Source organism: Apium graveolens, chromosome 6 (assembly GCF_009905375.1).
Source record: "Apium graveolens cultivar Ventura chromosome 6, ASM990537v1, whole genome shotgun sequence".
NCBI classification, from domain to species: Eukaryota; Viridiplantae; Streptophyta; class Magnoliopsida; order Apiales; family Apiaceae; genus Apium; species Apium graveolens.
The window spans coordinates 248,329,220-248,401,308 of NC_133652.1; the positions used below are offsets into that span (position 1 = coordinate 248,329,220).

Genomic DNA, 72,089 nt, shown 5'->3' on the forward strand with positions numbered 1-72,089 from the left:
CTCATATTCAAAAAACACAAATCTTAAGCACTTTTTCTCAGTTATAATGGCACCCAAGAGATCCAGGACGATTGATAGCAGCAGCACTGTTCCTACTGCTGATTCTTCGAGGGGTACTGCTGCGAGACCTCGTTTGTTTGATAGGGCTGCTGAGGAGGAGTATACTAGGCTTCTGGGTAAGCCGATTTTGAAGGAGAGGGGATTCTTACCATCGGGGAGGGATGGTGAGTTGTTGCCAATAACCGATTTTAACTTGGATTTGATTTGTGTTACTCTCTGTAGGCCGGACACGGTTTGGACGTTCAAGACTGGGACTAACGAGTATCGTCATTTTCTGGCAATTGCGATGAATAGGTATGCCCGTGCATGGAATGCCTTTATTTGTGCTAATATTCTGCCTACTTCACATGCACATGAGGTTACAGTTGAGCGAGCACAGTTGTTATGGGGTATTTTGAATGAGGAGTACTATGTGGACCTTGGTGAGTTCATCTACCAAGGAATTCTGAAGTTTTTGAGGGGAGCGAAGCACATGAACATCCCTTATACATCTACGGTTACAAAGCTTTGCCGAGTAGTGGGAGTTCAGTGGCCTTCTCACGAGCAGTTGTAGATGCCGGCCGCTCCTATTGATTCCGGGACTCTGAATGCGATGCAGGAGTGGACTGGTGGAGAGCCCGAGGAGCATGGGCTAGGTTATCGTCTTCCAGGAGGGCGTCCAGCAGCTGGTGCTACCATGGCGAGACCGGGGCATGATGAGGCAGGCTCTTCTAGAGCTCAGGAGGGTGCTGGGATGGCTGATGCCCAGTATAGGAGGCTGTCGAGGAGGATGGATGCCATGTATGAGATGTAAAGCAGGTTTGCTCAGGAGCTCACCCTTGCACTTGGGACTGCTTTTAGAGGCCTTGGAGCTGACATCCGATGGCCCATTTTTGGTGAGGACTCTGCGTATCCGCCTCCTGATACTCCACCCTCTGAGGGTGATGATGATTTCTCCGAGTAGGTATACCCTGTGTTCCTTTCTACTACCTTCACTGGGGACAGTGAAAATTTTAAGTTTGGGGTGGTAGTTAAGGAATATTTTGTGTGTGTGTCATATAGTTGCATATTCATGATAGTTTAGTTCATATAATTGCATATTTTTGTCATATAGTTTTTTTTGTTTTTTTATAGCTTTATTTATTATGTCGTTTAGCTCATGCATATACCATGATCTCTTTTGCGTTCCTTTACCAATTGATTTGTGATGTTGATGCGAGTGTAGTGATAACGTTAAAGTGATGTTGAGTCTTGTAGGTTGACGTGCATGCTAGAAACACTTGTAATTTCACTAAGTCTTAGAGAATGCTTAAGGATTAGATTGTTGTCATGGTTTGATGGTTTTCAAGGTTAATCTATTGATTATGCTTAGAATTTATAATAGGTTCTTAGTGATATAAGGCATGAAAAGAAAAATTGGAGTAAAAAAATTGGAATTCATTGCTAAGTGTGGCTAGGCGTCAAATGGCTGGTAGTCGGCTCGTATTTTTATGCGAGTAGTCTAGGGTTGAGCAAGATGGAGCGAAACGCACTTGCTCAGAAATTTAGAGAACAAAATAGAAAAAAAAGAAAAAAATAAAGAAAAAAATAAAGAGTTAATGCATAATTGATCATGAGTGGGCTCTTTGGTATTCGAGTTATTAAGTTCTTAGGGGATTTTATGCCTAGTGACCTAAGGCTTTTATAGTCTGGGATCCGCTAACCTAACATTCGCTAAATGGATGTCATTGCATAAGTCTTTTGTGGACCTCACTCATTGTACGGTCAAATAAGCATTATTGTTGTGTTAAATAATAAGCATGATTCCGTAATAAGCTCCAGTAATCTTGAAGTGTTATAAGTCATTTTGTGCCTAAAATTTATTCTTCGTATAATCATGTGATTGCCTTGAGAATAGTCGAGTTATGATAATTGATCTAGTTTCGAAGCATATCTGTTAAGCATTAGCACACACCACGTTTCTGGTTGTACGTTAGTTTGCATGATTTGATTGATCTTTATTCGCCTAATTGCATTTGTTGAGATATCGTAAGTTGGTTGGTTTGGTCGTAGTGAGGGGGATCGATGCATCTCATATAGATTGCATTTATGCATGTTTTTATTTTGTTTTTGAGTCTGTGACGCTTGAGGACAAGCATCGATTTAAGTTTGGGGGTGTGATAAGTGGCATTTTATACCACTTAGAACGTCCTATAATGGCTTCAATTGATGTCTTGAAATCAAGTATTTTGTTTATTTGATGCGTTTTTCTAGTATTTGTGCATTTCAGGGTATTACTTGCATTTATGGAGAGATTTCGTCAAGAATAAGCCTTAGTGTATGCTTGACATTGCAAGTGGGAAGTTAGGAGCAGAATGCAGCGAAAAACGGGAGCAAAAACAGAGTATTTTCCAGAAGGGGTCTGACCGCCCGCTCAGCTCTGCTGAGCGACCGCTCAGGAAACTGAGCGCCTGCTCAGGATTGCTGAGTGGCCGCTCAGGGACGTAAATTAAAATATTTATTTTTAGACTCCTAATTATGTTGAACTTCCAACTTATAAGATAGCTGGGTTTTGTGGGGCTTCTATATAAGTAGTTTTCAGAGACATTTCACGTGTGTTGAATCGTAGTATCAAGCGAGGAGCAAGGAGATAAGGAAGAAGACCGTTTTAGCACATCGCAACGAAGAGGAAGCATATCTTCTTGTGATTCTTTATTTCGTTGTAACAGTGGATGCTAGTTTTCTTTACTTTGAATCTATTTACTCTGTTGACGTACTCTGGTTTAATATAAGTAGTTTATTTAGTTATTCTCGTATGTTATTATCATGTTTTCATATGAATCCATGGTGACGATGAGTTCAATCATGGGTTAATCGTGATCATGGGGTCGTAACGGATTTACTATGGAATTCTTTAGTTAGTTGTTTAATATCTTAGTGTGTGATGATTGTATGATATCTAGTATTGGTTGTGCTTATTCGTCTTATGTGCGTCGCGAATATATAAGATAGGGTGTTAATCTCTTGTGAAGCGACGGTGGATCTTGATATTTAGAACTTGCCATGCTAGTATTGGTTCATGTATGTGTATGCATGATTAGTGGGTAACTCTAACCATTTTACTTGCCTTGTGTAATCATAAGGAATAACTTGTGCTTAAATCGTTATGTTGTCAAATTCTGTAGACATATAGGGTCTCAACATAATTGATGCCTATTCAACTTCTATCTTAATTGTGGATGTTTGGTAGAATGGTATTAGTACAATGAAAGTTGGCTTTTATCAATTTCGTGTTGTTTGATTAATGTCATCATTGTTACATGCTAAGGGTAATAATAATGACTATTGAAGGAAGTAGTAATGAAGTTGTGATCTCATGTGTGTTTAATATTGTTAATTCAAGTGTCAATTAAGTGTTTAATTCTCGTAGTTAATTCTAGTTAATAATTAGTTAATCAAATCTACGTGTTATTGTCTTGACATTGAGAAGTAATCTTACATTGGTGAGTGAGAGTTAATTGAACATAATTAGTTTGAGTCTCTGTGGGAACGAACTAGAAAGTATTCTATATTACTTGCGAACGCGTATACTTGCGTGTATTATTAGCGCGTGTTTTCCGCCCTAACACAATTGCACTTGTGTTATCACAGAAAATGGTAATTCTGTCCACTTGTAGATCATAGTCCAACAATTGGTTTTTCATCCACAAAATCTGTGCACAGCAACTACCAGTAGCAATATATTCAGCTTCAACTGTAGAAGTAGAAACTGAATTTTGTTTTTCCCTAAACCAGGACACAAGCTTGTTTCCTAGAAATTGACAAGTTCATGTTGTGCTTTTTCTGTCTATTCTACAACCTGCATTATTTGTATTTTAATAACCAGTTAGATCAAAATCAGAATCTCTAGTGTACCAAATGCCAAGTTTTGGTGTTTCCTTGAGATATCTGAAAATTCTCTTAATAGCTACTAAGTGATATTCTCTAAGATCAGCCTGAAATCTAGCACAAAGACAGGTAGCAAACATTATATCTAGCCTACTAGTTGTTAAGTATAGAAGTGAGCCAACCATGCCCCTATAGCTTGAAATATCCACAGACTTTTCAGTAGTGTTTAATTCAAGTTTAGTTGCAGTGGCCATGGGAGTTTTTGCAGCTGTGCAATCCATTAGATCAAACTTCTTTAAAAGATCATAAATATATTTAGTTTGACTAGTGAATATTTCATCACTAACTTGCTTAACTTGTAAACCAAGAAAGTAAGTTAGTTCTCCTATCATACTCATTTCATACTTACTTTGCATTAATTTGGCAAACTTTTTGCAAAGTTTTTCATCTGTAGAGCCAAATATAATATCATCTACATAAATTTGAACACGTATACTAAAGCCATTGACATTTCTTAAGAATAAAGTTTTATCAACAGTACCTCTTGTGAAGTGATTTTCCAAAAGAAACTTTGATAAAGTGTCATACCAGGCTCTAGGTGCTTGCTTCAATCCATAAAGTGCTTTTAAAAGATAGTAGACATATTCTGGAAAATTTGGATCTTCAAAACTAGGAGGTTGACTGACATAGACTTCCTCCTCCAAATCTCCATTCAGAAAGGCACTTTCGACATCTATTTGATAGACCTTGAAATTGGCATGAGCTGCATAGGCTAAGAAAATTCTGATGGCTTTAAGTCTTGCAACAGGAGCAAAAGTTTCATCAAAATCTATTCCTTCTTGTTGACAGTAGCCCTTAGCAACCAATCTAGCTTTGTTCCTGACCACTATGCCATTTTATCCATCTTGTTGTTTCTGAATACCCACTTGGTGTCAATTGGATTCTTTCCTTTAAGTTTGGGTACCAGCTTCCATACCTTATTCCTTTCAAATTGGTTTAGCTCCTCCTGCATAGCTAAAATCCAATCAGGATCCAACAAAGCTTCTTCTACCTTCTTTGGTTCTTCCTTAGAAAGGAAGCTGTTATATAGACATTCTTCTTTAGTTGTTTTCCTTGTTTGAGCTCTAGAAGATGCATCACCAATGATGAGCTCAAAAGGGTGATCTTTAGTCCATTTTCTTTGTTGAGGTAGATTAGCTCTAGATAAAGAGGCATCATTGTTGTCTTGATGTGTGACTGGGTTTTGATTATGAGAAACTCCCCCATAATTTGTGAATCTTTGATTTGAGAAAGGGGTACTTTCTGTAGGTGATCTATTCTGACTCTCAGCTTCTCTCACTGTTCTGACGGATGATGCACTTTGTATCTCAACGGATGAAGCTGATTGTCTCCCGACGGATAAGGCAGATTGTCTCCCGACGGATGAAGCATTTTGTAACTCGACAGATGTTGAATTATGTGCTTTATTAGTTGTAGATTTTTCTGCATTATCCTTAGCCAATGTCTCTTGATCACTTTCATCAACACTGTCATCACTAACCATCTCCACATTATCAAACTTGAGGCTTTCATGAAAATCTCCATCTTGTAGTCCTTCAATCTTTTTATCATCAAACACGACATGTACTGATTCCATAACAATGTTGGTTCTTAGATTGTAGACTCTATATGCTTTTCCCACAGCATATCCAACAAAAATTCCTTCATCTACTTTAACATCAAACTTTCCATGTTGATCAATTTGATTCCTTAAGATATAACATTTGCAGCCAAAGACATGAAGAAAATTTAGAGTTGGCTTCCTATTCTTGAATAATTTGTAGGATTTCATGCACTTTGCTTGATTAACCAAAGAGATATTCTGAGTGTAGCGGACAATATTCACGGATTCAGCCCAAAAATATGTTGGTAACTTTGATTCTTCAAGCATTGTCCTTGCAGCTTCAATAAGAGATGTGTTCTTCCTTTCCACTTCTCCATTTTGTTGTGGAGTTCTTGCTGCAGAAAACTCATGCATAATCCCATTCTCTTCATAAAATGATCTCATCACAGAATTCTTGAACTCAGTTCCATTATCACTCTTGATTCTTTTTACTTTAAAGTCAGGATGATTGTTGACTTGCCTTATGTGATTAATGATGATTTCACTAGCTTCATCTCTGGACTTTAGAAAATATGTCCAAGAGAACTTTGAGAAATCATCCACAATTACTAGGCAAAATCTTTTTCTTGAGATGGACAATATATTGACTAGTCCAAATAAATCCATATGCAACAGTTACAAAGGTTCTTCAATTGTTGAATCAAGCTTCCTTCTGAATGATGTTTTGATCTGCTTTCCTTTCTGGAAGGCATCACACAATCCATCTTTAGTAAACTCCACTTGAGGAATACCTCTAACCAGTTCTTTCTTGACAAGTTCATTCATGGTCTTGAAGTTTAGATGTGACAGCTTCTTGTGCCATTACCAACTTTCATCTTGACTTGCTTTACTGAGAAGACAAGTTACTGATTCTGCATTTGATGAGTTAAAATCAACTAAGTACATATTTTCTTTTCTCACTCCAGTGAGAACCACTTTGTTGCTCTTTTTATTTGTCACAACACAGGCTTCTGAATTGAAAGTAACTGAGTTGCCTTTATCACAAAGATGGCTGATACTCAACAAATTATGTTTGAGACCATCCACTAGGGCAGCCTCTTCAATGATGACATTATTTTTTGAAATCAAGCCATATCCCACAGTATAACCTTTGCTATCATCTCCAAAAGTAATATTTGGGCCAACTTTTTCCTTGAACTCAGTGAGCAGGGTAGAATCTCCAGTCATGTGCCTTGAGCAACCACTATCCAGATACCAAAGATTCTTTCTTTTTCCCTGCACACATCAAAATCAAATCAAGTTGATTTTGGTACCCAAGTTTCCTTGGGTCCTGCCTTGTTAGCTTTTTTCTTTGGTTTCTTAGGTTTGATCTCATTTGACTTGGGAATTTTTGATTCATCCGTAGTCATTTGAGTTGGACCTTTGAAACCAGTCATTAGAACAGAATTATCATGCACATTTTGATTAACAAGAAAATGCATGTTATTTGTAAACATGTTATTCCAGTAAGACATGCTAAGTGGCATTTGAGGCATATTAAATATAGCATAATAAGGATTAGGTGCAAATGGCATATTAGCAAATTGTGCATTCATATTCTGAGTAGACATAGAATTCATAGGCATGGTAGTCATGTTGGGAAAAGAAGAGGGTGTAGACATGTGAGTAGGCATAGCAAGTTTGTAATTAACAGACAAGTGATTAACACTACCACACTTAACACATATTTTTCTTGGTGCATATTTATCAGGTGTGTAGTTGTTATGTTTGTTAATTCCTACTTTCTCATTATTATTATTTTTCTTTTTAGTTTATGTTTTAACCTCAATCTTTTCTAATCTGTCATTCAATTGCTTGAGAGACAAATGACCAACATTTACTTTCTTTTCTTTTCTGGCCTGACTTGATTTTCCTGGAATAAAATTCTTAGAAACTGATCCATATTTATCATTCAACTTAGCCAGCTTAGTTTTGCTAAATGGTTTACTCACAGCCGACGAATGTGGCTCCTTGTCACTCGACGGATAATCCTTTTGATTATCCGACGGATGATTTTCATCATTCGTCGAGTCCACATCTGTAAATAATCCTTCAACCAAATTGGACTCAAGCTTCTCTTTACTCCTCTTCCAGGATGCATCACAAAAGGACTCAATACCTTGAACTTTAGTGATTTGAGCATGAACATCTCTAGATGATTTCCATGCCTTAATCACTTCTTGTTCTCGTTCAAGCTGCTTCTTTAAAATCTCTTCTTTCTTTAAGGACTCAGTTAATTCATCCTTAGCAATCTTACACTCAATTCTCAATTTCTCAAATTCAATAAGCTGAGACTCTAACACATTATTCCTCTCACTTAAAAATAAATTGTTTTCTTTAATTTTAGCATTTTCCTTAGTGAGGGACTTAAGTGTAACACGCAGGTGATATAATTTTGTGGACATGTCATTTATTGCATCATTACACTCAGCTTTAGATAAATGTGCTAGGTTAGTGTCGATTACCTGATTGCTTGAAGAACTTGTTTCTGTTTCATCAGATTTGGCCATTAGGGCTAGATTGACATAACTTGTTTCTTCATCTTCATCCAATCCATTTACAGCCCAATCATTATCCTGTGTGATGAAAGCCCTTTCCTTTTGTTTGAACAACTCAAAGTATTTATGTTTATAATCAACAGGCTCAAACTTCTTTTTGCTGGAATCAGACTTTCTACATTCACTGGCAAAATGACCCGCCAAGCCACATTTGAAACACTTGAATTTTGACTTATCAACCATGTTTATGTTTGGCTTAGCTGCTCCAAATTTTTTCTTGAATTTGAGCTTGGAAAATCTTCTGGATAAGAATGCTAGATGTTCATCAATATCATCTATGTCATCTTGGTTCAATTGATCTTCATTTTCAGCTACCAACCCTTTACCCTTGCTTTCACATACCATTGATGTAGACTCAACAGCTTCTACCTTCATCTCTTTCTCCTTCTCTAACTCAGCAACCAGTTCTATGGACCCTCATTTATTCCTTCCTTTCTCCCTCCTTTCATCTTACTCTATTTCAAGCTCAAGCTCATTGGTTTTCAGGATGCCATACAGTCTCTCCAAGGTGAACTCCTTGTAATCCTGTGAATTTCTCAATGAGACTGTCATTGGCTTCCACTCCTTTGGAAGAGATCTGAGGAACTTGAGATTAGAGTCTTTTGTTTGATAGACTCTTCCATACAACTTTAGAGCATTTAGTAGCTTTTGAAATCTACTAAATATATCAGTAAGAGACTCACCATCTTCACAGTGGAAATGCTCATATTGTTGAATCAGTAGATGCATCTTGTTCTCCCTAACTTGCTCAGTACCATCACAAATAATCTGAATTGTGTCCCAAACCATTTTGGCTATTTTACAGTTAATGATGTTATCAAACATATCACTATCAATTCCATTGAACAGTATATTCATGGCCTTCTTATCCTTACTGACTTGCTCAATATCAGGGTCTGTCCATTCATGCCTAGGTTTTGGAACAGATGGCTTATTGCCAGTTGCAGCTCTCATTGGTACATGATGACCTCTCTCTATGTAGTCCACATAAGCCTCATCTTGGGAAATAAGATGTAGGTGCATCTTCACCTTCCAATGGTGATAGTTGTCTTTGTCCAGAAATGGAATCTTTACTCCAACATCCTTTTTGTTCATCTTGTTGTTTGTTGTGATATTTATACTCTTTGTTCTTCAAGAGCTTGCTCTGATACCAATTGTTATTCCCTAACAATACAACAAGAATTACAGAAGGGGGTTGAATGTAATTCTGGCTACTTTTTCAAATTTAAAGAATGTTCTAACTTGATAAATATAACAATGTTTGATTAACAGTGGTGTGGAATAAAGAGAGATAGAAATCAAAGCACTAAGTAATAAAAGTACAAGCTTTTAAAACTTTCCGGTGAATTTGAAAGTATCCACCAGAGATATATATATATCTCAAATTGAGAACTCTGTGAAGTTTTGAATAGCTCACAGCTGCTTACAAGTTTGAACAACTAAAACTACAGAGAAATACTTACAGAATACAACTTGATATGTTTATCTGAAAATAAGCTTGCTTAGTTAATTGTTATACTTGCTACATTTGGTTTATATATCACCAAGTTTACATGACAGTAAGACAAGACAATAAAACAAAACATATCTAGTCTAACTCCATGTTGCTTCACTACTCTATTCCAACATCTTTAAATATCTTCACATTAGCGTGGAAATGGTAATGCTTCTTTGTTCTCAAATTCCTGCTTAACAGGCTGACACATTCCTTTTGCAAACACCCAACGCATGTGACTGTGTTGTCACTGTCAACAACTATTTGAATTTGATCAACCGTCGGGACTATGTTTGTCATCCGCCGGGAGCTATGTTGATCATCCGTCGGGAGTCTTGTAGATCATTCATCGGGAGTCTATCTGCCACTTGTCTCTATTTCACTTATACAGAATTACAAGACATCTCATATTTACAATTAGTCAACCTATTCTGCATATTAATCTAGTAGTCAACATGACTTAGAGAACCATACACAATCTACTTGACTAAAACATGTTGTTTGCAGAAATGTGCTACAAAACTTATTTGTTACATAAGATACTCACTCGATGGATGTTAATCTGTCATCTGTCGGGACTATAAAGTTCATTCGTCGGGGCTATATTAGATCATCCGTCGAGTGTTACAAAATTCACTAAGTTAAATCTTCTAAGGTGTTTTGTTTAACTTATCATCAAGTTCATAACATATTTCTAAAAGATATACAAAAAAAATCTAGAAAACGACCTGTGCTCGCACAATTTATTATGCTAGTTTTATTTAAAATAACAACAATAGGGATAAAAAAAGTACTCCCTCCGTCCTCCCAAATGTCCAAATGTTTACATTTGGGTTGGACACATGGTTTAAGAAAAATGATAAAGTAGTGATAGAAAGTTAAAAAACGAGTAAAGTAGTGAGACCGATTAATATTATAGGTATAAAGCGGGTATAGTGGAGAAAATTAATAAATATATTTATTTTTTATATTATAAAATTTTTACTATTTTTAATTTTTTTTTTAAATTTAAACAATGGGAAGAGATATCTAAAAAAAGTTTAAATAAATGGGAGGGTGAGGGAATACTAAATGTGATAAATAGTTTACACGACACCCTCTCACCATACCATACCTGTTTCCTCAAACTGCTTTTTGCTGGCAAAAATCAGAAGGGAGAAGGTACAGGGAGACAATTTTTCCTGTATAAATCTGCTACATCATCATTAATCCTCTCTCTCTCTATTACAACAACATGTACAACATACATTACATACATTATTTTAACACACAAGTACACTTGCAAGAACCAAATATATTAAACTAAAATAAAAGATCTCGAGATTCCCACCTCACTCCTATGAGCGAGATCTTCCCGGATCAGAAGGATTAAAGGCAAAGGCGGCGAGGTAATTAATACCACCCCCTCCCTTTTTCATATCTTTTCTTGCTACAGAAAAAATACACAGTTGTGTGTGTTTATTTTTCAAGATTTCTTAGCTGGAGTTTCTTTGGGTTGTTGAATATTTCATTCATTATCATCAATGTGAATCATTAATTCTTTACTTAAATTCAGCTCGTTTCTCGAGGTGGGGTTGTTAAATTTTGCTGGTGGGGTGGGAGAGAGATTTAAGAGCAGGCACAGATTTTTGATTATACTCTTGCTTGTTTCTTTGTGTGTTGGTGTGGAGTCAAGAGTATATGTTTCTTTGTTTTTGTGTTTCATAGTAGTGTATGTATTTCTGAGCGGGAGAGAGAGAGAGAGCATTTTGTCTTTATTTCTTCTTACTCTTACAAGTTACTTAAGTTGTGGGAAAAGGGTAGTTATTTGTTTTTGTTCTTAGGAAGAAAGAAGATATACAAGAACTATACAGAGGGGTTGCATTTTTTTGGCCAATATGAAGTTTATGAAGCTGGGTTCTAAACCTGATGCATTTTATGCTGAAGGCAACTCCAGGTATATATATTTCATTCTGTAATGTTTTTTATCCACTGTATATTCCTCTCTGCAGATCTTATGACTAGTGTTCAGTTTGACAGTTTGATAACTTTCTTTTTCCAAACTTGCTTATTTTCTGTCTGCATGTCAACTATTTCATCATTTTTGCTGCCCAGAAATCAGAATATGTGTTTGACCATGCAACCCTCTTTCAAGTTCTTGTTTTCCAGCAGATATCTTGTTGCAAGATGTTTACTTTGTTAACAATAGTTGTCTATGTCTATATATGTGGAGTGGACTAATCTGGTAAAAATCTTCCAGGTGTAGAGCCTGAAGTCTTGTATAATTTTGAAATTGATATTTCAATAGTAGTTGTGTATGTCTATGTTCATGTGTTTTTACTATATTTACTATCTATCCAGATTTCTTTACTATTGGGGTTGGTACTAGAAAGGCTGGGGTTTATACAAGAGTGGCTGGGAAATGAGACCACTCTAGCAGTGGTCCAGGTCTTGAGCTACCTTCAATTTGCTTGGATGGTGGTCCTCTCAACAATAATCTTTAAATGGGACTTTCTACCTTTAGATTCATCAATAGAAGCTTACCTGCCTAGAGAAACACTTTAGTTTAGAATTTAATTTTAACAATAGTAACTTTTTGGTGATGATCCTTTTGTCACTTGCATTATGGTCCTTGTAGAGTTATTAATTTTTACATAAAAGGGCTTTGGTTAGTTTCTTAGCTTTTAATACATTTAATGATACACCACCTTTTCTGGGTGATTTTATTTCCCACCTTGGCTGGAAAATTCATTTTCGTGGTCTGACCGATGTTTACCAGGAGCATTTGACGGATTAGTAATTCTCATTCGTGGATACGCTTTTTTAGACTTAATCTCGAATGAGGCCTTGTCCTAAAATTATATTGGATACCTACAGAGGTCCTCTACAATTAAATACTAGTATATGATTACTAGAAGTCCATGGGTTGGTAGGTTCAGTAGGATTTAAAATGGTTGCTGGTTCATTTTGATGAGAAACTCCAGATGGTAGCTCCCCCATCCCCGCCTTCTCCTCTATGTGCATGTGTGTGTTCAGATTGTCCCTTACTAATTGAGTCATGTGGAAAACAACTTTGCACATTCTAAGCTCAAGTACTAGTTAGCGAAAGTGTGTAAAGGTTTTAAGATCATTTTCATGATCAGCTCAGCATGACGTTTCAATAAATTTTTGAGAATGATTTACCCCATTAAACTGGTTATTTATAGATTTCTGAAACCATTTGCTAACATAGCACATCCAATAGTTTGTATAACTGGGAACTCCTGCAAAGCCCAAAACTTATGTTGGATTCAGTGTCTGTTAACAAGGCTAATGTGTTATCTGCTACCTAGTTTATCTACAATGGCTAAATATTATATTTATGTTCATTTTAAATAAAACATGTACTTTAAAATTTGTTTTTAAAATAAAATACGAGTGCAACTCCTTGGCTCTGAAAGATTGTATTTGTCTTTCCTTTTATTTTCCATATGTTTAATCGTGCAGGTATGTCTCCTCTGATTTGGCAACAGATGTTACAATCGTCGTTGGTGAAGTGAAGTTTTACTTGCACAAGGTAATATATGTAGTATGTAGCAATGTCATATAGAGTAAAATAGATGTGTTATACTCAAATCTGGATGTTCAGATGTCAATCAAGGTGGGTATTATGTAGGACCCCGCTGCTCTCTTGTTGGATAACAAGCTTGCATACTTCTAATTCATTATTTTTAGAATTTATAATATCAATTTCTTCCAGTAAATTATTATCTATCGTCCTATATTTGTATTTATCTATGTTCCGGTTGCCAAAATCTGTGAGTAGATCTTCTATTACATTTTCTGGTTGATACCCAGTAACCTACTAACCTTCTAGTTCATTTTTTGCTATGATAACTTTGAACCATGGTTACCTTTGACAGCTAAAACGTGCCATATAAAAGTTTTCTCTTTAACCTTGTATTGTACACATGTTGCTGCTTGGGATATTTTTTGAAGTCCATTTCTATATTAAATATTTGCCTATTCATTTTTAGATGTAATGCATTAATCATTTTTTTGCATTTTTCCCTTCAGTTTCCTCTCTTGTCAAAGAGCAATCAATTGCAGAAACTGGTATCTAATGCAAGTGAGGTGGATTCAAATGAAATTCAGTTACCTGATTTTCCTGGTGGTTCAAAAACCTTTGAGATTTGTGCCAAGTTTTGTTACGGGATGACAGTCATCCTCGCTCCGTACAATGTAGTTGCTGCCCGTTGTGGGGCTGAGTACCTGGAAATGACTGAAGACGTTGACAGGGGAAACCTTATTTCAAAAATTGAGATATTCCTAAATTCCAGTGTTTTCCGCAGCTGGAAAGATTCTATAATTGTTCTGCAAACCACTGCATCCCTTTTACCATGGTCTGAAGAACTGAAGGTGGTTGGGAGATGCGTGGACTCTATTGCATCTAAGACTTCTGTGGATCCATCAAGCATAAAATGGTCCTATACATATAACAGAAAATTAACCCTGTCTGATGAGATAATTGAAGACTCAATGAAAGTCAAGGATAGGTATGCATCCGTTCCAAAGGATTGGTGGATTGAAGATATATGTGAACTGGATATTAGTCTCTATAGGCGGGTTATGATTGCTGTCAAGTCAAAGGGAAGAATGGATGCTGATGTTATTGGAGAGGCCTTAAAGACATACGCAATTAGATGGTTGCCAGATTCAGTGGAGGCTTTGTTGTCTGACGTGCACCAAAAGAGGAACAAGTCTTTAGTAGAAACAATAATATGTTTATTGCCTTCAGACAAGGGTGTTGGTTGTTCCTGTAGTTTTCTGTTGAAATTATTGAAAGTTGCTATTCTGATTGGTGCAGAAGCTTCATCAAGGGAAGAGCTAATGGAGAGGATCGGCTTGAAGCTGGATGAGGCTACTGCTAGTGATCTTCTGATCTCGGCACAGTCCACATCCACACAAGATACTAAATATGATGTTGACCTAGTGCAGTGCCTTGTCCGTAGATTCATGATGCATGAGAATATTGGTCAAGACTCGAATATAGACGCAAAGAATGAGAAGAACGCAGATGATTTTGTGTTGGGGCATGGACCCTTACTTAATGTTGGCAAACTGATAGATAGGTATCTTGCTGAAATTGCCACTGATCCAAAGCTCACTCTTTCCTGTTTTTTGGACTTGTCACAGTCCATCCCTGAGGCAGCCAGACCAATTCATGATGGATTGTATTGGGCTATTGACATCTATCTGAAGGTACATTTTTGAGTTACAGATTATTATTCTTGACTGGTCATGAAAACTATTATGATATCCAAATTCCATGCAGTTCTTTAGTTCTGGCTAGTTACTGGTGCTAGAAATATTACCATGTTATCTGTTGCAATTATATACAAATCTAATACTAAAATTATTTTTAACTTTGGACCAAATTTAAGTATTGTTGAAAATTGAAATATATGTGACAACTTCTCTAGTATGTCAGGATTTTAGAAGAAAACTATTTGATCTATTCATGACTGACAATGTTGAATCTTCATAATGGAGATGGGTGAAATTGCTGACCCGCTGCCAACCCCCCCAAAAGCCCTATTAATATGGGAAATGACGGAGACGGGAATAATAACATTATCCACCTCAATATTTGTAGAAGTAATTAACGTGTATATTTTTATACTACTTTTAATGTGTTTTGAGTATTAAAAAGATGGTCTGGTTTATTTTATAAATTCTTATACTGTCAAGTGCTTGAAAAATGCTAAAAAGAAAGTTACGGAAGTGAAATGATTCAAATAGGACAAAAACAGGTGGTACTGAGGGCCTGTGGCATTTTAAAATTGTGGGGACATTTTTCCTAATGTTATCTTTATAAACTTCAAAGAATGTATCATCAAATGGTCTTGAAAAGAAAAGTGATTGGTTTTTTGAAATGATGATCAATGGTGTGTGATGTACTCAGGAGCACCCAATCTTGACAAAAGCTGAAAGGAAGAAATTATGCATTGCGATGAATGTCAAGAAATTGACTGCAAATGCATCCATGCATGCAGCACAGAATGAACGACTCCCGCTCCGTGTTGTGGTACAGGTCCTGTTTTTTGAGCAGGCTAGGACAGCTGCGATGGTCCAAAATACTAACAGTAGTGGCAGTCTGGAAGTGTCACGCTCCACAACCAACACTGATGAAGATTTAGAGAAATCTGAGCCACAGCCCATGACCCTACAGAAACAAATGAGTCAGCTGAGAACCACCAGCAAAGACTTTCAGAAAAATGGTAAGCTGATTAAAGAAGGTAGTAAACACAAGAGTGCGATACAGTTGCTTCCATCCCGGTCAAGGAGAATTTTTGATAAGTTGTGGGTTGTCGGTAAAGGGAATGGAATATGTGAGAGCAAGAACTCCGAGACATCTGGTAGTTCACACAGTCCGACATCGATGATCCACGGAGAGGTCAAGATATCCCCTTCAACAACTAGAGATAGAAGGCATTCAATATCCTAAGGTATAGAGTATTTAGAGGTTATATTTTGAAGTAATATAATATAAGAATGCTCAGACATTACATGCAAGTGTAAAAAGCCGTAGGATCTGATTCAAGAACCGTAGTAGACTCTGAGTAGGTTTATTAAACTTAAGTGTAGTGCCCATGATCAGTGTCATTGTTTTATTCAATCCTTGCTTTTAGATTACATACAATTCTGATTGATGTTTTGGTACCCGCTCTTTAATCTTCTTTTTCTTTTTTTGCTAAATGTAGAGAGTATCATGATCAGCAACCTAGCCAAATGTATCCTCAGTAAAAACACCCAACAAAGTGGATGCATTTGATAGTTGGTTTCTTTACTTTGAATCTTGTTAAAAGTGACCCCTAAATTTTAAAATATTTTAAAACTGATGATAAATACTTTTTAAAAATTTTACACTTGATCTTTACTACAGAGTTAACACTGGTTGTGGATTTTTCACACAAGTGAAAGGATCTGCAGGTTCTGTAGAAGAGAGGAGAGCGATAAAGAAGGAAGAAAGAAAGTAGAAATCTGTAAAACAAGAAGTCTTGAATAGCAAAATATCAAAGTAGAGATAACACAGAAATGAGGATGAAACGAAAGCATATCGAGATTACATAAAACAATTCAAGCAGAAAACTATTTCCTAGCACCGGTGCTTCCGGAAACACTAGTACTAGGAGGAGGCAGTAGTGTTCCTGGGATGAGTATCTTCCACAGAACCAACACCAGCAGCAACTTTAGCAACATCCCCAGCAGAGGCCTCAGGCTTCTTCTTAGTATACAAAGTTGCATAGCCAATAACACCAACTATAAGTAAACCACCAACAGCCATGGCATAAGGACTGTACGGCAAGTTACGACGCTGGTGAAGAACCCCACCAGGGTTCTGCCCTGGAGGCCTTTTAGAAGCCTCAACTCCGGCCTTTTTCATTTCTTCTGGACTCATCTTGTGTGTGTCTGCCATCTTTCTCCACTCTTCTCCCATTCCTTTTTGTGTGTGATTTGTTTCTTGCCCAAGTTTTTCTGTTCTTGTTTCTTGTAGCTCTCAAATTTCATTCATTTTTTTTAAGGATGTCAAGTGAAGTAAAATGTTGACACGTTTTGGAGGATTGAGTTGCTGCATTGTTTTTTCGACATCTGTTACTTGCGCCTGTTATTTTCATGCCACGCGTTCTTTTTATGTTCTCCTTTCCTTGGTACATCAATACTTCTTTCTAAACGTTTCTTTTTATAAATACTATACTTCATTTTGTTTGATTTTTTATGATTAAATTAACCCAATTTTAAAAGTAAATTAATTTTTATTATTTTAAAAAACTTAAAAATATATATTAAAATTAATTACATGTGCTTTCTAATTTTTATAATTTTATTATTACATACTATACAATTTTTTTATTTAAAATTGGGACAATTTGACTACGAAAAATCAAACTTGACAGGTAAAAACGGAGAGAGTAATTTTAATTTAACTTTATAGAAATTTTAAAAATCAAAATATTAGATTTTTTAGACATCACTCTAATTATTTAATAACATCCAAAACAAAATTTAAAATTTTAATTTGAAGTAATGTTAATGCACTTTAAAATGTGTCAAAAAAAAGGCGAACCACATATAAAAAAGTAAATTGCTATATTTGTTTAGTGGTTGGAAACTTTTATGAAATTTATAAAAGCTGATCGGTTTTTTTACTTGTCCTGAAACAATATATTTAAAATGTAAAACCTTCACTTTAAAATCACATAAACATTCGAACCTTTTCGCAGAAGAAATTAGTAAAACCAGCCTAAAATTTTTATGTGCGCTAGGAGATTTTAGAATACAGACAGTCAAAAAATTACAAATTGATTATAGCATATATTTCATTTTGTTCCTCTACAGCAAATAGAAATGTTTAATAAAGTTAAAATTTCCTGATTTTTAAATATAAAACATATACAGCTTTCAACCCCCAAACATGTCCAATCTTTTGGCGCTTGAACACCGAGTAAAACAAGTTATATCTAAACTCAAAAGAAGTACTTTCCCTTGTAGTAGTATCTTCTAAGTCCAACCAAGTTCAATCAGAAACACAAACTAAGTTCAAGCAGAAACCCAAAATTTATAGAAAGTATTACACAGCTCTGATTAATGTCGCCATTATTCAAAAGACAAAAACCCAAAACATTACTACTGGCATATTAACTCATGGATATATGACGGACCAGGATGAGGGCTATTTAAGAAAATTTTAACATTGGGCTATACAAACAGACGCATTCATATACTTAAAAGTACAATCCTCGGCCTGAAAATTCGTATTCACCGCAGAGTACAGTATGATGCTTCCCGCACAATAACTGCAAGATCCTGCAGAAGAAGATCCAGGCACAAATTATATGTCTATTGCAAAAGAACAGAACAAAATTTGCAGATGGTGAAGATTTATGATCTAAGTTGATGTTGGGGGAGTCCACTAAATATAACAAAATATTTACAAATGAGCACAAAGATGATAATCTAGGTTCAAATCCAGGTTATAATGACCATAACCAGTTATCTTTCCCCAGAGTTGAAAACATATGAAGTATTTGTGTAAGCAAACCATCAGCTATACTAAATTTATTTATATCTTTCCCATGAGTTGAAAAAATATGAAGTATTATGTGTAAACCATCAGCTATACAAAATTAATTTATCCATCTCAACAGTTCAGTCCTTTTCCACGATGCAGTTGCCACTCACTGACTAAGGTAAGATATGCATTTTACATCCAACATACCGCTGCAATTGCATCAGTTACCTGTCTCAGTGCCATATATTACAGATTTGTTAATTAGTAATATCACTGGTAGAAACCTATATCAGTATAGCCCCTAATAGCAAACAGTTTGATTCCTTCAATACCTTCTCAGCATCCAAATGGTCTGTACGCGTTTTGCTATCAGGGAGAACAAGACACAAGAATGTCCATCAGTTCTCCACAATTGTCAATAAATTAAAAGGTACGCAATCTTTATTGTTATAAGGTCCCGGATCCAACCAATGAGAATACTGTTGAACTAGCAACGCTGGAAAAATGTACACCCAAAAAGGGAAAAGAACTCTCGAAATAATTTTACTATTCAAATTAACTGTATATTATGAATAAATCAAATGTCATTCTGTTTGCCCTCAACAAATAGCTGAACACAAAGGCACACATAATTAACTAGAGCGCACATTTAAGCACAAAGGAGAGAAATACACTAATGTACAATTTTAAAAAATAATAATGAAATAATTATAAAGTATGTTCAATGAAATTTGATCCTCAGACATGTATCTTATAGGGCACGCTAGAATAGAAACTACATGTTTAAATATAAAATAATAAAAAATAACAGGGTATAACGCCTGGTTTTGTATTATGGCTGAACGCTGACACAACCATCAACTCCATGTAGGTACAAAAAACAAACAGGCAACAACCCGTCTTTTATCCGAGTCTCGGGTGGAATGACTGATTTAAATAGATATAGAGTTTAATAAAAATTCCTACATGGGATTTATTAAGCTGACAGTGACTAGTAGAGTAACCAGGAGATAGGGACAAGGGTGATGCCGTGACAGGTCTCTCTATCAAGGAAGTCTGACTTGATGTAATGTCAATGAAACATGCATCCCATACCCCACAATGGTTAGAGCTCTATTCAGTTTCCTGTAACTATAAGTATACAACACTATGCATCAAAATAAGAAAGAAATCCAATTATAGCATGTCGCGCTCAAACAACTATCTAACAAAAGAATAAGAGTTAAAAGGAAACAAGAATATCAAAAATTGGACATCAAGAAGCCTATCTTTTGAATACAGTAAATGAAAACTGTCAACACAGGCAATATATCCAGCAACAAATTTATTAGATGGAACACAAAAGGGAAAAAAGACAAGATGTACCAGACTACTTCTCTTCTGAATCCTGAGATTGCGGAGGTTGTAGAGGCCCCTTGAAACCGCCGTTATTCTCACCGAGGAGCTCACGAGCTGCTTTATTAAGAAATTCCTGAGCCGCAGTTTGAACCGACTTTCTCTCACCAGATGCACACTTTCTCTTTTTATTAAAATGTGTTTCCAAATACTTAAGTTTTGAACCCTCCCCTCTACTAATTTCCCTCATTCCTTGCCTCTGCTCTGAAATTAAATTAAAATATACAGTTCTCAAATTAAGTCAACAATAAAACTGAATAAAATTAAACACCCGCGGATTAGCTAAATACCTGGCGTAAGATCAGGCAAAGAATGTTCAATAAAGCGGGTTGCTGCCTGGGCATTTATGGTAGCAGAAGGTCGCAGTGGAGCTTCAAAAAATAAGAGAAATCACTTACGCAAAGTAAAACTATAATTTCCAGTTGTTCAAAACCTATGATAAATTAAAGCACCTTGTTGTAAGTTGAAGCATAAGAACTTTCTCAAGGCTTTTTAACTTAGTTTTACATGGAGAGAATGGTGATTTCTTAAACTTAATTTTGTGAGCTGGTAAAGGAAAACAATGGCATGTTCCTATATGGATAAAGTGTTCAAATATTGTTTTATTGTTTTGAAAGTAGTATCAGAATAGATGAAAATCCGCTAAGCCCATTTTAATTTCTAAGATTTCCTACATCCTGCTTAAAAATTACTACTTAAAATGAGGTCACATATACTCTAGTATTTCATTTTGACTTGAATAAAATGCCAACCATCTCCATTTATAAAACTGGCAACAAAGCATATACGGTATACCTTTACTCATATATATAAATCTCTCCAGCTTTTCTTGGTACAAGCTCAACCTCTCCTACATAAAAAATTGACAAAACAATCATGATTGACGCGTCAAATGTGAAAGCCCAATTTTTAACAAGATCAAAGAACAAAAATGGCCCCAAACACAATTGTGGATTTATCAATGAAATTAGAGTTGGCAAGAAAAAAATAACTATATTATGACATTTTTAACTAATTTAATCAACAAGGATATTATAAACCCGAAATCACAAGGCAACCATAAAATCTACTTATTTTCGACAAAACAACTTCCACAACAAGAACATCAAAGATTCATCAGCAATACATACTCACACAAAAATCAGACAAATACCCATGACTTAAACCCTGAAACAAAAAAGACCCAGATGATAAAAACCACATACCAGCTCAGTTTTAACAGGATGGTCATCTGGGTGCACACCTTTACACCTCAACTTCACTGAAAACGAATCAATTCACACATATCAAACAATATAAAAAAGACCCATGAAACTAAAATCAAGAAAAGAAACATACAAGCAAAGAGAACAGTGGTGGCTTTAGCAAGCAAGAGGAGAGATTGAGCACGTTCAAGAGGGTCTAATTGAGCAAGATAAGTGGGAGTGCACTGATCCAAGAACTCTGGGAACTGAGTTCTCACATCTTCGATGTTTTTTAGAGTTCTGTTTACTGCTTCCATTACTGATTCAGGCACTACTCCCTCCATGTTTTACAAATGGGTGTTCTTGAAGATGTATGTATTTATGGTTAATATATGGGTTTTTGTTGTCAAGCGCTCGTGTTTTGTCGCCGTCAGCTCAAAATTTGGGACTTTTTTGATTGTGAAAGCCGACGAGCAAGAGAAAATACTCACCGTTGCAAAAATGTAAATTTCCAATTTTTATCCTTTCGAAATATATGACCATTCGATTTTTATGATTATTTATTTATCACTACAGATTATTTTTTCAGTCGTAGGCTTATTATATTTAAAATTTATGTATTAGATATTATTGAAATATAAAAATATATCCAATTTTTGTTCAAATAGTGTGTGTTTTAAAGGACTAATTATCAAGCATATTTCAAACTCGAAATCTACAAAGTATGCGAAAAAACATTGCGGCCAAAAGATATATATGCGAGGTTCTCAAAGCATGTAAGATGTGTAAAGTTCTCAATATGTGCAAGATTTACAATATATATAAGGTTTGCAAAATCTAAAAATTTCACAATATTACAAAATTCATAAAGTCTACGGTTTACAAATATCAGAAGAAATTCAACATGACATGTTATTTTTAGTGTACGACATGACACGTTATGCAAGACAAAATCAACAATGCACAATAACTAACACGTACAATAAAATTGATACAAATATGTGATCCGAACATCATTACAAAACGCAACTGATATAAGTTTAACGACCCCAACCAAGATTCTTATTTATAGTTTTATCCCTTCGTATGGACCAGTCATGTGCGGCCTATAGATACTCCCAATCACTTAAATGAAATGGTTCACACTTCACATATTTATCACACTCTCGCTACATTGAATTTTCTGATAGATTTTGCTATATATTTTCTCTGCTTTCTCTTTTTATATAAATGAATACATATCTTATATTTTTATTATAATTCTTTCTTACCGGACGTTTATTTTCATGCCGGAGGTGCTTGCAGGGACATAACCCCTCATTGGCATTTTCGTTTGAGGGAGTCTGGAGGCGGCTCTGACAAAGTTTAGACGATACTTGCAAAGCTCAAAAAGCCCGAAAAGCCCAACAAGATGAACAAGGTTGACAAAATCAACAAGGTTGACAAAATCAACAAGGTTGTTAGTTATAGAGGCATGCATAATAATTTCTTGAACAAGCCTATCTAATTGTGTAGTCACTTAATTGTACGATCTTCATATCCAATTAAATCTCATTCGATAAATGGAAAATTGGAACAATTTCTATACTTTTCTAAAGTATAAATGTTTGGACTATTTCTGAAAGAAGATCTCTGATCATGCCTTGGGAATCAAGAAGGACATCAAATAAAAGATGTGCTAGAAGGAATCAAATTTTCACCAAGTATGTTGTGCAAAACATACTTTTACATAACAATACTAGGTCAATTTGACAATCTCAAGATCTATTTAGTTGACTTGTAATCTTATGTATTTTGTAATAATGTTCTTGAGTTTGTAAAACTGATAAGTAAACTAGACTTGAGTATTTTTCAGTAAACGACCAACAAGTTAGGAATAAATTTATGGAAGAAGATCAAGTTTGATCATGTCTCGAAATGATGATATACTACTTCGTGGAGAATATTGTGGATTGAAAAATGTTTTAAATCAAATGTCAAGAAGTCACATATCAAACAATGTTGATATGTCTATCGAGAAGTCAGAATAACTTGTAGAGAAGTCACTCTACTTGTAGAGATGTCATTATACTTGTAGAGAAGTCATTTTACTTGTAGAGATGTCATTCTACTTGTAGATAAGTCCAAGGCATGTAGAGATGTAGAGATATCGACAAGTCAAAACTGCATGTAAAGAAGTAGAGATGTTGACGAGTCAAAACTGCATGTAGAGAAGTTGAGATTTCGACAAGTCAAAACTGTATTTAGAGAAGTGGAGATGTTGACAAGCCAAATTGCATATAGAGAACTTGAGATATCGATAAGTCATTATGTTAGGAATATGTTGTAGGCTTGATGATAATTTAACAAAACACTCTAAGTAGATAAGATAAATGATTTTGTAACCATCAATTGATGGAGTAGCTTGTATTAAACAAGTTTGTAGCACAATTCTGTATGCAACAAGAAGCTTAGAAGCTTAGAAGTTGTAGTGAATTATGAGTCATGTTGACTACTAGAAAGATATACAAAATAGGTTGGCTAATTATAAATAGAAAATACCTTGTAATTTTGTATAAGTGAAAGAGTGTCAACTGCTAAGGAATTCATCATCAACGGATAAACTTAAAGCTTCAACGGATGACTCAAGACACTTTCAACGGATAATCCACTAGAGACTCAACGGATAACTGAAGTGAAGTATCAACGGATAACATATTCAAATGACAGTTGAAAGTGACTTGACAGTCACATGTGTTGATTGTATACAAAAAGAATGTGGCAACATGTTTGCAGGTTTTAGAGAACAAAGAAACGTAACTGAAGATATTCAAAGGTGTTGGATAGAGAAATGAAGTAACATGTGAATAAACCTAGATTCTTGTTTTTACTGTTTGTCTTATTCATATGTAACTTGGTAGTATATAAACCAAGCGTAGAAAGTGTTTATTAGTGATCGAACAAGTGAACAATAGGAGTTGAACAGAGAAATAGATAAAACTACATCTATTAGGAATTCTCTCTGTTCATCTTTGTAAAACACTTGTAAGCAACCGTATGTATTCTTGCATCACAGAGTTCTCGAATTCGTATATATCTCTGGTGAAAAGTTCAATCCACCAGAAAGTTTTTAAACTGTCTTGTTTAATTACTTTGTATTTGATTACTTGAAATCTTTTAATCCGCATTACTGCATATTAATTCACAACTATATATATATATATATTCAAAAGAGATTTTAAATTTTTAAAAGAAACCAGAATTCCATTCAACCCCCCTTCTATAATTTTGTTGTTAGATTGTTAGGGATTAACAATTGGTATTAGAGCAAGCTCTTGACACACTAAGTTAAAGATTAAAACAAACTAACAACATGAGTAGTAAGGATGTTGGAGTGAAGATCCCACTTTTGAATAAAGACAACTATTATCACTGGAAAGTGAAGATGCACCTGCATCTACTCTCTCAAGATGTAAGGTATGTTGACTACATAGAGAAATGACCTCATGTTCCTCGCAGAGATACAACAGATGTTGAAGGAGCTGTTGGAAATGAGCAAACAGTCCCAAAGCCAAAGTCAGAATGGACAGATGAAGACATTGAGCAAGTTCATAAAAATAAAAAGGCCATGAATATTCTATTCAATGATCTTGATGGAGATATGTTTGACAATGTTATCAACTGCAATACTGCCAAGAAAATTTGGGACCAAATCCAAATACTGTAATATCCGGGATATATCGTGTAACTATTTTTCTCAATAAATAAATATTTTGTATTTATTATATGAATTTTGGTGAATAATCTGTTAAGTGATATCTGTGTTTGGATGTTTAAATGTGATAAAATTTGAGTATTTTAATTTTTTACATGTCCAAAATAAAGTATAGATAATTTTGACATTTTCCTATTAATTTTATGCTGTTATATGATTTTATAAATAATTTATAAATTTGATAAATTATTTTTCCGAGTATTTATAAACTATTTTGTATAATCGGGAACCGTCTGAATTCAACCATTTTTGAATTTTTACAACCCGGAAGTCTCGGTAAAAATCCTTTTTAACCCAATTGGAATATTCCGAGCCTTTTCCATATTTTGACTTTTTCAATCCGGAGTACGATTTTACCTGTGTGGGTCCCGGCACAAAATTTCCGATACAACATTTGTTTCGGTAAATCGATAAAACCCATATTTTCGAGAAACGGGATATTTTGATTAAACTATTATATTATCTTCTCGTAATTCGTGTAACCAAAGCGCTGAGACCAAGTCTGCATTTACAAAAAGCCTGGTTTTGATAATTATCCCAAAACCGGTACCGAATTGTATAAGTTTTATTAATACTTAGCGATTAAGTATTTTATTTTTATATCCGATATGATCCAACGGGGTACCAATATTCCGTAAATATAAATAGCCCTCACCGTATTTTATTTTGTACAGATAATCATTTACAAACAGTAAAAATATATAATTTTCAAAGAAAAACCCTAAATTCATTGTGTTTTTAGAATCAAACTGCAATTTGAAGGTGTTATTGATATCAGATTTTGGAGTTCTAGTTCTCAAAATAAAGGTCTTGGAAAGTACTATTAGATTCTACCATCCATGCTACTCCATAATCAACCAGTATTTTCCTATAATTTTATTTAAATTTGAATAATTTTGGATTAAATTATAAATTTTTGATTTTGATGTTGTTTGTATAATTTGATGATTACATGTTGTAGATCATTTGATTCTGATTATTTTTGTATATAATATGTTGAATTTGGAGTTCAATAACATGTCCAAATCTGTGTTTGATTTTCGAATTACAAAATTAGGGTTTATAACTCGTATGAATGTTTTCAATTAAAAATTAGGGCATTTGATCTAGGGGTTATTAGGTTGATTGATTGATACAAACGTGTAGAGCTTGGAAAGAGGAATCGATTGGTAATGGTCTCATGAACAGACGATACCGGAGTTGGGCTGACCGGAGAAAAGAAGATCTCACCGGCCGACGAGATTTCTTTAAACATTTCCGGCCAACTCTGGGGTATTTGATTGATTGAGTTACATGGTTAGATTCTTGGTGTCCTATAGATGATATCTGGAGGTGGAGGTGGCGGTGGTGTGACTATACTTGGATCGTGTTCTCCGGCGAGACATGGCCGTTTTCCGGCGAGCCCTGTAATTTTTGCAGTTTAGTACATGTTCTTTTGAAAAAAGAAACAGTTTAGTCCCTGTACTTTGTAAAACTTGCAACAATAGGATTCATGTTTTAAAATTATTTAAAAATCATATTTTTTTATTTATTTTAATTTCAGAAATTCGTTTTTAATTATTAAAAAATCCAATAATCATTATTTTAATTCAAAAATAAATATGAATTATTTAGTTAATTAATTTTAGTTAATAATTAATTATTTAATTTCTCTATTAATTTAAATATTAATTGATTAATTGATTATTAATTAATTTTAATTGATAATTTAATTAGATTTAATTATTTCTTTTGATTTAAAAAATTTCAAAATATAGTTTCGAGCTTTAAAATATTATTTTAAATTGTTTTCAAGACTAGATAATTATTATAAAATGATTTTAAAGTCAGATTCGGGTATTCGAAACCTGTTAATTGCTTATAAATGATTCATCGACCCGTTTTAATTCCGAAAAATGTTAAAATCCATATAAAATACCTGGAAAATCATATTGTTATTCCCAGTGGACTAACAATGAGATTTACAGAAGGGGGGTTGAATGTAAATCTCAAAACTTTTTCAAGTTTTGAGCAGTTTCTAAGGCTAAGTGTTTGAGTGATCAAATGTGTGTGAATTGCTTGAAGCTGATGCAGACATATATATATTCAAACACAAATGTAATGAGCACAAAGAACTTAAAAACTTTTCTGGTGGATTTGTTGTTCCACCAGAGATGTGTTATTTCAGAAAATCTGTTATTCAAAGAATTAAATCACAGCTGCTTCCTAGTACAAACTAGATGATTTTCTCTTTTGATATTTCTAAACAGCTCAAGGAAAAATTCATGTCTAATTACTAGCTGCTACTTGGTTTATATATCACCAAGTTTACAAGTGAAGACAAACTGTAAAATATAATTGAAAAGATTCTTCACATGTTTCTTCTTCATTTCTCTATCCAATGCAATCTAGGATAATTTGTAAATCTTTGAATACTTCCTTGTTTGCATCAGAATGGAAATGCTGCATTTTCTTGATTCCTCCTAGAGGCTTCCACATTCCAGTGTGTCTCTGTCAACCCATGTGCCTCTGTTAGCTTGTGAATTGTCACTATCAACTGCTAATGAACTAAGCATCCGTTGAAGCTTTCATCCGTTGATGCCTTATCCGTTGAGGCTTTATCCGTTGAAGCTTTATCCGTTGATGCATTATCAGTTGAAGTCTTTATCCGTTGAAGCACTTATCCGTTGATGGATATTATCCGTTGAAGCATTAGAGACATCCGTTGAAGCTTTGTTTCTTATCCGTTGAAGGTCTTCAATATCCGTTGACACTTCTTCACTTATACAAAATTACAAGGCATGAAATATTTACACTTAGCCCTCCTATTTGTACATCCATTAGTAGTCAACATGACTGATCATTTCCTAACAACGTCTAATAATTACAGCTTGAAACCTGAGAGTGAAATGTGCTACAATACTAAACTTATTGCTAAGTAAAGCTACTCCTTCAACGGATAGCCAAGATGGTCTTATCCGTTGAGGCTACAAATACTAGATTTCTACTTAAGTGTTTTACTTAACTTATCATCAAACTAATACACATATTCCTAACAATCTCCCCCTATTTATGTCTACTAGAACTGTAGGCATAAATTTGGGTTTAGCTTGATGATAACAAAACACTTAACAAACAAATATATAAACTGTAATAAAGCAGAAATTCAAAAGTGCTACAAAAATGTATATGCTGAGATGGAATTGAAGAATTACATTGTTTCCAAGGGTGCTCCTTTAGCCTGAGCAAATTACTTTCTTTTCCTTTGATCCCTGGTTTTCTTTCCTAGCCTCCTGTCATTCTCCTCTATTTGAAGTTGAAGTTGTCTGTAGAATTCAGCTTCATCTTCTTCATTGATATCTAACTTAGATTGCATATCCTTGAGAGTTTCATTATTGGCAATCTTTAGCTGATCTTCAATTCTGAAAAATCTTCTGACTCCTTTGTTGTCTCTGAACTCCATCAACCAATGAGGTGATTTGTGAATTGTAATTCCTCTTTCTTGAATGAGTAAAGTTCTAGGCAAAGCATTGGGCTCCCTCCAAGTTTTCCTTATGTTGGCAATCTTGTTGAGAATCTCAGTCTTGGCAGTCCTGGTAAAGCCAGAATCCCTTTGTATGGCTGAGTAGACTCTAATCAAGGTAGAGTAGCCTTCATTCAGAATTTTGTGAAGAGGCCATGTTCATTCCCCAGCTTCTTTGTATTTGAACACTAGTCTTTCTGGTAGCTGTCTGTAGGCAGCTATTCCCCTTACTTCCTCCAGCTCATCCAGATAGAGTTCAATGTCTGAAAATTCTTTTATGTCACAGATGTGAACATAATCATCTTTAGAGGTTTGAGGTTTAGGTTTAGGCTTCTGTGTGAATTTGGTTGAGGCTTTAGAGGGTGTTGATTTGATTCTTCTTTTCTGCTTCTTTGATGGTGGAGAAGAGGTTAGGAAGGTGGGCAATTTGATGGTGTCCCAATCAATTGGTTCCTCCTTGGGAATGATTGTTTCACCACGAATGTTCATGAAGGGGTCAGGTACAATGGGTTCAGGAATAGAGGGTAGTGGTTTGGATATTGATTGGGTTTCTTCAGTCTTATCTACCTTCTTTCTCTTTACATTGACCTTTTTTCTTTTCCCTTTCTGCCATTCTTCCTTACTTCTTTCCTCCATCTCAGTACCAACCATGTCCCCCATAGCTTTATCTTCACCTTTGTCTTCAATTTCTTTCTGTTCTTCAGCCTGACTTGACTTTAGCTGTTTTTCAAGCTTTGCTTGTGCTCTTTTGTCAGCCTTTAGCTGTTTGGCTTCTTTCTTCAACCTTTTGGTTTCTTCCCTCTTGGCTATTGAGAATTTGGGATGTCCTTGCATCACACATATGCTCTTTCCCTCTCTGAAGATAATAGCCATGTTTCTCCTTACAGCCTCATCCATGGTCTCTTTGAGATATGCAATACTTCTACCTAAAAGCTTGTCCTCATCAGCTTTTGGAAGAGGAAAATCCACCTCTTTTAGAGGATTCTTTATAGAGTCCTTATTTGATCTGTTGTTGGGCTTGAGAACCATAGGTTGCAGACCTTTGGAAGAAGTTTCTCCATCCTTATGCCTCCCTACTGGCTTGAGTTTCATAATAATTGATTCCACTTTTGTGCTATGCTTCACAGATTGTGATTGAGAAGTTGTAGAACCAAATATTAGTTGCATCTTTTCATCAATCTTCTTCCTTTGCTCTTTGACTTGCAATTCAGCTGCTGCTATCTGGATTAGATCAATTCCATCTAGCTTTCCTTTGACTTGAATAGTTGGAGAAGTTGTGATGACAGGAACTAGCACTTGAGAAATCTGAACTGTTGTAGATGGCTCTCCTTCCCCTTCCCCTTTATTATCCCCCTTTTTGTTATCATCAAGGGTAGGGGTCAAGCCTTGTGCTTGTACCAGCTGCATGAGTAGATTTGTTTGAGTTTGTTGATTCTGAAGGATGGTGACCATAGAGTCTTCAATGATGTGAACCTTATCTTCCAATCTGGCCAGCCTCTTGTCAACATCAGATGCTTTCCTCAGTCTCCCCAACAAATCTTGCATAGTACCATAGGGTATAACTGAATCCAATTTCTCAGCATTGTAGGATTTCAGATCAGCAATGTCCTGCTTGAGCTCATCCACACTTAGATTTTGCTGGTAATGCTGCAACTGCAAGAGATGCAGAGATTCCAGATGAGCTTGAAGAATTGCCTTAGTACCAGCATCTTGAGTCTCCTGAAGGGCCTTCTGAATTGTCATGACTTGTCTGACCAAAGTGACACCAAACTCTCCTGGTGTTGATGGTTTTGCCCATGCCCATTCAGGAAGATCAGGAACAGAACTTGGGCCTGCTACTCCCCCTAAGTTCATGCTCTCATTCAAAGAATTAGAGTCATCATCATTAGAATTTACTCCAAATTCTTCAGATGGCTCACCAGCTTGAGAAGGCAGCCTGTTGACAGCAGCTTTGTCTCTGAGAAGAGATTCTGAAGTATGTACAATGTGTAGTGTATGTTCTGCCTCCACATTGCCCTGTGCAGCCAATAATTGATAGGCTGAAACAAGGTGAGTAAAAGTGTCAGCATCCAAGGAAATGTTATCAATGACAGCTTTGTAATGTTGCTGAAATTGTCTTCCCTTGTCTGCATCATCCACTTTCATTAACTCACTAGCAATGGCTGGATCCACCCTTATAGCTTCTGTACCTGCCTTTCTCTCAATTTCTCTCTGTTCTTGCATCAGGGGCTCCCCCTGGCTCACACACACCCTCACACCCTCACCCTCACCTTCTAAGGTGGCACTCCTCTCACTCACTTTTGCCATGCTGGAAGAAATAGCATGCATATGGTGACTCTCAACCTCTCCTTTTGCCTGGGAGCAACCCAGCCTCTCACTCAAAAGATCACTACCTTCCCTCAAACCTAAAAGTGATTTTACAGTTGCCATGTCCTCTACAGTTGGAATTGTTTCTGTTAAGTGTGTAGAGACCATCAACGGATAGGGAATATCCGTTGAAGTGGAAACTGATGGCATCAACGGATAACCGCTGTTAAGCTTATCCGTTGAAGAACAACCACTTGTCAACGGATGAGAGATATCCGTTGAAGAAGGAAAAGATGTAGATATAGAAAGTGACATAATTGTTGAATCTGTGTGGATTGATTTTAAGTGAGGTGACACAGATTCTTCAACTATATCTGAAAGAATTGGCTGATGATCCAACAAATCATCTAAAAGATGATGATCATCAGGTTTTGAGTGGGGCTCCTCCCTGAGTTTTAATGAGGGAGAATCAGGAATTGATGTGAATATCATATCCACATCCAGAGAGGGTGTTGGAGAGTTTGATGAATGGTGTGTTTCTATATTGAGAGAATGGGGCTGTGATTCCACATTTGCTGGAATCACATCAAGCTGAATTTGAGAAGGCACAGATACAGGTGGATGTATCTGTGCTGTGTGTGTCCCTTGTGTGGAAACTAGGGTCTTGGCCTTCTTTTTCCTTGAAAAGGCTTTAAATGGTGAATGTGTGGCTTCAGTGTCCCTCCCTCTTTTGTTCTGTGTCCCTGGTTGGGGACTATTTTCAATAGTTACAACCTTTTGGGAGGATGCAACTAGGGATGTGTTGGACTCCTTTTGAACCACCACAGTCTTTTGAGAGACTGTGGCTTGGCTGGTTTGGGTACCACTCACCTCTCCCACCTTATCCTGGGGGGCTTGTTGATGTTCACCCCTCCCCTCACCAGTCACACCCTGTTCACTCCCTTCAGGGTTTATGGTAGTTGTTACAACTGTTGTCTTTTGAGAAACAACAGAGGTCGGTTTCTTTGACTTGACTTTAGAAACTTTAGAATTGGTGGCTTTGGTAGGAGCCTGTTTGGACAGAGACACACGTTCCATAGCCACACTCGAAGGCAAAGAAACATTGGGGTTGGAAATAGTAGGAGTTATAGAAGTGTTTACCTCACTTACCTGTGGTGCATTCATGATTGGAAAGTATACCAATGGCACTTGGCTGTTGAGGTTCATTCTCAAAAGGTCTGCAAGGACCCTTTTCTCTTGTGCCCAGCATTTGAGTTTATTATTCTCATTGGATATAACCAAACCTTCAGCAACATGGTTAGCCAATAACATAAAGAATCTAGCATAGTAGATGTTATGTGGTCTATTAGCTTTGTTACCTAATCTGGAACCTAATTCTAGCATAACACAGTTGCTAAAATTAAAGTACCTATCAGAACTTAGCATATAGAGCATATTAACAAGAGATGAAGTGATAGCATCAAAATTGCTAATCTTCCCAGAGAAAACCTTAATAAAGGCATCTCCAAGAAAACTCCATTCTTTCCTAAGGCCTTTCCTTCTAATACTACCTAAACTAGCAGAATCAAAAGCATAGCCTATGGAATCTAGCATAGCAGAGACATCTTTATCAGTGTGTGGTGTCATGGCATTATTCTCAGGCAACTTAAAGCAAGATTGTATATCATCACAATTAATGCAATAGTCCTTACCTTTGAGAGAGAAGGCAATAGTCATATCTGTGGAGTTGAACTCTGCAGTTGTCTAAATCTCCTCAATCACCTCACAGTAGATGGTTGGGGCTTCCAGCATTGCATAGCTTAGTTTGCAGTTTTTGATGAAGTCCATCATCTTGTGATAATCAGAATGGGCTTCATTCTTTTCAACCAAGGCAATGAAATTGTTCTTTTCATAAACAAATCCTGTTTGAGACATAATTTTGACTACTGGTGCCATTGTTGTGAGTAGAGGTTGCAGAGAAAAACTTGAGAATTTAGAGAGAAAGAGAATAAGAATTGCAAGAAAGCGTAAAGTGAGAATAAGAGTTCAATTGGGCTTTTATACTTTCTTGAATTAAAACGTAAATACAATGATTAAATGATACTTTTAAGTAAGTTACAGTCGTTCAAGAATAAATAAAACTGTAGAAATTCTGAAAACTACCTTAAATACAAATATATACAATATTGTATATCTGTATCAACGGTTGAGTAAAAGAATCAACGGATGTGACTCACTTATAGTAACTGACGTGACACTTCAACGGATAAGGGAAATAGTTATCCGTTGATGAACAACACCATTTTATCCGTTGAAGGATAAAATTACCAGAAATGTATTTGTCTTTCAACGGATAATGAACATACGTTGATGGAACAATTTTGGCTTTCAACGGATAGAGAATATCCGTTGATAGGATAAGTCTTAATTAAAGCCAACTTTGTTCTTGCAGCAAATTCATTTCAGGCTCCAAGGCAGATTATATAGATGACATAAATTATGAATAATTAAGCATACCTAACTCACTTACTAATCTTGTGAATGTTGATTCATCAAGTGGCTTGGTAAATATATCTGCAATCTGCTTTTCACTTGGAACAAAATGAAGTTCCACTGTACCTTTCATCACATGTTCCCTAATGAAGTGGTACTTGATATCAATGAGTTTGGTTCTTGAGTGCTGCACTGGATTTTCAGTAATGGCAATGGCACTTGTGTTGTCACAGAATATTGGAATTTTGTCAACAGTCAGACCATAGTCAAATAGTTGATTCCTCATCCATAGTATATGTGCACAGCAACTACCAGCAGCAATGTACTCAGCTTCAGCTGTTGATGTGGAAACAGAATTCTGCTTCTTGCTGAACCATGATACAAGCTTATTCCCTAGAAATTGACAGGTGCCTGTTGTGCTTTTCCTGTCTATTTTGCAACCTGCATAATCTGCATCTGAGTAGCCAATTAGATCAAAACCAGACTCTCTAGGGTACCAGATTCCTAGATTTGGAGTCCCCTTGAGATATCTGAAAATTCTTTTAATAGCCACTAAGTGAGATTCTTTAGGGTCAGCTTGAAATCTAGCTCAGAGACATGTAGAAAACATTATATCAGGTCTACTAGCAGTTAAATATAAAAGTGAGCCAACCATGCCTCTATAACTTGTAATATCCACAGACTTTTCAGCCTTGTTTAATTCAAGCTTAGTGGCAGTGGCCATGGGAGTTTTTGCAGGTGAACAATCCATTAAGTCAAACTTCTTTAAAAGATCATAAATATATTTAGTTTGACTAATGAAAATTCCACCACTAACTTGTTTAACTTGTAAACCAAGAAAGTAAGTTAGCTCTCCCATCATGCTCATTTCATATTTACTTTACATTAATTTTGCAAACTTTTTACAAAGCTTATCATCTGTAGATCCAAATATAATATCATCTACATAAATTTGTACAAGTATCTTAGAGCCATTAACATTTCTAAAGAAGAGAGTTTTGTCAACAATACCTCTTGTGAAGTGATTATCTAGAAGGAACTTTGACAAAGTCTCATACCAGGCTCTAGGTGCTTGCTTTAGTCCATAGAGTGCTTTCAACAGATAATACACATAGTTTGGAAAATTTGGATCTTCAAAACCTGGAGGTTGGCTTACATAAACTTCTTCCTCCAATTCCCCATTTAAAAATGCACTCTTGACATCCATTTGATAGACTTTGAAATTGGCATTAGCTGCATAGGCTAGAAAGATTCTGATGGCTTCAAGTCTGGCAACTGGAGCAAATGTTTCATCAAAATCTATTCCCTCTTGTTGAGAATAGCCTTTAGCAACCAATCTGGCTTTATTCCTTATGACAATGCCATTTTCATCCATCTTGTTTCTGAATACCCATTTTGTGTCAATAGAACTCTTGTTCTTTGGCTTGGGTACCAACTTCCATACTTTGTTCCTCTCAAATTGGTTTAGCTCCTCTTGCATTGCTAAAATCCAATCTGGATCCAATAGAGCTTCTTCCACTCTCTTAGGTTCCTCCTGTGATAGAAAGCTACTATACAGACATTCATCTTGAGTAGCCCTTCTAGTTTGTACTTTTGATGTAGCATCACCAATGATCAGTTCAAAAGGGTAATTCTTGGTCCATTTCCTTTGAGGTGGTAGATTAGCCCTAGATGAGGTTGCCTCAGTATTGTCATGATGTGAGATAGAATGTTGATTTGTTGAAACTCCCCCTGAGTTGCTGATCCTTTGAAAGGAATTGGGAGCTCTATCAACTGATGAAGTGAATTGATTATCCGTTGACAGACTGTGATCAACGGATGCTTCATTATGAACTTCAACGGATGATGCACTTTGTCTTTCAACAGATGTTGCATCGCTTCTTTCAACGAAAGCTGAATTATTACTTTCAATGGATGCAACATTCTGTGCATTATCCAAAGGCAGATTCTGAATTCTTCTTGAGATGCCTTCTTCATCATTCTCATCTTCACTATCATCACAGTATATCTCAATGTTGTCAAATTTGAGTCCTTCATGATGTCCCTCATCTGTTAGTCCATCAATCTTTTTATCATCAAACACAACATGTACAGGTTCCATGACAATGTTGGTTCTTAGATTGTAGACCCTATATGATTTTCCAGCAGAATAACCAACAAATATTCCTTCATCAGCCTTTGCATCAAACTTCCCTTTGTGATCAGATTGATTCCTTAAGATGTAGCATTTGCAACCAAAGACATGTAGAAAGTTTAAAGTTGGTTTTCTTCTCTTGAATAATTGATAGGGAGTCATGCATTTTGCCTGATTGATTAGGGAAATATTCTGAGTGTAACATGCACAGTTAACAGCCTCAGCCCAAAAATAAGTTGGGAGTTTTGACTCTTCAAGCATTGTCCTTGCAGGTTCAATTAGTGATCTGTTCTTCCTTTCCACCACACCATTTTGTTGTGGAGTCCTTGGAGCTGAGAACTCATGCATGATCCCACTTTCTTCACAGAACAACTTCATGGTTGAATTCTTGAACTCAGTTCCATTGTCACTCCTAATATTCCTTACTTTGAAATCAGGATGATTGTTGACTTGCTTGATATGATTGATGATGATTTCACTAGCTTCATCCTTTGATCCAAGAAAATAAACCCATGAAAACTTTGAGAAATCATCTACAATCACTAGGCAGTATCTTTTCCTTGAAATTGACAATACATTGACTGGTCCAAAAAGATCCATGTGTAGAAGTTGTAGTGGTTCATCAATTGCAGATTCAAGCTTCTTACTGAATGATACTTTCTTTTGCTTTCCTTTCTGACAAGCATCACACAGTCCATCCCTTGTGAATTCCACTAGAGGCATTCCTCTAACTAAGTCCTTTTTGACTAGATCATTCATTGTCTTGAAATTCAAATGGGACAGCTTCTTGTGCCATAGCCAACTTTCAACTGGATTTGCTTTGCTGAGAAGACAAGTTATGGATTCTGCATCTGTAGAGTTGAAATCAGCTAAGTACACATTCCCTTTTCTAACTCCAGTTAGAACCACTTTATTGTCCTTTTTACTTGTGACAATACAGGCTTCAGAATTGAAGGAAACAGTATTCCCTCTGTCACATAGTTGACTGATGCTCAATAAATTGTGTTTGAGACCATCAACCAATGCAACTTCATCAATGATGACATTTTCTTTTGAAATCAAGCCATATCCCATAGTGAATCCTTTGCTGTCATCTCCAAAGGTTATGCTAGGGCCATCTCTCTCCTTAAACTCTGTGAGCAGGGTGAAATCTCCTGTTATGTGTCTTGAATAACCACTGTCCAAGTACCATAGATTCCTTCTTTGTCCCTGCACACAACAAAATCAATCAAGTTGATCTTGGTACCCAAGTTTCCTTGGGTCCAGCCTTGTTAGTCTTTTTCCTAGACTTCATTCCTCCTGCATCTTTTGACTTAAGTAACTTTGGATCAACCTTGGTCTCAGATGTGGTTGGTTGAAGTGTAGGGTTAGTCACAGAATCATTTAATACATTTGATTTAATCGTATAAGGCATAGGTTGTGCAAACATGTTATTCCACATAGGCATATTGTATGGCATTTGAGGCATACTAAATGCAGTAAGATAAGGATTGTTAATATATGGCATGTTTGAAAAATGTGCATGGGGATTCTGGTGAGACATAACAGGCATAGCATGCAGAGGTGACATAGACATGTTAGGCATGGAGGGATTTGAAGGCATGGGAGCATTTTTAACAGACTTGCAATTATCAGATAGGTGATTAACACTTTTACAATGCACACAGCTTTTTCTAGGAGCATACCTATCAGGTGTGTAATTGTTATGTTTATTAATCCCTACCTTCCCATTTCTTTTAGATTTTCTTTTAGTCTCCTTCTTATGCTCAACCAACTTAAGCCTATCTTTTAGGTGATCTAAAGTCATGTGTCCTATATTCATCTTACTGACATCTCTGGATGTGCTAGCTCCTTCTTTGACAAAGTTCTTGAGAGTTGAATCATTCTTTTTATTGAGATTATTTTTAAAAGAACTTGCCTGTTTTAATTGATGAGCCTTCAACGGATGCTCCTTTTCTTCCTACTCATGATGTTAGCAGAATAGATCTTTAAACTCTTTGTATGTTAAGAGCTTACTCTGATACCAATTGTTATTCCCAGTGGACTAACAATGAGATTTACAGAAGGGGGGTTGAATGTAAATCTCAAAACTTTTTCAAGTTTTGAGCAGTTTCTAAGGCTAAGTGTTTGAGTGATCAAATGTGTGTGAATTGCTTGAAGTTGATGCAGACAGATATATATTCAAACACAAATGTAATGAGCACAAAGAACTTAAAAACTTTTCTGGTGGATTTGTTGTTCCACCAGAGATGTGTTATTTCAGAAAATCTGTGATTCAAAGAATTAAATCACAGCTGCTTCCTAGTACAAACTAGATGATTTTCTCTTTTGATATTTCTAAACAGCTCAAGGAAAAATTCATGTCTAATTACTAGCTGCTACTTGGTTTATATATCACCAAGTTTACAAGTGAAGACAAACTGTAAAATACAATTGAAAAGATTCTTCACATGTTTCTTCTTCATTTCTCTATCCAATGCAATCTAGGATAATCTGTAAATCTTTGAATACTTCCTTGTTTGCATCAGAATGGAAATGCTGCATTTTCTTGATTCCTCCTAGAGGCTTCCACATTCCAGTGTGTCTCTGTCAACCCATGTGCCTCTGTTAGCTTGTGAATTGTCACTATCAACTGCTAATGAACTAAGCATCCGTTGAAGCTTTCATTCGTTGATGCCTTATCCGTTGAGGCTTTATCCGTTGAAGCTTTATCCGTTGATGCATTATCAGTTGAAGTCTTTATCCGTTGAAGCACTTATCCGTTGATGGATATTATCCGTTGAAGCATTAGAGACATCCGTTGAAGCTTTGTTTCTTATCCGTTGAAGGTCTTCAATATCCGTTGACACTTCTTCACTTATACAAAATTACAAGGCATGAAATATTTACACTTAGCCCTCCTATTTGTACATCCATTAGTAGTCAACATGACTGATCATTTCCTAACAACGTCTAAGAATTACAGCTTGAAACCAGAGAGTGAAATGTGCTACAATACTAAACTTATTGCTAAGTAAAGCTACTCCTTCAACGGATAGCCAAGATGGTCTTATCCGTTGAGGCTACAAACACTAGATTTCTACTTAAGTGTTTTGCTTAACTTATCATCAAACTAATACACATATTCCTAACACATATTAACCCCGAATCTTCTTTGAAAAATTATTTTTATCGAATATCTTATGTACTATGTGCTATATGTGATCTGATTGGTGTGTAATCAGCTTATGTGTATGTTATTTGGCGATTATTGTCGTGACTTTCAATCCGTAAATCAGATTTGGGTGAAACGAATGGTAGATAAAAGCTTGTAACAAATATGAATAAATTTAGAATAAGTATTGATGGATACTTGTGATGTCTAGCAGAGAAATCGAGGCGTAGAATGGGGAAGCATATAGTCAGTGATTAGGATTCGGTGAATGAGAGCAGGTGAAGCGTTAGCAGATTGAGATAAGGCAAGTGATTCCTAAACTATCTTGATATGTGTTTGGAATAGTTCTATTTTATATTGCAAGTGATTTGAAGTATGTACCTAAACCCTGATTTTAATTATTAATTTTTGAGCCGTATGCCATATTCTTTGTAAACCATTGATTGTTGAATACCCAGATACATACCACATATATACGTTACTACTCCAAAAATACATACAAACTATATACCGATCACTGAACCGTAATTGTTTAACATACAAACCTTCATACCTTATACATCAGAAGATTAATATTTATAATCACGAGACCTTGATTCTTCTGTTATACGATTCTTTTACCAGCTGATAGCCAATCTTTATACTTACCTTGTTATACCATTTTGGTGATTGCAAATCACCTTATGCTTGAAGACAAATTTTGTTTATGATTCTATTTATTGATTTACATTGTTTATTCTATTATTGTTATAGAATTGGATTATTTTATAAATGTGGACCAGATTCGTGGTCAGACCAGACTCGTGGTCGTATTAGGCCCATGTGTGCCTTGGATCCAGTATATAGAGTAGATTTGTGTGTCTTGCTCGAGGTTAGTGCGTGACTGATCAGCAGCCTAACCTTGAATTTTAAAATAAAAATTGAATATCCAATTCTAATCATTGCTTATTAAGAAAATTTGATAACCTAAATCATTTCATTTGATCATTGTTTAATCTCAATATTGTCACTGTGACTTGCTGAGCTAGTTAGCTCACTCTTGCGAATCTGTTTATGTTCTTTTCCAGTTAAAAAGGTACCCATTGGTAAAGAGGATCCTCAGTCAAGTGTGCGAGCTAGGATTCCAGGTTGAGAAGGAATAAGCTAGCTGAAGACTTTTATAATAGCTTAAGTTTGAAAGTTGTAAGAATGTTGGCTATTCAGATGTAGGTTATACTTGTTGGGATTTGGTACATTTGTAATATAAGTGTGGTTGTGGCTTGTGTGCATGTTTTAACCTGTTGCGATCGGTGGTTTATAGTAAGTAGGGTCATTACATATTATTATTGTCATAAGCAGGTTTACATATATTATATGTGTGTGTTTGTTGTGAACCCCAAACTTTTGACCCGAATTTGGAGGGCGTCACAAATACTATGTGAGGGAACCGGCAAGTCAGAGAAAACAAGATGCAACTCCTCATACAACAATATAAAAATTTTCATTTTGAAGATGACGAGTCACCGAGTGACATTTTCAGTAGATTTAAAAAACTACTGAATGGTTTAAAGTTGTATGGGAGGATCTATCAAAATACAGTTTTTAATCTAAAATTCCTGAGGTCTCTACCATAAGAATGGAAGTCAATGACTGTCTCACTCAGAAAATCTCAAGAGTATAAAGAATTTACTCTAGAGAGACTGTATGGTATCTTAAAAACTTATGAGCTTGAAATGGAGCAGGATGATCTATTGGAGAAACGAAGGAAGAAAGGTTGATCTATTGTACTAGTAGCTGAACAAGAGAGAGGAATAGAGTTGAAGGTTGAAGCTATGGAATCTGCACCAAACTCAAGGGTTTATAAGGCAAAGGAAAATGGCTAATGATTGAGAATGAAGATTATCCTAGTCAGGATGAAATGGAGGACATATATGAGCATCTGGCTTTCCTATCAAAAAGATTTGCCAAGCTTAAATTTAAAAAGAATTTTGGAGCAACCAAGCCAAATAGAAATATGGTGGATAATTCAAAATTCAAATATTTCAAGTGTGGTTTAAGTGATCATTTTTCCAATGAATGCAAAAGCCTAATTTTGAGAAAAGGAGGTTTGAGCCAGTGGATTATAAAATGAAATACTTTGATTTGCTCAAACAAAAGGAAAAGAATTTATTAACTCAAGAAAAGATTGGGCAACTGATAGGGGAGATGAAGATGAAGAAACAAGCTATTTCAACCTAGCCCTAATTGCCAAATCATATACAGCAGAAGTCAGTTCCTCAAGCAATCAGGTAATCACAATAAACCTAGCACACCTTTTCAAATATGAGTGTAATGATGCCATAAATGACATGTCTATAAAATTATATCACTTGCGTGTTAAACTTAAATCACCCACTAAAGAAAATAACATAATTAAAGATAATAATCTGTTTTTAAGTGAGAAAAATGATGTGGTAGAAACTCAATTCATTGAGTTTGAGAAACTGAAAATAGAGTGCAAGATTGTAAAGGATGAACTGACTGAATCTTTGAAGAAAGAGGAAATTTTAAGAAAGCAGCTTGAACGTGAGCAAGAGGTGATCAAGGCTTGAAAATCATCAAGGAATGTAAGTGCCTAAAAGCCAAAGTTCAAGAAATTGAGTCTTTTTGTGAAGAAGCCTGGAAAAAGGATAAGAAGAAACTAGACCCTGTATTGCTTGATGGCCTATCAATGGATGTGGATTCAATGGATGATGAAGCTTATCCATCAAAAGCTAAAAGTGAATATCCGTTGAAAGACAAGGATGCAAATCCGTCGATAGAAAAGAAGCCAATTAGCAAAGCCAAGCTTGCTAAGTTGAATGAGAAATATAGATCAGTTTTTAAGAACTTTATTACATATGAATCAAGTCAAGTCAAGGATACAAAGATAGTAAACGTGGGGCCCTATCAATGAAGCAGTTGAATGACAGATTAGAGAAAATTGATGTCAAGGCAGATTCTAAAAGGAAAAACAACAGGAATGGGAAAGTAGGAATTAACAAACATAACAACTACACACCAGATAAATATGCACCTAGAAAGATTTGTGTGAAATGTGGCAGTGTTAATTATTTGTCTATTAATTGCAAATCCGTTATGCCTACATCCATGCATGCACCTCCATCTTTTCCCAACACGCCCACATTACCAATGAATGTCATGCCTATTATGCCTGCAAGAATTTAAATGCAAAATTTGCTAATATGCCATTTGCACAAAATCCTTACTATGCTGAATTTAATATACCACAAATGTTATTTAGCATGCTTTACTGGAATAACATGTTTGCGCATTCTATTCCATATCATGTTAATCAAAATGTGCATGATAATTCTATAATTGATCATGGGATTTATAGTCAATCCCCTAGGACTAAGCTTGATCCTCAATCACCTAGTCTGATGGTGGAAAGCCTACGAAACCTAAGAAAAAGACTAACAAGGCAGGACCCAAGGAAACTTGGGTACCAAAATCAACTTGATTTAATTTTGATGTGTGCGAGGAAACAGAATGATTATATGGTATCTAGATAGTGGATGCTCAAGGCATATTAGTGGAGACTCTACCCTGCTCACTGAGTTCAAGGAGAGAGCTGGCCCAAGTATTATTTTTTGAGATGACAACAAAGGGTATACTGTGGGATATGGCTTGATTTCAAAAGATAATGTCATCATTAAAGAAGTTGCCCTAACGGATGGAATTAAACATAATCTTTTGAGTGTCAGCCAACTATATGACAAAGGCAACTCTGTAACTTTCAATTATGAAGCTTGTGTTGTTACCTGCAAGAAAAATAAAAAAGTGGTTCTCACTGGAGTGAGAAAAGGATATGTGTACCTAGCTGACTTCAATTCATCTAATGCAGATTCTATTACTTGTATTTTCAGGAAAGCAAGTCATGATGAAAGTTGGCTATGGCACAAGAAACTATCTCATCTGAAGTTCAAGACTATGAATGAATTAGTCAGGAAAGACCTAGTTAGAGGCATTCCTCAAGTTGAGTTCTCAAAGGATGGATTATGTGATGCTTGTCAAAAAGGGAAACAAATTAAAGCATCATTCAAAAGGAAGCTTGAATCTACAATTGAAGAACCCCTATAATTGTTGCATATGGATTTGTTTGGACTAGTCAATGTGTTGTCAATTTCAAAGAAGAGATATTTCCTAGTGATTGTGGATGTTTTCTCGAAGTTCTCTTGGAGATATTTTCTCAAATCTAAAGATGAAGCTAGTGAAATAATTATCAATCATATAAGGAAAGTCAACAATCATCCTGATCTCAAAGTTAGAAGGATTATGAGTGACAATGGAACTGAGTTCAAGAATTCTGTAATGAGGTTATTCTGTGAAGAAAATGGGATCATGCATGATATTTCAGTAGCAAGGACTCCACAACAAAATAGAGTAGTGGAAAGAAAGAACAGATCCCTAATTGAAGCTGCAATAACCATGTTAGAGGAATCAAAGTTACCAACTTATTTTTGGGCTGAAGCTGTCAATATTGCATGCTACACTTAGAATATTTCTTTGGTCAATCAAGCAACTCATAAACATCAGTTTTCTTATTTAGAGCAATGTTAAATGAGATGTAGCAAATCGGTTTCATTTTATTAACCGATGTACAATACGTTGAAAGACATCGATTTTAACTTCTATTGCAATGTTAAAATATTTATTAGACATCAGTTACATCACTTTCTTTTCAAAATCTTAATATCTATTATTGTTCTAGACATCAGTTTTACAACAATCTTGTAATGTGCATTTAGCTCAATAAAAATCATCAAATACAAAATTCATTTGAAGATTTGAATTACAATCAAAGAAAATTCAACATTCCAACCCAAAGATATCCAACACTAAACAAGGTATCCACTCAAGTACCTAAATATCAACTAGATTCTAAACATAAATCAAATTAGTTAGTAATATCCCAACATCTACCACCAAATATAGAGTGAAAACAAAATTAATTTTTGGGTAGGAAGAAATAGCCGATCAATACACCTTAGCTCGGAAAAACTTGATAGCCTCTACTGGCATTAACTTGGTTCGTGATACTAGGATAACACGAGCTAACTATCGAGTTGTTAATATTCCATACAATTGTTGGAGAGTTTGTTGCCTTAGATTATCTTCTTGGTATAACATAAAACAGTAGTGCTATTTTTTGCCTACAATAAGCAACACACATATATATATAAGCTTTCAAGAGTTCCTAGCTTTCCCATAGCCATGGCCATTTGAACCATGTAATTTGCAACATTTTCTGATGAACTGGATGGTCCAAGTGATCCAGCCAGTGTGTCCGTCAATGACTGCTGCAATAGCTCTATCCCCTAGGATAGAGCATCTTCAGCCTATTGGGATGTCTGCTGTAGGTTGCTAATGGACAATAATTGTTGCTCAATCAAAGGCTCTAACTGACTTATAGGCATCTATAATCATGTTAGTTTAATTTTTAGAAAAATGATATATATAGAAACGATCCCAAAGTGAAAAAGTAAGCAATTGTGCATTCTTTGAGAAAGGAAAAAAAATACCAACATACACCACACGAGAAAAAATAACATTGAGTTATATATATTGCTGTGCAAGACATGCCTGTACTTTAACAAGACTAAATCAACTTGACAACCCTAAGTAAGTTGTATTGTCATCTTAATTTGCATTTTGTATTGTAACATTTAAAGTCTGTAAAAATGTCAAAGATCAGACTGGAGTCTTTTTCTTTAAACAGTATCAAGCCTGAGAATTCTATCTGGAAGAAGATCAAGAAGATCATGCCTCAGAAGAATTATGAAGAAGCTTGGAGTTGAATAAATCTATTTTGAGAAAAATATTCTAAGTCAAGATCTCTACAAATCACATATTTAATGTTATAAAGAGTCATTCGAGAACTCTAGAATGACTTATAGAGAAGTCAGGAAAGCTACTAGAGAACTCAGAGATATCGACAAGCCAAACTGAAGACATGAAAATTGGAGATATCGACAAGTCATTTCTTCACTAGAGAACTCAGAGTTATCGACAAGTCAAATATCACTAGAGAACTTGGAGTTATCGATAAGTCAAATATCATTAGAGAACTCTGAGTTATCGACAAGTCAAAAATCATTAGAGAAATATGAGATATCGATAAGTCAATTATCACTAGAGAACTCTGAGTTATCGACAAGTCAATTAGTCACTAAAGAACTCAGAGATGTCTATAAGCCAAAGTGAAGACATGAAGTGGAGAGATCTCGACAAGCTAAATTCTCTTATAGAGAACTCAGAGACCTCTACAAGTCAAATCAACTATAGAGTAATGAGAGATCTTGATAAGCCAATATACTTATCGAGATGTCAAGTTCTCTATATACCAAACTGGAGATCTCGAGGTAAAACTCAAAGTACAAAGTGCAGACCAGTTTAATATCCAAGATTAACAATCAACAAACAATCCAACCAGTTGGATTAACGAGTCTACAAAAAGTAATTTGAAGAGTGTGCAAAATCAAGGGTGAAGATTAACTGACAAAGGAAGATCAAAGTTAACACAGTATGCAAAGATATGCTAAGCCAGAAATTGAAGATATACTTTTCCTAAAATTGAATGATTAGTGACAGTTTACTAAAGTGAATATCATCTCTTAATACACACTGTGTAAACCAGCAGTTAACTATCATATAAAATTAACACTGGTCCTTTGTTAGAAGTAACAATTTAGATCAGAAATCTTGTATTCTCTCAAGGAAGAAGTTAAGCTCTTTACCAACAAAGAGCCTAAAACTTTTGTAACAAATCATTCTTAATTTTAATATAAAATTAAGTGAGTTTTGAAATATCTGTGTTCTTTACTGTTACTGTTTAATTTCAGTTTTAACACATTTCACTACAAGATATGACTCACTTTGTTCACAACCATAAACACTTCAAGAAAAAGTAGAAAAACATAAAAACACATTCACCCCCCCCCCCTTCTGTGTGTAATTCATTACCTAACAAGTGGTATTAGAGCAAAATCTAAAAGTAAATAGATTCAAGATCTTGGAAGAATGAATACACAGAAAATCAGTAGCATCAAAATCCCTACTTTTGACAAAGCTAACTACACTCTATGGAAAAAGAAAATGTTGCTGTTTATCAGGATGGCAAATCCACTTTACATTCAGATTCTCAAAAATGGGCCCTTCACTCCTATGGTTAGAGTTGAGGAATCTACAGATGGAGACATGGTCATCCCATCTCATTATGCTCCTAAAGATCCTTCAGAGTACATTGAGCCTGAAAAAGAAAAAGTCTCTATGGACAGTGGCTTGCGGTTGATCCTAATAAAGTCACTTGACAATGTAATGTATAATAACATTGTCAACTGTGACACTGCTAAGCAGATCTGGGAAAAGATTGAAATACTATGTGAAGGAACTGAGGAAGTTAGATCTAATCAAAGAAGGATACTGATTTCACAGTATGAGGGTTTCATGGCTAAGCCAAAAGAAAGTATCACTGATGTGTTTGAAAGGTTTAACAAGCTGATAATTGACTTGCAGCTGCATGACAAATACTATGAAGCTGAAGAAGTGAACTTGAAGTTTTTGCTTACACTCCCTGATGGAGAGACTTGAGCATAATAACACTGGATGCTTTATATGGAATCCTAAAAACATATGAATTAGAGATGATTCAAAGGAAATCATTAAGAACTGGTCAAGGGCATATTGTAGATGGTTCAAGTGCTCTAATTGTCAATGAAGGCCAGATATCTAATGATGAGCCAAGATCCCAGACTCTAGTTGCCTCAACAAGTGAGCAAAGAAACAATGATTCACAAGAACAAGTCATTCTGGAATTGGAAGAAGATGAGTTCTACACCCTGGATGAACTTGATGAGCTTGATCAATGAATGGCCTATCTGGAAAGAAAGTTCTCTAATATTAGAGTAAAGAAGCCAAGATTCTTCAAGGGTAAAGGACAATCATTCAACAAAGATAACAGTTGGAAAGGAAAATGGAAGTACACATCTGATAGCAAAAATGGTTACAAAACTGGATCTGTTGACAGATCAAAGATAAGGTACTTCAACTGTGATGAACTAGGCCATTTTGCTACAGAATGCAGGAAACCCAAGAAAGAAAAGAAAGACAAAGCTTGTCTTGAACTGGAAGCAAAGTATGAAGCTCTTCTGAAGAAACAACAAAGCAAAACTTATATTGCAGAGGGAAGAAGTTGGGATGATTCTGATAATGATGAAGATGAGAAAGATGGAAATTATGCACTAATGGCCTTGGAGCAAGGAGAGTCATCCTTATCAAAATCACAGGAACCAACTCTCACTACCATTGATTTAAATGTGAGTCAATACAAGGAAACTGTAGAGAAGATGAGCACATAAATGTTTCACATTCATACAAGTATGGTTGCTGCTAATAAAGAGGTTAGCAGACCGACAAAGATAAATGAGAAGCTTGAAAATGAGAAACAAGAAGCTGAATTGTTGCTGGTAGAGCTTGAAGCTGTGAGATAAGAGAATGCATATCTGAAGAACAAGCTCAAGTGTGCAAGTGAGATTGAAGCAGTGTTAAGGGAGAAACTGGAAAAAAATGAAGTGAAGTTGAAGTCATTCAAGAATGCATCTGAGTTGGTTGGACAATACCATGAGAAAAACAAGCCATATGCAAATATTGCTATTGGTCTGATTATGATGCCATAAACAACAGGAAGAAAAATATAGGTGACAAAGGAAAAGCAACAGAAGATGAAAATGTTCCATCAATGTTGAAAAAGGTTGTTTCACCTATGTTCAAGGCATGTGAAGTTAACTTTAGTGAAGAAGAGTTGATTATCAAGCAAGAAATTGTTGATGAAGATAATGAGAAGAAAAATGCAGAAGCAACTCAATCCTCCAAAGCTGAAGAGAATCTCATGAACAACCAAGGTTCCAAGACACCTGTCAAAGAAACCAAAACTGAAGATGCAAGAAAGAAGAAGAAAAATAGAATTGGGAAAGTTGGGATAAACAAAAGCAACAATTTTGCTTATGTTGCAGATGCTCCAAGAAAGAAATGTGAGAAATATGGCTCTGTGAATCACCTAACTCACCTTTGTAAAAAGGGTGTTAGCAAGTCAGTTGAAGGAGCCTGTAAATATAATGAAGCAGATGCAAATGATCCCTACTCATTTTGTGACAAGTTTAATTGCATCCCTTGCAACTTGAAAGTGATGAAAAGTTGCCACAAGCTGAGAGTAGACCTCAAAGGAAAAAAATTGGGTCTACAACAGATAGGGAAAATGCATAATATTCAATGAATTCTATTTTATCTAAAATAACTCATTCTACTTCTGCTAAATCAGTTAACAAGAAGAAAGTGCCCAACATTGCTTGGGTTGCTAAACACACTTAAAATTCATTGTGTGCAAGGAAAAATGAAGAAGGTCATGTGGATTATAAACAGTGGATGTTCAGAGATATGACAGGTGATAAGGCCCTGCTATCACAGTTTGAGGAGAAGGCTGGCCCTTTGGAGACAACAACAAAGGATTCACAATGGGAAATGGAACGATTATTTCTGGAAATGTTGTCATTGATGATGTAGCATTGGTAGCTGGCCTTGAAGTAAATCTTCTCAGTGTCAACCAGTTTTGCAGACAGAGGTTTTAAAGTTTTATTTGACAAAGAAGAATGCACTTTTATCAGCAAGAAAACTAGTGAAATTGCTCTGAAAGGAGCAAGAAAAGGAAGCTTTTTTGTTGCAGACCTGGACTCAGCAAATAAGGATGGAATTTGTTGCTTCTACACTAAGGCATCAGAAGAACAAAGCAAGTTATGACATAAAAAGTTGTCTCACTTGAATTTCAAGGAAATTAACACCTTGGCCAAAAAGGAATTACTAAGAGACATGCCCAATCTGGAGTTTGCTCAAGTTGAAGTTTGTGAAGCCTGTCAGAAAGGAGAAATGAAAAGATCAAGTCACAAGTCAAAAACTGTGAATTCTATAAGTGCACCTTATGTTACATCTCGATACATATACATACTTACACCTTCGAAAACTCAAGTAACCTAGCTTTTCAATCCAAAACCGATTTCTCTCTCATTTTTACTTCTTTCTCACTAATTTTTCTTACCCATTCACTCTCACTAAACAAAAATGGCACTCAATATTGTTAGAGCTACTATCCCAGAAAAAGGAACAATTACCTTGCTTTTATTAATGCTAACCAAGCCCCTGATAGTTTCAAGGGGTTTGTAAAATTCTTGTCTGAATCCTACCTTGCAGGAGCTTTAACTGCTAACCCAGTCTTGTACTTGGATGTTCTGCATGAGTTTTGGACAACAATTATGGTAAGGACTGTTATGAATGACAACTCTGTATCTCCGGTGGTAACTTGCTCAGTTGGAGGCCAACAAATAGAGTTTAATGAGCAAGATGTGAATATAGCTCTGGGTCTTCCAACTACAAACTTAGTGGAGGTGCCAACCCAGGATGAACTGACTAAGTTTATGGACTTCATCAACTATGGTGAAAGAATCAACTTGTCAAGCTTGAACAGAACCAACTGAAGGAAGGAATGGTCCTTTGTGTTTGATTTTGTAGTGAGGGCCTTCATATGTAGGAAGACAGGGTATGACAATATTTCAAGTGTGGTGCATAAGCTGGTATACTCAATAGCCCACAAAAGACGCTTGGATGTTGGTCTATTGATCCTAGAAGAACTTACAACCAGCCGACCATGCCCCAATCTGCTAGAGGTAAAGAAATTTTCTTTCCTAGATTCATTATGTCCTTTAAACCATAAAGTAACAGACATATATTTGTTGAATGGTATAGATATCACTAAAATAGGCAATTATAAGCAAATGTCCAAAATAATATTTCGTTCATTTACTACAAATAACAAGGTAAATATGAGTCTAAAAATCACTCCATTCATGATGGAGAGATTTATGACTTACCCTTACCCAATGCCTGACATGAGATCAAATGCACAGTCTAGCACAACTATGGTTCCTGAACCCGTGGAAGTACAAACACAGGAACACCGAGAGGGACCTTCCCAAGCTGAAACCACTTCTTCAAACCAAATGGAAGCTAGGAAACCAACCACTTCATCCTCTAAAAAGGATGAAGTGAGTAAAAAGAAGAGAAATGAGATAACCCTCACAGTAATAGATGAGAGTGGTGAGGATCAAACACAAGCTGAGTCACCCTTGGTCAGAAAGACAAAGAAGGCTAAACAAACTAAGCTGACCACTCAAACTACCTTTGTATCCTCCCAAAAGGATGCAGTTGTAAAAATATAGACTAAACAGACTCTAGATACATTCTCTCAACATAATGTGTCTATTGAAAAGAGCATTCACCCCAATGTACCCTGTATAGAGTCTGCACATCCAACACCTGAACAAATTCAAGTGTATGGTAGGAGAAATAAGAATGACAAATACAGTGAGAGAACATCTATTGAAGCTCCCTCATCCATTCAAGGGGATCTGCCAACACTCACTTCTGAGCAACCAATCTTAATCTCTCAAATTTCTTCCTCACACAATGCACTTGAATCCATTTCTCAGGTGCAAGCTTATTCAAGTGACTTGGTTCAAGAAACCTTGCTCACCACCCAGAAACCACAATTAATTTGTGAGAGGCTATATGCTGGGGTAGACCTTGATGACACCAACATAAACATGGAGGATTCATCAGTTTTTACCGAAGATCCCATAGAGATCCTAAATGCACCTTCATGTGCAAATCAGTCTTCATAGACTGTTAGGTTTGAGGGTAGTACTCCTGAAGGGGAGCTATCTAAATCCTCTCCAATTCAATTGGAGGTTCCTCATGTAGGAACAATTCCCCTAAAAAACCCTAGCAGAAATTGCATTAGCAGTTGATACTAGGAGTACAATTGCCAATGGTCCTGTTATGGGAGAGGCAAGTTTATCACATTCATATGACAGTGCTTTGCAAGAAGCACAGGCATTTAAGACTGGTGCATATGATAGTAACCCATTCAAATTCCCTCTAATTCAATTGGAGGTTCCCTCAACTAGGTTGGAATAACAACTTGTCATAAACACAAAGCAATCTGTGAGTAAAACTGTGACTTCTATCACAGGTGGTTCTGATCCCTCACACCAACCATCAACCTCACAACCCCAACAACCACACCTTGTCTCCAACTGGCTCCAAGAAGCTGCTCCTCAATCAAATCTTGAAGAGTTCAGGGTAGATCAGCTTGAAAGACTAGCACAAATCATTCAACGGTTGCTGACTTCAGATATGTCTAACCAGGACTATCAGGCCATTATGCTCTCCTATCAAACAGATGTCCAAGAGCAACAAGACAAAATTATTAATGAAGCTGAACATGATGGAAACTGTGATGCATGGCTAAACAAGGACTATAATCTGGGGATGGAGGGTGTTTTAGCTAAGTTCAAGGAAGATTATCTGACTATTTTGGGCAGTAATGCTAAAGCACTGACTCCTGGTGAGGTCTATGATACAATCAATGAAGTTTTCAAGGCTTTACTCAAAGCTTTCCATCTCTTTGGAAAAGCTCTAGAACTCAGATTGATTGGTCATGAGGACAGGGTGAGGAAAATGGTAAATGAGAAGATGGATGCGATTATACCTTCTCAGGTCAAGATCACCTCAAAGTTTCAACACTTTTCTGACCAAATGAAAAGACTACATTTAACCACTATGGAAAAAAATGTCAAAAATCTCAGAAAATCCTTCAATGCTCTCCATGAAGTAGTCCAACAACAAATCACCAATGCAAATGACACAAAGGTCAAACTGGAACAGTTTCACCAGAGCAGATATGAGCCTTCTTCCTTACTTATGAATGGTATCAAATAGGCTGTGGAAGCAACTTTTGGCTCCTCAATATGTACAAGTTCTCATCAGCCTGGCTTAACCTCTACAAATCTTCAAATCCAATCTCCTCAACAACAAGTCTCAGACTTGCAGACCTCCAATGCATCTCTCAATGCTCAAGTTCAGGCCTTGAATTCTCTAGTCAAGAGTCAACAATTAGATATCCAGACCCTGGTGGACTTTCACAAGCATCTCCAAATGCAGAATTTTGTTGCTTTGGGAGCCATCATGGGGAAGCTCAACATACCACTGCCTTCTTTACCTGAACAAATAAGGCCAGAGTTACTAACTCCCCTCCTCATGCCTGTCACCAAGACTAGGGGAGATTGAGGCTAGGATTCAATAATCTAGGAATGCTAAGGAAAAATTTAAAGAGCCTATTCAGGTTGGTCAAAGCTCTTCTCAAGTTAATGTTGGAAAATTAATAACGGCAGTGGTGGTGAAAATTGACAACTTTTTGGAGAAAAGGATTATCATGAACATCAATGATGATGGTGTGGACAGGTGTCTTCAGGTGACTCTCACAAATCTTCAAACTTTAAGAGCATCTGAACTGGATGCTTGACAGAGTGAATCTAGTTATTCCAAAAGACACTCAACTTCTTCAAGAGCTCAAAAAGGCACAGATAACAGCTTTTCCAGAAGCCTATCTATATCCAAACCAAGGAGTAGTTTATGTCTATCCAACAACCAAACAAGCCAAACATCTCCTTGTTCCTAAACCTTGTGTCAGATCAAATATGAGGCTGATCATGACTTTGCAGTTTGATCTAAAGTACAAAAGGAACAAGAAGCATGAGGATGTGGAGATGATAAAGATCTTGGATAGATATCTTGTAAATCCTGACACCATACTTCCAAATACTCAATACAATTTAAGAAAAGACAAGGATGATGATGAGCAGAGGGATGACAAACAAAAGCCTTCTGGCTCAAATCCAAGTCAAGCTTCTAAAGCAACTGACAGCAAGGACAAGAAGCAGGATGAGAAAAAGAAGGATGATGAGAAGAAGAAATAAAGTTAGAGAAGAAGCAAGAAGAGACAAGATGGCTCAGAACCACATCAACCAATCCTAAAAATCCAAATAACTCAAGATCAACCTTCAAAGTCAACAATATCAAACATCAAACCACCTCAAATCACTAAGCCTAAATTCCTATACAAGCAAACTACAAACACCTTTCTAAAATTACCAATCACCTCAAGCCAAACATCTCTCAAGAAAATCACAAACCTACCTTCTGTCAAACCATCACTCAAAATCAATTACAAGTATGTTGGGAGGAAACCTAAGAAATCCAAGCCTACTAAAAAAACAGAAGTCACTGAAAGGGCCATCTCGAATTGTTTCAAGCAAAATGATTTTCTACTTTTAAAGCATCTCAGATGAAGATTATTTTCAACAACTAGCTGAGAAAATAGTTAGAGCCTGGGTTGTAACTCTAAGGGAAGTGATAATTTACTAAGAAGATGGGTCCTTCACTTTTCTTGGTTGCAGTTTAATGGACTCTCTTTCTCCCACCGAAATAAAGAAAGTGATAAGTTTATTAAAGGATAGGCATACTGATATTAGAGCATGGAGATCTGTTTTGGCTGAATGGTTGTTTGAAAGAGAGGAAAGAAGAACAAGGAATGAAGCTGAATATGAGGAGAGGGTAAGGAAGTATGATGTGGAGAATAAGATGTTCATAATAAGATCATATGAACTCAAGGCCAAAGAAATGAGCAGAATCTCTAAGGATGGAAAGTTTTTAAATATTAAAGCTGGCAAATTCACAAGATTTAGGATTGATTTACTAGACAGTGGTTATCCAAAGGCAAACAGACTCAAACTTATAGAAGCTTTAAGTGGGACACCTATTATAGAAGAACTTGAAATTCTTGATTACTTAAAGGATCTCATTAGAAAAGAAGCAGAAGAAAAAATAGTCTTTATCAGATGCTTGTAACTATTTAAACTCTGTAAATCTCCTAAAGTATAAAAGTTGTAATTGTGTCAATTTTTATGTATTAATTTTATTTTCCATTTTAACTTGGGGTTAGTCTTGTTAACAGACATGAATTTGTGTTAAGCAATCTTCTCACAAATTGGGGGAGATTGTTGTGCAAGACATGCCTGTACTTTAACAAGACTAAGTAAAATTGACAACCCTAAGTAAGTTGTATTATAATCTTAGTTTGCATTTTGTATTGTAACATTTAAAGTCTGTAAAAATATCAAAGAGCAGGCTGAAGTCTTTTTCTTTAAATAGTATCAAGCCTGAGAATTCTATCTGTAAGAAGATCACAAAGATCATGCCTCAGAAGAATTATGAAGAAGCTTGGAGTTGAATAAATTTGTTTTGAGAAAAATATTCTAAGTCAAGATCTCTATAAGTCACATATTTAGTGTTATAGAAAAGTCATTCGAGAACTCCAGAATGACTTATAGAGAAGTCAGGAAAGCTACTAGAGAACTCAGAGATATCGACAAGCCAAATTGAAGATATGAAGATTGGAGATATCGACAAGTCATTTCTTCACTAGAGAACTCAGAGTTATCGACAAGTCAAATATCACTAGAGAACTCTGACTTATAGACAAGTCAAATATCATTAGAGAACTCTGAGTTATCGACAATTCAAATATCATTAAAGAACTCTGAGATATCGATAAGTCAATTATCACTAGAGAACTCTGAGTTATCGACAAATCAATTAGTCACTAGAGAACTCAGAGATGGCTATAAGCCAAAGTGAAAACATGAAGTGGAGAGATCTCGACAAGCTAAATTCTCTTATAGAGAACTCAGAAACCTCTACAAGTCAAATCAACTATAGAGTAATGAGAGATCTCAATAAGCCAATATACTTATCAAGATGTCAAGTTCTCTATATACCAAACTGGAGATCTCGAGGTAAAACTTAAAGTAAAAAGTGCAGACCAGTTCAATATCCAAGATTAACAATCAACAAACAATCCAACAAGTCTATAAAAAGCAGCTTGAAGAGTGTGCAAGATCAAGGGTTAAGATTAACTGACAAAGGAAGATCAAAGTTAACACAGTATGTAAAGATATGCTAAGCCAGAAATGGAAGATATACTTTTCCTAAAATGGAATGATTAGTGATAGTTTACTAAAGTGAATAACATCTCTTATTACACACTGTATAAACCAATAGTTAACTATTATATAAAGTTAACACTGGTCCTTTGTTAGAAGTAACAAATTAGTTAAAAAAATCTTGTATTCTCTCAAGGAAGAAGCTAACCTCTTTACCAACAAAGTGCCTAAAAAATTTATAGCAAAATATTATTAATTTTAATATAAAATTAAGTGAGTTTTGAAATATCTGTATTCTTTACTGTTACTATTTAATTTCAGTTTTAACACACTTCACTACATGATTTGACTCACTTTTTTCACAACCATAAACACTTCAAAAAAAAGTAGAAAAACATAAAAACACATTCACCCCCTGTGTGTAATTCATTACCTAATATATATATATATAAGTAAAGATGTAAAAATAACGATAAATTATAAATATAGGTTGAATGTTAGCAATAGAACTATAAAGGTACATGGGAAACCAGTAGACCTTACTAGGTGTGACCTAGCGCATATACGTAGAAAAATATCAGCCGTAAACTTCATTTACGCGACTTTAATAAGTCAAGACAATGTTCACCTTCATATTTTTGTGATGACTGAAATTCTAAATTTTTAAAATCAATTTTTAGATAATATGTTGTTCCTATTGCAAAGAGATTCACCAGAACAAAATATTCTTAAGGAGCAATCCAGAAGAATATTGACTCCCATGTCAAAGAAAACTCAACTACAAGTCTACAACACCTGTAAACTGTATCTCGGCAGATTATATTGACAAAGAGTAACTCAACACTAGAACTCAGTAGCCTCTCCTGCAAACAAGCCAATATATATTCAATAGTGGATGTATATAACTTGATTTGTTGTATAACACTACCGGCTCCTGCCTTGATATGTAGTCCATATGGTCTAATCAATAAAAAATCACTAAAATACAGACATACCTTAGATGAGAATTGTGAACGAACACATTGCTGAGTTTTGTAGAGCTTCATAATCTCGAAAGAAAAATATTGAGGATAACCAATATCCATAATCTCTACAATATGATTATGAATATTAAAGGATGATGCATACGTGTAATTCTGGCTACTACTGTAAAAGAACAAGTTTCATTTAACCCAACTTCTTCCCAACATCGAGCATTATGCACAAGTAAGATAAATATAAATTAGTAATTCTTACGATCCTTCCAACTTTTAGTCCATGACACTCAATAGTATGTGTACCAAGCTCAATCTCCATTATCCTGCAATATTCACAAAAAAGAGTGAAAAAGAGAGGCAAATTAAGAGCAATGAAATCCATTTTAATTATTATTTAGGTAAGTGCTAGGGACAATAGAAGAAACTCAATTACTTGGTTGACACTTGACATGTATTTAGTAAAAAGTACTTGTCCTAGAGGATGTGATCAAAGTTTTGTGACATAGTTAACAAGCCAGCCAGGCAATGAATCTTTTATAATGGTCAGGAAGACATTTAAAGGCAAGAACCATCTAGGACCAAATCCAAAAACAACCTTATAAATTTAAATCAAATAGGCTGTTAGGAATATATGTGCATTAGTTTGATGATATGTTTAACAAAACACTTAAGTAGAAGTTTAGTGTTTGTAGCCTCAACGGATAAGACCACTTTGGCTATCCGTTGATGGTGCAGCTTTACTTAGAAATAAGTCTAGTGTTGTAGCACATTTCAGTCTCTGTATTTAAGATATAATTCTTAGAAGTTGAGAGAAAATATAAGTCATGTTGACTACTAGAAGATATGCAAATAGGAAGGCCAACTGTAAATATTTTATGCCTTGTAATTTTGTATAAATGAAGTGGTATCAACGGATATCTTAAAGGCCTTCAACGGATGAGAAACAAAGCTTCAACAGATGTCTCTAAAGCTTCAACGGATGTCTCTAAAGCTTCAACGGATAGAGCTTCAACTACTAACATATCAACGGATAAAGCCATCAACGGATGAAGGCTTCAACGGATGTTCTGTTAAATAGCAGTTGGTAAGTGGTAGTTGTAACAGCAGACAGAGGCACATGGGTTGATAGAGATAACTGAAATGTGGAAGCCTAATTTCAGGAACATCAGAAAAAGCAGCCGTTCTACTCTAGTACAAAGAGACAATAGTCAACAAAGTACTTGAGTGATATGGAGAAGAAACAAGTGGAGAACTTATTTTATTATTGTATTTTTATCTTTGTCTTCACTTGTACACTTGGTGATATATAAACCAAGTAGAAGCTAGTAATTAGATAAGAATTTTTCCAAAGCTGTTTAGAAAAATCTTGAGAGAAAAATTATCTAGTTTGTACTAGGACGCAGCTGTGATCAACTTCTTGAATCACAGATTTTCTGAAATACCATCTCTGGTGGAACAACAATCCACCAGAAAAGTTTTTAAGGTCTGTTGTGTTCTTTACATTAGTGTTTGAATATATATCTGTCAGTATTAGCTTAAAGCAATTCATACACTTGTTTATCTTAAACACATAGCCTTTGAAACTGCTCAAAACTTGAAAAAGTTTTGAGATTTACATTCAACCCCCCTTCTGTAAATCTCATTGTTAGTTCATTAGGAATAACAATTGGTATCAGAGCGAGCTCTTGACACACAAAGAGTTTAAAGATCTTGGAAACTAACAAAGATGAGTAAGAAGGATATTGGAGTAAAAATCCCAGTTCTTGACAAAGACAGTTATCACCATTGGAAGGTGAAAATGCACCTTCATCTACTCTCCCAAGATGAAGGTTATGTAAACTGCATTGAGAATGGTCCTCACATTTCCCACAAAGTAGCCACAGTTGCTACGGCCACAATTGCTGTTGGTCAATCCATTCCAAAACCTGGAGCAGAATGGACAATGGAAGACACAGAAGAAGTCCACAAGGATAAGAAGGCTATGAACATTTTGTTTAATGGTCTTGACAAGGATATGTTTGATAATGTGATAAATTGCACAACTGCCAAAGAGGTTTGGGACACAGTTCAGCTACTGTGTGAAGGTACAGAACAAGTAAAAGAAAACAAAATGCAGCTTCTCATTCAACAGTATGAGTATTTTCATTTTGAAGAAAATGAATCTTTAAATGACACATTCAATAGATTCCAAAAGCTGTTGAATGGACTGAAGCTGTATGGTAGAGTGTACCAGGTGAAGGATTCAAATCTTAAATTTTTAAGATCCTTGCCAAAGGAATGGAAACCCATGACTGTCTCCTTGAGAAACTCTCAAGATTATAAGGACTTCACTCTTGAAAGATTATATGGAATCTTGAAGACTTATGAACTAGAGCTGGAACATGATGAGGTATTGGAGAAGGGAAGAAAGAAAGGAGGTTCAGTTGCCTTGGTAGCTGAAAATGAGAAAGAATGCAGACAAGAAACTGTGAGATCTACATCAAACTCCAAAGATGGCACAAGCAAATCAGAATCAAGCAAGGGTAAGGAGCAAGTTGCTGAGAATGAAGACAACTCCAGCCAAGATGACTCTGATGGTATTGATGAGCATCTTACATTTCTGTCCAGGAGATTTGCAAAGATGAAATTTAGGAAAAACACTAGAGCCACTAAACCTCATAAGAACATGGTGGACAAATCCAAGTTCAAGTGTTTCAATTGTGGTATAAGTGGACACTTTGCAAGTGAGTGCAGAAAGCCAACTTCTGAAAAGAAGAAATTTGACCAAGTAGATTACAAAAAGAAATATTTTGATCTGCTCAAGCAAAAGGAGAGGGCTTTCATTACTCAAGAAAAAGACTGGGCAGCTGATGGAGAAGAAGAGGATGAAGATGTGGAATATGTCAACTTGGCTCTCATGGCTGATTCTGAGGAAAATGAAGTTAGTTCATCAAGCAACCAGGGAAAAAGAAGAAATCTATGGTACTTGAACAGTGGATGTTCAAGACACATGACAGGAGATTTCTCCCTGCTCACTGAGTTTAAGGAGAGAGCTGGCCCTAGCATAACCTTTGGAGATGACAGCAAAGGGTTCACTATGGGATATGGCTTGATTTCAACAGGGAATGTCATCATTGATGAAGTTGCATTAGTTGATGGTCTCAAGCACAACTTACTGAGCATCAGTCAACTATGTGATAGAGGGAATACAATTTCCTTCAATTCAGAAGCATGTGTTGTCACCAATAAGAAAGACAACAAAGTGGTTCTAACTGGAGTTAGAAAAGGAAATGTGTACTTAGCTGACTTCAACTCTACAGATGCAGAATCTATTACTTGTCTCTTCAGCAAAGCAAGTTCAGCTGAAAGTTGGCTATGGCACAAGAAGCTATCCCATTTGAATTTCAAGACAATGAATGATCTAGTCAAAAAGGACTTAGTTAGAGGAATTCCTCTTGTTGAATTCTCAAGGGATGGTTTGTGTGATGCTTGTCAGAAAGGCAAACAAAGGAAAGCATCATTCAAAAAGAAGCTTGAAATAACAATTGATGAACCATTACAGCTGCTACATATGGATTTGTTTGGACCAGTCAATGTATTGTCAATTGCAAGAAAAAGATATTGCTTGGTGATTGTAGATGATTTCTCAAAGTTTTCATGGGTCTATTTTCTTGGATCAAAGGATGAAGCAAGTGAAATCATTATCAATCACATCAGGCAAGTCAATAATCATCCTGACTTGAAGGTTAGGAATATCAGGAGTGACAATGGAACTGAGTTCAAGAATTTGACAATGAGGCTGTTCTGTGAAGAAAATGGAATCATGCATGAGTTCTCAGCTCCAAGAACACCTCAGCAAAATGGGGTAGTTGAAAGAAAGAACAGATCTTTAATTGAGGCTGCTAGAACAATGCTTGAAGAATCAAAGTTACCAACATATTTCTGGGCTGAAGCTGTTAATTGTGCCTGCTACACTCAGAATATTTCTTTGATCAATCAAGCTAAAGGCATGACTCCTTATCAGTTGTTCAAGAGAAGAAAACCAACTCTAAACTTTCTTCATGTCTTTGGATGTAAATGCTTTATACTGAGAAATCAATCTGACCATAAAGGGAAGTTTGATGCAAAGGCTGATGAAGGGATATTTGTTGGTTACTCAGCTGGAAAATCTTATAGGGTCTACAATCTAAGAACCAACATTGTTATGGAATCTGTGCATGTTGTGTTTGATGATAAAAAGATTGATGGACTAACAGATGAGGGACACCATGAAAGACTCAAATTTGACAACATTGAGATATATTGTGATGATAGTGAAGAGGAGATTGATGGAGATGACACTTCAAAAGGGATTCAAGATATGCCCTTGGATAATGCACAGAATTCTGCATCCGTTGAAAGAGGCAATGCAGTATCCGTTGAAAGACATAGTGCATCATCCGTTGAAGTACATAATGAAGCATCCGTTGATCATAGTTCATCAACGGATAATCGATTTACATCATCAGTTGATAGAACTCCAAGTTTCCTGCAAAGGACCAACAACTCAGGGGGAGTTTCAACTGATCAACACTCTGTCTCACATCACGACAATACTGAGGCCACCTCATCTAGAGCACATCTTCCACCTCAAAGGAAATGGACCAAGAATCATCCCTTTGAACTGATCATTGGTGATGCATCATCTAAAGTGCAAACAAGAAAAGCTACTCAAAATGAATGTCTGTATAGTAGTTTTCTATCTCAGGAGGAACCTAAGAAAGTGGAAGAAGCCTTAATGGATCCAGATTGGATATTAGCTATGCAGGAAGAGCTGAACCAATTTGAGAGAAACAAAGTTTGGAAGCTGGTACCCAAGCCAAAGAACAAGAGTTCCATTGACACAAAATGGGTATTGAGAAACAAGATGGATGAAAATGGCATTGTCATAAGGAATAAAGCCAGATTGGTTGCTAAAGGCTATTCTCAACAAGAGGGAATAGATTTTGATGAAACATTTGCTCCAGTTGCAAGACTTTAAGCCATCAGAATCTTTCTAGCCTATGCAGCTAATGCCAATTTCAAAGTCTATCAGATGGATGTCAAGAGTGCATTTCTAAATGGGGAATTGGAGGAAGAAGTTTATGTAAGCCAACCTCCAGGTTTTGAAGATCAAAATTTTCCAGACCATGTGTATTATCTGTTGAAAGCACTCTATGGACTAAAGCAAGCACCTAGAGCCTGGTATGAGACTTTGTCAAAGTTCCTTCTAGATAATCATTTCACAAGAGGTACTGTTGACAAAACTCTCTTCTTTAGAAATGTTAATGGCTCTAAGATACTTGTACAAATTTATATAGATGATATTATATTTGGATCTACAGATGATAAGCTTTGTAAAAAGTTTGCTAAGCTAATGTAAAGTAAGTATGAAATGAGCCTGATGGGAGAACTAACCTATTTTCTTGGTTTACAAGTTAAACAAGTTAGTGATGGAATTTTCATTAGTCAAACTAAATATATTCATGATCTTCTAAAAAGGTTTGACTTAATGGAATGTTCATCTGCAAAAACTCCCATGGCCACTGCCACCAAACTTGAATTGAATAAGACTGAAAGGTCTGTGGACATTACAAGTTATAGAGGCATGGTTGGTTCACTTTTATATTTAACTGCCAGTAAACCAGATATAATGTTTGCTACATGTCTGTGTGCTAGATTTCAAGCTGATCCTAGGGAGTCTCACTTAATTGCTATCAAGAGGATTTTCAGATATCTCAAGGGTACACCAAATTTAGGTATTTGGTATCCTAGAGAATCTGGCTTTGATCTAATTGGTTATTCAGATGCAGACTATGCAGGTTGCAAAATAGACAGGAAAAGTACAAGAGGCTCCTGCCAATTCCTGGGAAACAAGCTTGTATCATGGTTTAGCAAAAAGCAAAATTCAGTCTCTACTTCTACAGCTGAGGCTGAATACATTGCTGCTGGAAGTTGCTGCTCTCAAGTGTTATGGATGAGGAATTAACTCCTTGATTATGGACTTCATGTTGATAGAATTCCTATCTTTTGTGACAACACAAGTGCCATAGCCATAACAGAGAATCCTGTGCAGCACTCAAGGACCAAGCACATTGATATCAAGTACCACTTCATCAGAGAGCATGTCATGAATGGTACAGTGGAACTACATTTTGTTCCAAGTGAACAACAAATTGCAGACATATTTACCAAGCCACTTGATGAATCAACATTCACAAGATTGGTAAGTGAGCTAGGTATGCTTAATTACTCATAAAATTTATGTCCTAATTGCAATTTGAATTGAAGCCTGAAATGTATTAGCTGCAAGAGCAAATTTGATTTTTAACACAGATTATTCCATCAACGGATATTCCCTATCCGTTGAAAGTCAAAATTGTTCTGTCAACGGATGTTCATTATCCGTTGAAAGTCATATACATTTCTGGAATTTTTATCCGTCAACGGATAAAACTGAAGTGCTCTTCAATGGATGACAGTTTACCTTATCCGTTGAAATATCACATCAGTCGATTCAGGTGTTTCACAGCCGTTGATTCTATTGTCTTAACCGTTGATACTCATACATACAGCTGTATGTATTTGTTTTAAAGGTAGTTTTTAGAATACTTACAGTTTATTCTTAAACGGCTGAAATTCACTTACATATATTTATTGTTTAATCTCTTATTTATGCTTTTTAATTTGAGAAAGTATATAAGCCCTTCTGATTTTTCATTTTTTTACTTTACGCTTTCTTGAAATTTCAAAGCTTTTACCATTTTCTCTCTGCAAAACCTTCAAGTTATTCTCTGCAATTTCTACTTACAACAATGGCACCAGTAGTAAAAATTATGTCTCAATCTGGGTTCATCTATGAGAAGAACAATTTCATAGCTTTGGTAGCAAAGAATGAAGCCCACTCAGATTATCACAAAATGATGGACTTCATCAAAAACTGTAAACTTAGCTATGCAATGCTGGAAGCCCCAACGATTTACTGTGAAGTAGTTGAGGAGATTTGGACAACTGCTGAGTTCAACTCCATAGATATGACCATCTCTTTCACTCTCAAAGGTAAAAATCACTGTGTTAACTGTGATGATTTACTAGCATGTTTTAAATTGCCTGAGAACAATGCCATGACACCACACACTGATAATGATGTATCCAGCATGTTAGATTCCATAGGTTATTCTCTTAACTCTGCTAGTTTAGGGAGTATTAAAAGAAAAGGCCTTAGGAAAGAATGGAGTTTTCTTGGGGATTCCTTTATCAAGGTTTTCTCTGGGAAAATTAGTAATTTTGATGCCATAACTTCATCTCTTGTTAATATGCTCTATATGCTTGTTTCTGATAGGTATTTTAACTTTAGCAATTATGTTATGCTAGAATTGGGTACTAGATTAGGTAACTAAGCTAATAGACCTAATAACATCTATTATGCTAGATTCTTTATGTTATTGGCTAACCATGTTGCTGAAGGTTTGGTCATAACCAATGAGAATAACAAACTCAAGTGCTGGGCACAAGAGAAAAGAGTTCTTGCAGATTTATTGAGAATGGATCTCAACAGCAGTGTACCATTGGTATATTTACCAATCATGGATGCACCTCAGGTAAGTGAGGTAATTGTTTCTACAACTCCTACTTCTTCCAACCCCTCTATTTCTTTATCTTCTAGTGTGCCCATGGAATCTGTGACAATGCCCCAACAGATTCCTACCAAGGTCACCAAAACTAAACTTTCAAAATCAAAGACAAAGAAAACCACCTCTGTTGTTTCTCAAAAGATAATAGTTGTAACACCTACCCTTAACCCTGAGGGGAGTGAACAGGGTGTGAGTGGTGAGGGGAGGGGTGAACATCAAAGAAACCCCCAGGATAAGGAAGGAGAGATAAGTGTTTCCCAAGCTAGCCAAACCACAGTTTCTCAAAAAGCTGTGGTGGTTGAAAAGGTTACTAGCACATCCCTAGCTGCATTCTCCCAAAAGGATGTAACTATTGAAAATAGTTCCCAACCAGGAACACAGATCAAATGAGGGAGGGTCACAGAAGCCAAACACTCACCAACAAAAGCTTTTATTAGAAGAAAGAGGGCTAGAACCCAATCTTCTACACAGGGTGCACACACTGCACAGATACATCCATCTGTATCTATGCCTTCTCAAACTCAGTTTGATGTGGCTCCAACAAATGTGGAGTCACTGCCCCATTCTCTCACAATTAACACACATCAATCACCACACACTTCATCACCATCTCTGGATGTGGATATGTTATTCCCATCAATTCCTGATTCTCCCTCTTTACAACTCAGGGAGGAGCCCCACTCAAATACAGGTGATCATCATCTTTTAGATGATTTGTTGGATCACCCGCAAATTCTTTCAGATGTAATTGAAGGATCTGTGTCACCAAAACTCAAATCAATCCACACAGATTCAACAGTTATATCACTTTCAATTTCTACTTCTTTTCCTTCTTCAACGGATATCACTCATCCGTTGACAAGTGGTTGTTCTTCAACAGATAAGCTTAACAGCAGTTATCCGTTGATACCATCAGTGTCACCTTCAACGGCTATTCCATATCCGTTAATAGTCTCTACACACACAACTGAAACAATTCCAAGTATAGAAGACATGATTACTGTACAATCACTTTTAGGACTGAGGGAAGGGAGTGACAATTTGAGTGAGAGGCTGGGTTGCACCCAGGCAAAAGGAGAGATTGAGAGCTCAAATATGCATGCTATTTCTTCCAGCATGGCAAAAGTAAGTGAGAGGAGTACCACCTTAGTAGGTGAAGGTGAGGAAGTGAGGAGTGTGAGCCAGGGGGAGCCCCTGATGCAAGAACATAGAGAAAATGAGAGAAAGGCAGGTACAGCAGAAATAAGGATGGATCCAGCCATTGCTAGTGAGTCAATGATTGTGAATGATGCTGAAAAGGAAAGACAATTTCAGCAACATTACAAAGCTGTTATTGATAATATTTCCTTGGATGCTGACACTTTTACTCATCCTGTTTCAGCCTATTAGTTGTTGGCTGCTCAGGGCAATGAGGAGGCAGAAAAGACACTACATCTAGTACATACAACATAATCTCTTCAAAGGGATAAAGCTGCTATTAACAAGATGCCTTCTACAGCTGGTGAGTCATCTGAGGAATTTGGAGTAAATTCTGATGATGATGACTCTGTTTCTTTTGATGGAAGCATGAACTTAGGGGGAGATGAAAGCCCTAGTTCTATTCCAAATTTACCTGAATGGGCCTTGACAAAGGAGTCTACAACAGGGCAATTCAATGTCTCCTTAGTCAAACAAATCAGTACTATCCAACAGGCCATTCAGAAAACTTCACATGCTGGTACCAAGGCAATCCTTACAGCTCACCTGGACTCACTGCATCTCATGAAGTTGCAGCAAGTAAGACAGAATCTGAGTGTGGATGAACTCAAGAAGGATATTGCTGACTTGAAATCCTACAATTCTGAAAAATTGGATTCAGTCATGCCCTATGGTATAATGAAGGACTTATTGTTGAGATTGAAAAAGGATTCAAATACTGAAAAGAGGCTGGCTAAGTTAGAAGACAGAGTCCAAGTTATTGAAAATTCTGTGGCCATCATTCTTCACAACCAACAATCTCAAACAAGTCTACTTATGCAGCTGGCAAAGGCACATGGCTTGACCCCTCTCCTTGATGATAACAAAAAGGGGGAGAGAAAAAGGGAAGGGGAAGGAGAGCCATCTACAAAAATCCAGATATCTAAAGTGCTAGTTCCTGCCATCACTACTTCTCCAATTATGCAAATCAAAGGAAAACCTGATGGAATTGACCTAATCCAGCTAGCAGCAGCTGAAATTCAAGTGAAAGAGCAAAGGAGGAGAATTGATGAAAGGGTGCAACAAGTGTTTGGCTCAACACAAGATAAATCAATATATGTGAAACATAGCAAAAAGGTTGAACCAATCAATATGGAGCACAAGCCAGAAAGGAGAAATAAGGTTGGAGAGACTTCTTTCAAGAATCTAAAACCTATGGTTCTCAAGTCCAACACTAGATCCAACAAGGACTCCACAAAGAACCCTCTAGACTTTGCTCAGATGAAAGAAGTGGACTTTCCTCTTCCAAAGCCTGATGAAGACAAAGTTTTGGGTACTAGCATCATAAAACACAAGGAGACCATGGATGAGGCAGTAAGGAGAAACATGGCTATTATCTTTAGAGAGGGAAAGAGCATATGTGTGATGCAAGGACATCCCAAATTCTCAATAGCCAAGAGGGAAGAAACCAAAAGGTTAAAGAAAGAAGCTGAAAAACTCAAGGCTGGCAAAAGAGCACAAGCAAAGCTTGAACAAAAGCTAAAGTCAAGTCTAGTTGAAAATGAGAAAGGAATTGAAGTCAGGGGTGAAGACAAGATTGCAAACCTAGATGAGGTTTTTGGGAGTATATTTGGTGAGAATATGGAGGAAAGAGAGGAATGGCAGAAGGGAAACAGAAGAAAGGCCAAGGCACATAGAAGGAGTGAAGATAACACTGAAGAAACTAAATCAATATCTAAACCACTACCTTCCATACCTGAACCTTGTGTTGCTGATCCCACTATAAACATCCATGGTGAACTAATCATCCCAAAAGAGGAACCTATTGATTAGGACACCATCAAATTGCCTACATTTCTAACCACTCTTCCATTACCAAAGAAACAGAAAAGAAAATCCAAATCTACACCTCCCCTAACCTCTAAGAAATTCACTCAAAAACAAAAACCTAAGCCTAAGCCACCCATTTCTAAAGATGATTATGTTCACATCTGTGACATAAAAGAAATTTCAGACATTGAACTCTATCTGGATGAGCTGGAGGATGTAAGGGGAATAGCTGCCTACAGACAGCTACCAGAGAGATTGGTGTTCAGATACAAAGGAGCTGGGGAAAGAACATGGCCTCTCTACAGGATTCTGAATGAAGGCTACTCTACCTTGATCAGAGTCTTTTCAGCCATACAAAAGGATTCTGGCTTTACCAGGACTGCCAAGACTGAAATTCTCAACAAGATTGCCAACATAAGGAAAACTTGGAGGGAGCCCAATGCTTTGCCCAGAACTTTACTCATTCAAGAAAGGGGAATTACAATCCACAAATCACCTCATTGGTTGATGGAATTTAGAGATGATAAAGGAGTCAGAAAATTTTTCAGACTTGAAGACCAACTCAAGATTGCCAGCAATGAAACTCTCAAGGAAATGCAATCTAAGTTGGATATCAGTGATGAAGATGAAGCTGAATTCTACAGACAACTCCAACTCCAAATTGAGGAAAATGACAAAGGGCTAAGAAAGAAAACAAGGGAACAAAGAAGAAAAAGATGATTTGCTCAGACGCACCCTTGGAAATTCTGTAAATCTTCAATTACCTCCTAGTACATACACTTTTGCAGCACTTTTAAATTTCTACTTAGTTTCAATTCATATATTTGTTAAGTGTTTTGTTATCATCAAGTTAACCCTGAATTTATGTCTACAATTCTCATAGACATAAATAGGGGGAGATTGTTAGGAATATATGTGCATTAGTTTGATGATATGTTTAACAAAACACTTAAGTAGAAGTTTAGTGTTTGTAGCCTCAACGGATAAGACCACTTTGGCTATCCGTTGATGGTGCAGCTTTACTTAGAAATAAGTCTAGTGTTGTAGCACATTTCAGTCTCTGTATTTAAGATATAATTCTTAGAAGTTAAGAGAAAATATAAGTCATGTTGACTACTAGAAGATATGCAAATAGGAAGGCCAACTGTAAATATTTCATGCCTTGTAATATTGTATAAATGAAGTGGTATCAACGGATATCTTAAAGACCTTCAACGGATGAGAAACAAAGCTTCAACGGATGTCTCTAAAGCTTCAACGGATAGAGCTTCAACTGCTAACACATCAACGGATAAAGCCATCAACGGATGAAGGCTTCAACGGATGTTCTGTTAAATAGCAGTTGATAAGTGGTAGTTGTAACAGAAGACAGAGGCACATGGGTTGACAGAGATAACTGAAATGTGGAAGCCTAATTTCAGGAACATCAGAAAAAGCAGCCGTTCTACTCTAGTACAAAGAGGCAATAGTCAACAAAGTACTTGAGTGATATGGAGAAGAAACAAGTGGAGAACTTATTTTATTATTGTATTTTTATCTTTGTCTTCACTTGTACACTTGGTGATATATAAACCAAGCAGCAGCTAGTAATTAGATAAGAATTTTTCCAGAGCTGTTTAGAAAAATCTTGAGAGAAAAATTATCTAGTTTGTACTAGGACACAACTGTGATCAACTTCTTGAATCACAGATTTTCTGAAATACCATCTCTGGTGGAACAACAATCCACCAGAAAAGTTTTTAAGGTCTGTTGTGTTCTTTACATTAGTGTTTGAATATATATCTGTCAGTATTAGCTTAAATCAATTCATACACTTGTTTATCTTAAACACATAGCCTTTGAAACTGCTCAAAACTTGAAAAAGTTTTGAGATTTACATTCAACCCCCTTCTATAAATCTCATTGTTAGTTCATTAGGAATAACATAGGCAGGCTGATATTTAAAACCAACCCTTATAAAATATCAAAATGTACATTATATATACAATTACATAACTACACATTCATCATTCTCTAAATATTAATACGTCGCCAATCAGTCCATTACAAGTCCAAAGCCAACCGAATTAGAATAATCCCATCAACTTCAATAACAATCTATAATTCAAAGAATACAAAATAAAAATCCAACTTTAAATCAATCCTAAGCTACCCCAATAAAAAATGAGCCTATAAATTTAAAAAATGCTTAAAAAAATGCCTAAAAAGACTCAACAGTCCAAACCCAGAAGAAAAAAGAGACATATGTGCATATACACACATGTATTAATATATTTATATATGAATGCCTGCAAAAATACTAAAAAATTATGGATATCTTACTAATTCAAAGTGGTTTCAAGCTCCACAAACATTCAGATCTGCGGAAAAAATCTAGATTAAGAATAAAAAGTTAAAAATTTGAAAACTCAATTAAAAATATACATGTTTCACACTAATCGAACCAAACTAGCTGCTTTGAAGACTATTTACACGAATGGGTCAATTACAAGCTCGATTGTGTTTAATTGAGATTCATACTTATTTATAAATAAATGGATTTGTGCAAAATTAAGGTTTGAGATGGGTTGAATGAGAGCCGAGATATTAATATGGTAAGAGAGGATAAATAAAGACAAAGAAGAAAGAGATTGTTGTGCAAAACATGCCTTTATTATAACAAGACTAAGTCACATTGACAACCCTAAGATTTAGTTGTATGATAGTCTTAATCTGTATTTTGCATTATATTACTGGAGTCTGTAAAAATGTCAAAGATTAGACTGGAATATTTTTCTGTGAACAGTATCAAGCCTAAGAATAAACTCTAAAAGAAGATCAACAAGATCATGACTCAGAGAAAAGGCAAAGAAACTTGGAGTTGAATAAATTTATTTTAGAAAAAATGTTCTAAGTCAAAATATCTACAAGTCACAAATCAAGTCATATAGAGAAGTCATTCGAGAACTCCAGAATGACTTATCGAGAAGTCCAAAATGGTTTATAGAGAAGTCTCAGAGATATCGACAAGTCAAATGAAGATGTGAAGATCAAAGATATTGATAAGTCAAAATGAAGATATGAAGATTGGAGATATCGACAAGTCAATTTCTAATTAGAGATCTCAGAGATATCGACAAGTCAAAATGCATATAGATCTCAGAGATATCGACAAGTCATTTCTACATGCAGGGTTTTGGAGACCTCGACAAACCAAGTTCACTTATAGAGAACTCAGAGATCTCGACAAGTCAAAGACACTTATAGAGAACTCAGAGACCTCGACAAGCCAAATTCACTTATAGAGAACTCAGAGACCTCAACAAGTCAAAACACTTATAGAGAACTCAGAGATCTTGATAAGCCATTATACTTATCGAGATGTCAATTCTCCATACAACAAACTGGAGATCTCGATATGAACCTCAAGTATAGAATACAGACAAGTTAAAGATTCAAGTTTATCAATCAACAAACGATCTAATCACTTATATTGAAAAGTCTACAAAAGTAGCTTGAAGAGTGCAAGATCAAGGGCCAAGATTAATTAACAATGGAAGGTCACAGTCCTACAAGATTTGCAAGGATTCACTAAGCCAGAAATGGAAAGCTTTAGAGATAACTTAAAGTAGGGTTAGTAAATCTTATTGGATGCCGTGTAAACGTGTGTTTACTAATCTATAAAGTAAACATTGGTCCTTTATTTTTAAGTGTAACAAACAGATCTAGATTTTCTTGTACTCTCTGAAGATAGAAGCTGAGTTCTTTACTTACAAAGAACCCAGAAATTTATAGCAAGATATAGTTAATTTTAGTACAACGTTAAGTGAGTTCTAAAAATACAGTGTTTGTTATGCATGCTTTATTAATTATGTTAAACACAATATCTCTACAAATTAGACTGATTTGTTCACCATATCCAAATAGTTTAAAAAATTCTAAAAATCAAGAAAATACATTCACCCCCGTCTGTGTTACACTCAACATCTAACAAGTGGTATTAGAGCAAAATCTGAGAGAAAACATATAAAGATTTTGGAAGTATGAGTACACAGAAGATAAGCAATATTAAGGTACTAGTCTTTGACACAATCAACTATACACTCTGGAAAAAGAAAATGATGTTGTTCATAAGGATGGCTAATCCATTATATATCCAGATTCTCAAGAATGGCTCTTTCACCCCCACGGAAAGGGTAGATGAATCTACAGATGGAGACATGGTCATCCCAGCTCATTTTGCACCCAAGGACCCTTCAAACTACACTGAATTTGAGTAGGAGAAAATCTCTATACATAGTGGCCTGCAATTAATTCTGATAGAGTCACTTGACAATGTCATGTACAACAATATTGTCAACTATGACACAGCTAAACAGATCTGGGAGAAAATAGAGATTTTGTGTGAAGGTACAGAGGAAGTTAGATCCAACCAAAGGAGAATACCGGTGTCTCGGTATGAGGGATTCATGGCAAAGCCCAAAGAAGGAATTATTGATGTTTTTGAGAGGTTTAATAAATTAATAAATGACTTGCAACTATATTATAAATATTATGAAGCTGAGGAGGTTAACCTGAAGTTCCTGCTAGCTCTTCCTGACCATCTTGAATAGAAGATATCAGCCATTAGAGAAGGAAGAGATCTAAGCAGAATGACACTGGAAGTTCTGTATGGAATCCTTAAAACTTATGAGCTTGAGATGCTGTAAAGAATTCATTAAAGGAAAACCATTGACATGTGGTTGATGGCTCCAGTGCCTTGGTTGTACATGATAGTGAAGAAAGTGAAGATGAGAAAGATAATCAAGTTTCAGTTATTCAAGCTGTGGAACAAAAGAGCAAAGGACCCCAGAAGTAAGTTGTTTTGGAACTGTAGGAAGATGAATATTACACCTTGGATGAGCTAGATGAAATGGAGCAATCCATGGCTTACTTGGCTAGGAAATTTTCCAACATAAGAGTCAAGAATCCAAGGTTTTTCAAGAACAAGGGACAATCTTTCAACATCAACAATTAGAAACCAAAAGCTCAGTATAACTCAGCTAGCAAGGTGGATACAAAACTGGATCTGTGGACAGATCAAAGATAAGGTGTTTCAACTGTGATGAGTTAGGTCATTTTGCTACTGAATGCATGAAGCCCAAGAAAGTGAAAAAGCACCATGCATATCTGGAGTTAGAGGCAAAGTATGAAGCTCTCTTGAAGAAATAGTCTGGAAAAGCCTATATTGCAGAAGGCAAAAGTTGGGATGATAATGATAATGATGATGAAAAAGTTGGAAACTATGCACTAATGGCTCTTGAGCATGGAGAATCGTCCACTTCAAATTCAGAGGTACCAACCCTAACCACTATTGATTTAAATGTTAGTCAATATAAGGAGACTATTGAAAAAATGAGTGTAGAGATGTTTCGTATACACACAAGCATGGTGGCAGCTATTGAGGAAGTAAGTAAGTTGTCAAAGATAAATGAGGAGCTTGATATTGAGAAACAAAATTTAGAACTCCAGTTTATTAAGCTTGAAACTGTCAAGCAGGAAAATGAATATCTAAAGAAGAAGCTGAAGTGTGCTAGTAAAATTGAAGCTGTGTTGAGGGAAAAGATAGAAAAGAATGAAGTAAAGTTGAAGTCTTTCAGGAATGCTTCTCAGTTAGTTGGTCAATACCATGAGAAGAACAAACCATGTGCTAATATAGCCATTGGTCTTGACTATGATGCCTTGAACAACAACAAGAAGAATGAAGGTGACAAGGGCAAATCAACTGTAAATGAAAATGTCCCAGATATACTGAGAAAGGTTGATTCACCTTTATTTAAGGCATGTGAAGTAAATTTCAGTGAAGAGGAGTTGGTCATCAAGCAAGAACTTGCAGATGAAGATAAAGAAATGAAAAATGAAGAAACCAATCCTACTACTGAAAGAAATAATAAGCCCATGGTTAACCAACTCCCTAAGACACCTGTCAAGGAAATTAAGATTGAGAATACATGAAGAAAAAAATAAAACATAAATGGAAAGATAAGAGTAAACAAGAACAACAACTTTGCATTT

General features: G+C 35.9%; 3 protein-coding genes across 4 annotated transcripts; 1 reads left to right on the plus strand and 2 right to left on the minus strand.

Annotated features, from left to right (window-relative positions):
- Nucleotides 1-10,723: 10,723 nt before the first annotated feature.
- LOC141667732 (phototropic-responsive NPH3 family protein NPY1) lies at nt 10,724-16,463 on the plus strand. Of its 2 annotated transcripts, XM_074474338.1 has the most exons (5): nt 10,724-10,989; nt 11,425-11,537; nt 13,067-13,136; nt 13,637-14,821; nt 15,525-16,463. In XM_074474338.1, the coding sequence occupies exons 2-5, from the start codon at nt 11,479-11,481 to the stop codon at nt 16,065-16,067; spliced, it is 1,857 nt and encodes a 618-aa protein (XP_074330439.1). In that variant the 5' UTR covers nt 10,724-10,989; nt 11,425-11,478; the 3' UTR covers nt 16,068-16,463. The 2 variants fall into 2 exon arrangements, with proteins under 2 accessions (XP_074330439.1, XP_074330440.1); XM_074474339.1 differs by lacking the exon at nt 10,724-10,989 and having other exon boundaries at nt 11,053-11,537.
- Nucleotides 16,464-16,604: 141 nt separating this feature from the next.
- LOC141667733 (uncharacterized) lies at nt 16,605-17,194 on the minus strand. Its single transcript, XM_074474340.1, has one exon. The coding sequence runs from the start codon at nt 17,058-17,060 to the stop codon at nt 16,749-16,751; it is 312 nt and encodes a 103-aa protein (XP_074330441.1). The 5' UTR covers nt 17,061-17,194; the 3' UTR covers nt 16,605-16,748.
- An 888-nt stretch (nt 17,195-18,082) lies between these two features.
- On the minus strand, nt 18,083-21,686 carry LOC141668174 (uncharacterized). The gene is made up of 6 exons (XM_074474901.1): nt 21,366-21,686; nt 21,233-21,288; nt 20,823-20,877; nt 20,318-20,398; nt 19,998-20,231; nt 18,083-18,427 (listed from the first exon to the last, which is right to left on the minus strand). Exons 1-5 carry the CDS (start codon nt 21,553-21,555, stop codon nt 20,002-20,004), a joined length of 612 nt encoding a protein of 203 aa, XP_074331002.1. The 5' UTR covers nt 21,556-21,686; the 3' UTR covers nt 18,083-18,427; nt 19,998-20,001.
- Nucleotides 21,687-72,089: the final 50,403 nt, after the last annotated feature.

Excerpts from the sequence above, each read along its gene's own strand:
- LOC141667733 (XM_074474340.1), bottom strand. The coding sequence starts at position 17,060 with ATGGGAGAAGAGTGGAGAAAGATGGCAGACACACACAAGATGAGTCCA.
- LOC141668174 (XM_074474901.1), bottom strand. The coding sequence starts at position 21,555 with ATGGAGGGAGTAGTGCCTGAATCAGTAATGGAAGCAGTAAACAGAACT. Across the intron at positions 20,878-21,232 it reads ATCCTGTTAAAACTGAGCTG|GAGAGGTTGAGCTTGTACCA; the intron begins GTATGTGGTTTT and ends TTTTTTATGTAG. Across the intron at positions 20,232-20,317 it reads TTTGCCTGATCTTACGCCAG|AGCAGAGGCAAGGAATGAGG; the intron begins GTATTTAGCTAA and ends ATTTAATTTCAG.
- LOC141667732 (XM_074474338.1), top strand. The coding sequence starts at position 11,479 with ATGAAGTTTATGAAGCTGGGTTCTAAACCTGATGCATTTTATGCTGAA. Across the intron at positions 11,538-13,066 it reads TATGCTGAAGGCAACTCCAG|GTATGTCTCCTCTGATTTGG; the intron begins GTATATATATTT and ends TTAATCGTGCAG. Across the intron at positions 14,822-15,524 it reads CTATTGACATCTATCTGAAG|GAGCACCCAATCTTGACAAA; the intron begins GTACATTTTTGA and ends TGATGTACTCAG.